The sequence below is a fragment of the Quercus robur genome, chromosome 7 (assembly GCF_932294415.1).
Source record: "Quercus robur chromosome 7, dhQueRobu3.1, whole genome shotgun sequence".
NCBI lineage: Eukaryota > Viridiplantae > Streptophyta > Magnoliopsida > Fagales > Fagaceae > Quercus > Quercus robur.
Genome location: NC_065540.1, coordinates 37,167,725 through 37,239,813, shown reverse-complemented (window position 1 = coordinate 37,239,813; position 72,089 = coordinate 37,167,725). Strand labels below are relative to the sequence as shown.

Here is a 72,089-nt window from a genome sequence, read left to right as displayed (position 1 = left end):
GTTCAGCTGATACTCTGAAGGACAATTTGAAGTCGACTCAAGCTGATGGTAAGCTGCAACAGTGGTTCCGTGAAGGTCTTGCAGGTAATAATTTTTCTGCTCTCACTTTGCCAATAATTCTTGTTTGCGTATATATTAGGGTGCTTTCTGATATGTTCTATGCTTTGAATAGTTTCTATGTCATAATTTAATGGCAAGCTACCGATTCTCCACTGGCTGAAATAGACCACATTGTGTTTAGTCTTGGTTTTGATGACAGGCCTCTAAGTTAGACCTTGTTGGCAGTGTATGAATTAAGACTTTTGGAATTGTGGAAATTACCCCTAAAGTGTATTGGAGTGGAACATTTGATTTCTTATTTTTGACAATGCACAAATATTATGCCTCCCCACTCCTCCTCGAATTGTGTTTATACTCTTTTTTATCTAGTTTTGTGGTGGCACTCCTTGTTGCTTGCGGAGGATATATCAAATCTTATTTCTCAAGTTAAGTGAATAGCATTCACTGACTGACCCACTGGAAATAGTTCAACTCAATTCTTCCACTTTTGCAAAATACTAATAAAGCATATTTTATTTATATATTTATTTGCGAAAGTCCAACAAAACATATTTTGTGTCTTGACATGAAGTGCTTATCTTGTCATCTTTATTTTTGAGAAGTAACATTAGGCCCATACCTCACATGCTTTCTAATTTTAGGAATTCATAGAATATGGTGTCTTGCTATTCCTCCATATCACCAACCTTTTTTGGCCTACTTTATTGATGTTTGTTTGTCTGACCTTATGATTAAGAGTGAAGAACATTAATCTCAACCATTGATTGAGATTAACGTACCCGTATATATATATATATATATATAGTGTTTGGCTATATACCCATTTAGTTGGAATTATTAGGGAATATGTAAATGCAGATCCAGAGCCTAAAATAGGGCAACGTTTCATTTAGTGAGTGCACCAATACTAGCCTCTGATGCACCTAAACTTCGTGCTCCTGACATTCTGACTTTCAAATCATATATTTCATATACTGTCTTACCAGTAGGTCTGTTCTGTTGCAAGAGAATGATTAACTGTTGTCACCTTCTCATTCAAGAGAGCATTTTCCTGTACATTTTGGCTGTCATTTCTGGGGGTTCTGTGCTGGGCTGCAAGTTGGGTTGATGGTGACAGTTTATCTCATGTTTTCAGTGTCCATGCGTGTTCTCCTCACTAAAACTGGATTTGAAATTTGGCGATCTGTTATGCTTAGAACTCATCAAAAATACTTTGTTAAATACTTATGGTTCTTTTCCTTTTACAGGTCCAATGTTGAGTTCTGGCATGTGCACTGAGGTGTTCCAGTTTGATGCCTCTCCAGCTTCTGCTCCAGGAGCTATAATTCCGGCATCCTCAGTTTCCAGTGTTCCTGCAAAACACCTTAAGAATGCTACTCGCCTTAGCAAGGGGAGGAATAGAAGGATCCTCAATCGTCTTCCGATTCCTGTGGCTGGATCCAATTATAACATTACTGAAGAGCACGTGAGAAATAGTTCTCAGAAGGAAAGCTTTCAAGGCAATAAATCTTCTTCTATGATTGTTTCTGTGCTTATTGATCCCAGAGAAGCTGGAGATAGTGAGGTTGATGGCATGATCGCACCAAAGTCGCTTTCGCGGATTTTTGTAGTCGTGCTTATGGACAGTGTGAAGTATGTCACTTACTCTTGTGTGCTTCCACGGTCTGGTCTCATCTAGTGACAACTTGAAAGAGGAGAGTAGATTTTGGTGATATGGAATAATAGCAGCATCCAACTCTAGCTCCCAGTTTTGTATATAACAGATAATAAGCAGCTTTAATAGCTTTCTTAGCCTTTAGATGTACTCTAAATTACCTAAACTTCCTTTAACTTCGGCTTGTTAGGATATACTATAATGTTCTTTGGTTGAGAAGTAGAACATTAGCCCTGAGGTTTCTTCAAATGGATGTGCGGCTGTTGTTCTCTCTCTAGTGTCTAGTGGTCTACTCTGTAGCATGTCATAATGTTTTACTGATTGCAGACATTTGACTAAATATATGGAATTGGAATAACTTATTTGGTGTATTCTTATATTAAAAGTTCAATCTAGATGAATGGTGTTTATCACTGTCGATCAAATTTGACAATATGCTTTCTGTGTTGGTAAGAATAGGGTCATGATTCTAAAGCTGGATGGTTTCTTGAGAGGAAATTAAATGTGTGTTTGGGTTGGCGTTGCGTTGCGTTTTCACACTTTTTTTTTTTTTTTTTTTTTTTTTTTTTTTTTACATTTCACGCGTTTTGTAGAAAAGGGAGACAAACGGTACTGTAGCAGTACTGTAGCGGTACTGTTTATGAGATCCACAGCTACTTTATTTATTAAAAAATATTAAAAATGGGTCCCACGGTACTATTTACACATTTAAAAATTATTTTGTTACAGTGTTTTCAGTTTTCAGTTTCAGCAAAATAAGTTCTATCCAAACAGACCCTAAGTGTCCATTTGGTGCATTTTGGGATGATGGGTCATGTGCATTATTCATGGGACTCGCAAGTACTTTTTTTAGCAAAATTTTCATTAAAACTGAGTCTCACAATACTATTCATACATTTAAAAATTATTTTGTTATAATATTTTCAGTTTTTAACAATAAGTAGTATCTAAACAGACCCTAAAGCTGTTCTTATGGTAAAATGGTCTTAAAAAAGGGTCAAAATTGGATTTGAAATAGGTTTCAAAAATGTTTTTGAATGGTTTTTAAATGTGAAAAGAGAAGCTAAGAGCCTTATAACTTATTTGGGAGGAGGGAGGGAAATGAATGAAATGGAAAATAATAGAAAAAATAATTTTAGAATATTCATTTTCTTTTCTTGTTTGGGAGATTTTAATAGAGGGGATGAAAAATTCATTTTCTTATTTGAGAGTTTAAAATGGGAGGGAATGGAAATATGGAACGAATGTTTCCTCTCACTTATTTCATTCCCTTTCATCCATTCCTTTCTATTCCCTCAAAATCTTAAATTTTCATTATTTCCAAAATTGAGAGGAAATAAAGAGAAATAAAATTAGATTTAATACTATTTTTTTTTTTTTTTTTACAAAAACTCTTAAAATGCCTTTATATATTTAGCCATTTGTTTTAAAATATGGGTCTAATAGTAATATTATCATAAAATGATTTTATTCATTTCTTTCTATGTTATTCCCAAACAAAACTTACCATCTATTTTTGTCTATTTCTTTATTTTAAAACAATAAAAAAAGGTTACTTAATTTACTCATTTCTATTCTCTTATTTTAAAATAATCAAACAAGGTTATTTATTTCATTACATTCAATTCATTTCCATTACTTAATTTCATCAATTCCTTTATAAAATGAAGATGTCCATATTTAAATATTCCCTCTTCCAACTATTGAATTACTTAAAAAAAAAAAGGGTTAAAAGAGAAAATATTTATTTATGTGGCAAATGTATCTTTGCTTCAAGCATTAATTAAAAATACAAAACCTGATCTTGAAAACACAAACAATTTTTGATTTTTGCATAATAAATTCAAGTAACCATTTTTAAGTTTGGTTTTTGGAAAATAAAAAAAAACCGTTTTTAAAATTTCAAACCAAATAATCATTTAAGTTGTCTGGGGCCAGAGAATTCGTGGCCCAGGCCCACTCTAAATTAGAGCCCAAGGCCTAAGTCGAGGAGAGCTATTGCCGAGGACGCATTACAAGGGCCCAAAAAAGACACAAGGATATGGCCAATGACGATCTTATGCTCAGCACCTCACAAAATGCCCGAAGAAAAGGACAAACTCAGTACAGGGGCAGGACAAAGGAGAAAGCTGCCAACATCGTAATACAGAACCCTGCATCTGACAGGCCCATACTCTAGACCATGCTGTTTAACTTTTCCAACCGCCCCCAACCACTCTAGGTATGGATTGACAGGACAGGTCTGCACCCTAAAAAGTAAAACTTACACGTGGACACTAAAAGGGGAAATGAAAACTAGTATAAAAGGGAAAGAAAGCTAATGAGAAGGGGGCCAGACCCCCCTAGGCTGGAAGGAGAAGAAAAAACCCTAAATAAAAGGGAGAAGGGGAAGGATACTAGGCTCCTCGGATTAAATCCGAGGACCTAAGTCCTACAACCCATACCAATGGAACGCTTAGCCAGTCAAGCCAAATCTAACCACGTAAAAGCTCCCATAAAAATCATGACTAAATCGCTGACCGGTGACTAAGGCCCTGCCTTTTAAGCCCACTTCTCTACAAATCATATTGTTAGGGCCCTTTACATACGAACCCAACGTCATTCTTGGGTCGTTAAATAATCGTGTCCCTATAATTGGCGCCGTCTGTGGGAAGGCTCGCGCGTTGGCATAGGTGGCGGTGGAGTTAAGCCTCCGTCAAGCAAAGGTCTGCGAAGGTTCCTCCATTTCCAGCGACACACTGTTGTTACCCTAACATAAATTTCCGCTAGGGGCTACGCCTCGCAGTGCCAATGGCACGGACAGCTCTAGAGGTTTCCAACATCAAGCTAACTCTCCCTACCTTGGTCGAGGGGCTAATCTTCGAAAAATAAATGAATAAGCAAATAAATAAATATACCAATACAAGTTTTGGATAGAACCAAGGCCTCGTATGGTCTTCGGACTCAAGCCTCTGGGGAAACCAACTACTTAGAAGAACCAATACAAGTTTTGGACAGAACCAAGGCCTTGTATGGTCCTCGGACTCAAGCCTCTAGGGAAACCAACTACTCAGAAGAACCAATACAAGTTTTGGACAGAACCAAGGCCTTGTATGGTCCTCGGACTCAAGCCTCTGGGGAAACCAACTACTTAGAAGAACCAATACAAGTTTTGGACAGAACCAAGGCCTTGTATGGTCTTCGGACTCAAACCTCTGGGGAAACCAACTACTTAGAAGAACCAATACAAGTTTTGGACAGAACCAAGGCCTTGTATGGTCCTCGGACTCAAGCCTCTGGGGAAACCAACTACTTAGAGGAACCAATACAAGTGGGAAACCAACTACTTAGAGGAACCAATACAAGTTTTAGACAGAACCAAGGCCTTGTATGGTCTTCGGACTCAAGCCTTTGGGGAAACTAACTACTTAGAAGAACCAATACAAGTTTTGGACAGAACCAAGGCCTTGTATGGTCCTCGAACTTAAGTCTCTGGGGAAACCAACTACTTAGAGGAACCAATACAAGTTTTGGACAGAACCAAGGCCTTGTATGGTCTTCGGACTCAAGCCTCTGGGGAAACCAACTACTTAGAAGAACCAATACAAGTTTTGGACAGAACCAAGGCCTTGTATGGTCCTCAGACTCAAGCCTCTGGGGAAACCAACTACTCAGAAGAACCAATACAAGTTTTGGACAAAACCAAGGCCTTGTATGGTCTTCGGACTCAAGCCTCTGGGGAAACCAACTACTTAGAAGAACCAATACAAGTTTTGGATAGAACCAAGACCTTGTATGGTCCTCGGACTCAAGCCTCTGGGGAAACCAACTACTCAGAAGAACCAACACAAGTTTTGGACAGAACCAAGGGCTTGTATGGTCTTCGGACTCAAGCCTTTGGGGAAACCAACTACTTAGAAGAACCAATACAAGTTTTGGACATAACCAAGGCCTTGTATGGTCCTCGGACTCAAGCCTCTAGGGAAACCAACTACTTAGAAGAACCAATACAAGTTTTGGACAGAACCAAGGCCTTGTATGGTCCTCGGACTCAAGCCTCTAGGGAAACCAACTACCTAGAAGAACCAATACAAGTTTTGGACAGAATCAAGGCCTTGTATGGTCCTTGGACTCAAGCCTCTGGGGAAACCAACTACTTAGAAGAACCAATACAAGTTTTGGACAGAACCAAGACCTTGTATGGTCCTCGGACTCAAGCCTTTGGGGAAACCAACTACTTAGAAGAACCAATACAAGTTTTGGACAGAACCAAGGCCTTGTATGGTCCTCGGACTCAAGCCTCTGGGAAAACCAACTACTTAGAAGAGACAATACAAGTTTTGGACACAACCTGGACGTTATGTGGCCCTTGGACTCTACCCCGGAGAGGAATTACCCATTAATAGTTGGGTCAATCCCTAGACTGAATGGAATTCCCAGTCTACCCTTGGATCCTCAATACTAGGGGAACTGATGCGATTGTGATAAGGCCAGGTGTTATCAAGACACGGCCAAAGTCCCTCACTGCTCGGCAACCCTCTCGGATGGTTTATTTTGAGTTTATCGTTCTCAGACGGTACTCAGCTGTTATCTCGGTTAGTCTCATAAGTTTAATCTACTGTGAGTTAGCATTATTGTACTTGATAATGTCAATAAGTTCAAATTAGTAGGTTTCTGTTTCAAGGTTTCCTACTCTAAGTATCATTGAAGAAAAATACACATGTAGTACCCCATTCACAAAGTAATTGATGCAGAAAAGAAAAGTATTTAGAAGGAAACAGATCCATCTCTTATTAAGACAAAGAAATAGTACAACGTACAATGAAAGAGCTTGAATAAGCTCATACTGAAAACTAACTACAGAAGCAACTACATAAGCAAAAGAAAAAATACAAGGAAATGAGGAAAAACAGAGGAAGAGGCGTAGAGAAGAGAGATGTAGCAGTTCCAGCACGTTGTCTACGGAAACCATTCCTCAATACTTTTACATGCCCATAACTTGGCAACATTGGGCTAGCACATTTGAAGAAAAGGTGCAGGGAGTCGGAAGTTGATGAGCCTCCATGTTAGCCACGCCTGCGATAGAGCAGACGACGCTGATGGCGGAAAACCTTACTTCTGACGCACCAAGAATCTGATGCGACCAGTACCTGCTTCGGATTTTGACTGAAAGAGGCAGAGATACCATTCCCCCCCTTGTCAAAACGGAAGATTATCTTGAATCTGTGCCTCCCCTGTCCAGCCCGCACCACCTTGAGTCTCAGAAGGACCCGGTGCCTCTGTGGCGGGTGTAGTTCCTTCACCCCTGTCCGTGCCTCAAACATATTGCACTAAGGGTGGATAGCACTGGATATGGGGACTGTGATTATAACTGAAGGATTATGATTTTGAAGGGAGCCGAAGGATTATGATTTTTTAAAGATGAATTACTGGCATAAAAAGTTTTGGTCACATGGATATTCTTTCTTTTTTTTTTTCCTGAAAAATAGTGTCTCAATTATCGTGCAGGAAAAAAATAGTTCTCTTTCTCTCTAGCAATCGTCTCTTGCTCAACTGCTCAAGCGACCCACTGCAACACCTGCAACCCATCTTTCTCTGGTTGCCTTTTTTCAATTTTCATATATATATATATATATATATATTCTTTTTTCAGTGGATTTTGATTAGTAGCGGATTTTGGTATTCTAGATTTGGTTGTATTGTGAATTTTGTGGGATTATAGTGTTGGTTGGTGAATTTTGTGTTAATAAAATTTGTGATTTCAAAGCATTTTCATCACCCATTAAACACATGAAAATATTTTCCAAATGTGTTACCAAACACCGTAAGAAAATTTTGTTTTCCAGAAAATAATTTCAGTTAAATATTTTACACAATATTTTACATATATACATCTCCCTTTCTCTCAGAGAAATTTGAGAACTAATCCAAGGGAAATTGCAGAGTTGTGGGGAGCCGCATATAGAATTGGGGTAGGGTAAGTGAATATGTGGTTCCACCTTGGCCTTCATCATGGCCATTTGACCCTACAGATTTTTGTAGGGTTAAATGGCCTTATGGTCTCATTTATGTAGCGATTAATAAAACTATCCACATGTATTATTTAAATAATTCACATGACTTAATGAAAAAGTCGTGTGGATTGTTTATCAATCACCGTGTAGTAGATTAGAGAAATTTTCCTCCAAAGTTTGGAGGTGAGCTTTTTCCTTAGATGTTTGTTTCATAGTCCTTTTTCTTGTGTATTAAAGAGTTCACCAATAATTCTCCGAATTATCCATTTCCCACATATCTTGCTTGGGTGTGCACTCTGCAGAATCTTGCTGACAAAGCAATGCACAGAGTCCGCATAGAATTGGTTGACCCTAGTTGGGGAATAAAATTGATACAATGGATGCCAATAAAAAGTGGTAGAAGTTTGACATCACGTTGTAACAAGCCCAGTCACTCGGGGTTCTTGGTTCCTAGATTTCTTCAGTAGTACACACCATGTTGTAGTTTGATTGAAGTATTCAAATTAGCAACTACAATAAGATACTTTCAATCATCTGAAAAATGGTTTCTATGTAAACTCAATCATCCATAGCAACACTAATTCAAATGTTTGCTAAAATTTGATCTCTGGTATCAACCTTCCAACCTCAAAGAACCGCAAAAATTCAACAATTGACAACATGCTTTCGGCTCTAGTTATTTGTAGTTTTGTACATTTGAAAGTCAAAAAGTAACAAATTGAAGAGAGAGCTACACCTGAAAGGAATCAAGCATGGCTTTTAGAGTTTTCTCAGATGCTTTCCACTGTTTATCGTTTGCGCTTGCTACAAATAAGACGACGGTGTTCCCCTTTGCTGTTGCCTTCGCAAGATTATGTGAACCCGTCAAAGCAAAAGGAGTCTCAAGCACATATTTGTAATACTGGACATCAAAATATGGAAAGTTGTTAAAAGAATTATTTTAATAGAAATTTAAGTGATGTAACATTAACAAAAGTTACACAGAGTGCGTATTGAACAATAGCCACCACACACACATATTGCTTTTTTCTAATTCACAATTAATTTTCACAAGTAACATCAAACAAACATGTAGATTAAAGAAATGAAATATACTTATATCCAAGTGTTTGCGGGATAAATCACTCTTGATTTAAGAAGCAATAAGTGTTAGCAGCCATTGTTTTTTTGATAAGTAATAAGAATATATTAAAAAGAAGAGGGGTGTCACCTGAGTATACAGGAAGTATACATCAAGGACAAATACAAATCAAGTGCATAAACTACAAAAGTCCATGAAACCATGGACTGAAGAAAAAGAACGAAAGCCAAACAATGAAACCCAATCCAGAAGAGTCTTAAGGAATAAGAGTTTAAGATCTGCAATTGATCTCTCTAAATCCTCAAAATGCCGGTTATTCCTCTCCCTCCAAATGCATCACATCAAACAAACAATATGTTAGCAGCCATTTTAACATATGAAAATGAGACAAACACCTTCAAATTTCTTTAAAAATTTTCAAGTGGCTCAATATTCTCAATCATTAACCTCTCGACATATCATTTTCCACAAATTTCACAAAATAATCTCTAGTTTTTTTTTCTTCTCTCATTGTCAACATGTGTTGGAAACTACATGTCTAACTTCCTTGCCCAAATATATGTTATGACAAAGTAAAGCAAGTTTCATGCATAAGCAAACCTCACAGCAATATGAATCTGTAGTAATACTGGCAGTGTTACTATATTCATCTGATAAAATATTTGCACATGCTCCAGTGTCCCTTTAAACTGGAACAAATCCTGATTCAATTCCTCTGCTTTTTCTACCGTTTGGAACATACACAACCAAATAGTGCTTATTAGTGTCCTATTTCTAGTTTCTTTTCCTACTTGCAAGCAAAAAGAAGAGAATGAGGACTGACCATAAATGACAACAGAAGAATTATGATAGCAAACCATATGGTAAGTAATCTAGTAAAAAGAGTTGTACCGTTTGATCACCAAGCTTTTCAACTGATGTCTCAAGGAGTTCATCTGGATCATATGTATTTCCAGTAACAAAAGGGCCAAGAGAAGCAATGAGCTTCTCAGGGCTCCCAATTTCTTCAATCGATGAATTTGGTTTATTGGTCAGGCGTATCAAAGGTGAAGCCACTACCTGGACTTTTCCTTGTTTCTCATCTTCGAATTTCACCTCCACCCAAGGCTCTGCACATTTTGGCTGGCAGTAATTACCAGATAATATATTTGCTATTCGCAATTGCTTCCAAGTTGGTGGGAGGATGAACTGGTAGGGTTGCACATTTCCTGCAAAGAACTAAATCACAATTATCATTAGCACATACAAAAAAAGAAAAAAAAGAAAAAAAACAGAATAATTATAAAACAATGCTAGAGAAATAGTGGATTATTAATTTATTTAGAGGGTATATTTATTGTTGGTAATAGAGAATATTAGAATCTAGATTCTAAAATCTATTTCATTCTGTAACTCTGAATTGTCTAGTTAAAAATGAATTGCAGCAACAGCATTTGATATGCACATTATGGTGTACGTTGTTCATTACATAATTGATTATGTATTTGGTCAAATTATTTTTAGTTTTCAAGTAATACTTATCAACAAAGTGATGTTTCAGTCAGTTGATGGTGATGACAACAATGGAAACAAGCAAAGCCTCAACTATGGTTGCAGGATTTGAGGCCTTAAGAAGGTGGAATATAGCAGTGGTAAAGGCATTGTAGTTGTGAACAGCCTAATAGCAGTGGCAAAGGCAGCAAAGATGATCAGAATGCTGTTGGTATTTGGAACTATAGCAGTATGGTTTTGGCAATCGTTATTGTAGATGGACGGTGGTGGTAATAATTACATGGCTGTGTCAGAATTGTCATTGCTCTATTGGTCATAACAAGAGTCGGGGTGTGCAGGAAAAGCTGATGTTGTTGGCCATGGTGAAGAAATTCAACACTGGTAGTTGCAAATGAAGAGCAAAAATGTCCTATAATTAACCAAATTGGGGGTAAGACTGCCTACCAATTACCTCTCCCAAACCCTGCAAAAGTGGGAGTCTAGTGCTCTGGGTATGATCTTTTTATTAGTATTAACCAAAAGCCAAAAAAGAGAGGTCTATCATTCCTCTCATTTAGTGGTAGCGGTAATAATTACATGGCTGTGTCAGAATTGTCATTGCTCTATTGGTCATAACAAGAGTCGGGGTGTGCAGGAAAAGCTGATGTTATTGGCCGTGGTGCAGAAATTCAACACTGGTAGTTGCAAATGAAGCACAAAAATGTCCTATAATTAACCAAATTGGGGGAAAGACTGCCTACCAATTACCTCTCCCAAACCCCGCAAAAGTGGGAGTCTAGTGCTCTGGTTATGATCTTTTTATTAGTATTAACCAAAAGCCAAAAAAGAGAGGTTTATCATTCCTCTCATTTAGTGGTAGCATGTTTGGCAAATATTAAAGGTTAACATGTATGCCAGTGGGACAACAATTATCATGTTCCCTTAATCCTCAATACTTTATTCTGATGTTATTGTGATGCACGGTGAAGGGACAATACTACTTATAGTTCAATTATTTAGCAACTTCTCTAATGATAGACACTGGCTGTTGTGAAAGAAACTAAATAAGAGTCTCAGTGCTAATAGCAAAACTGTGATGTTTGGGAGTCTTTAGATGCTTATAGAAAATTCCAGGGCAAAAATGTTGCATTTTCATTGATTATAGGGACAACTTCTTTATGCAGAATGCTTCAATCGATTTCCTGATCTCAGGCTTCGTCTGACTTGTTAGTAAACAATTTCAGGAATCAAAGGTAGTAATGGACTCCCAACACATAATTATGTCAAAAGCTCAAATCCACTTCATTCATTCTGTGATCAAGAATTCCAGATCAGTTGATACGTTGAGGAAATGCAATGAGTTGCCCTTTTCAGTCCACATTCACTATGTCAGTTCTCCCTAAGTTTCATGGATTTGCTTGACTTCCTATTCCTATCACTGTATAATCTTTCTAAACCTAAACATCCCTAACTCAAATTCCATTTTGATTAAGTCCATTGACATCCAAGATATGAATGCTAAGTCGATTTCTTTTTCCTGGGTATAAAACATGGAACACCCATTTACAATTTGAATACAAACACAACATGATCCATTAAGAATCCATGTGTGTGCCTCTATAAGCTGAATCAATAAAATTCTAAACCCTTTTGATTCTTCCTTCTTCATGTTTCAAACCCAATTGAAATTTCAAAAAACAAATCGCAAAAACTACAAAGGTATCAAAACCTTGACCAATCACCATACTACTCGTAACGCAAGCAGTTAGTAGATACCAGAAAATCAACGTAATTGCCATAGGTATTGATGAATTACCATTTGTCCTGAAAACTGAAATTGATAAGAAAATGGTTAACTTCTATAATTTAACCAATTTAAACCTTCCTTTATAGGATAGAATGAATCCACAGACACTAATCGAAACCTTCAAACCCAATTTTTTTGCAAATAAGCAAATTAAGATCAATGCTAAAGCATACATGAAGCCAAAAAAATTCAAAACATATTGATGGAATATTAGTTATTGTAGCTCTAGGTGGATGATGTAATGGTGAGGGGAGGTGGGGTTTGAACCAATATTAAAGATGTCATTACTACTGATGAGCCATCACAATATAAATGAATACAAATCCTCTGTTGTATCTCAATGATATACACAGCATTATTCTCAGTTTTCTAGAACACATATATAGTCAAAAAAGGAAAAAAGAAAAGAAGGAAAGGGTGTAGGTACCTGCGCGAAGAGCTGGGGTGTCTTTGGGAGAGGCTTTGAAGAGAACAAAGGAAGGGTCAGAAGGCAAAGTGGGGAGGTAAGAACCCACCTCCACTTCTTTAGCTGCAAAAGAAGGAGGTGCTTTAAGAAGAGGGAGCACTGCACCAGCCGCTGCTGCTAGGCCTTTAAGCAGTACTTCTCTTCTGAGACTGAGAGTGAGAGAGCTCTGACTTATCTGCTGAGAAAATCTGGCTGCATTATGGGCTTTGAAGTGAAGCTGTGGAGGTTTTGGATTACTGGTTGAGGTTGAGGTTGAAGTTGAGGATATGAGACTGGGAAAGCGTGGAACTGTAGAAGTAGTTGCCATTATTTGTTGTGTTGTTTTTGAAGGGTGGGATGAGATAAAGAGATGGATTTGGCATTGGTTCCCTCCCGCTCTCTTGATATAGTCTTATCCATGTTGGATGATGGTAACTAGAGAGAGAGAGAGAGAGAGAAAGAGAGAGCTGATGATGACTTTGTGATTTTGTACGGTATTGTATAGCCCAAAGCCCAAGGGATATTTCATTTGTTAATGGGGGTTGGGCCTAAAGCTAGCAGTGTAGTAGATTTTTACATGGGGTCTAGCCTGAAGGCCCTAAAAATATAAAATAGTGGTTTAGAGTGATGAGTGTAGTAATTTATACATGGGGCTTAGCTTGAGGGTCTAAGAATTTTTCCATATTTTCTGTTTTGATAATTCAATATTTACAAGAAGGGAGATTTTAAATTTTGAATGTCATGGATATTCCAAAAGGTGTCAACTAGTTTAATTACAAGGTTCTTGGCTAAATTTTCTATCTTTTAAAAAAAAAAAAATAAAATAAAATATGCCCAAGAAATATTTAGTAGCAATTTTAGACACTAAAAAAAAAACCAAACTACCAAGCCCATTGTTTTGGGCTAAAATGGGCAAACAAAAATTGTTGATTTCTTTTGTAATTAAAATTGTATAGAGTATAGACTATAGAGCACAACCTACCCTTTCGAAGCATCGACAAATCCAATTTCAACCAACTATTCGGTAGATAGTGGGTCATAGACCCATTCATTCAATTTGAGCATGTTGTTTGTGTTTCTAAAAACTAGAAAACTGTTTTTAAATTAGGAATTGAATGCAAATTGGATTTTATTCCTTGCCTTCCTATTGACCCTCAAAAAAGGTAATTGAAAGAATTTTTTTTTAAAATTATTTCATTTCATTTCCATTTCATTCCATCACCTCTCATTTCTCTCTCCCAAACAAAATGTTACTTTTTAGCTTTAGAAATTAGCAAAAAACTAAACAAGTTGATGCCAATGTACAAAACATTTTTTAAGAGAATAAAAAAAAATTGTTTTAAAATAATATTGTGATTTAAAAATGAAACATAATTCTTTCATTTTTTTTTTCAAAAAATAAAAATTTAATAAAACTTGTGTTGAAAGAAGAAAAAACTCAAAGCCTACTTAATAGAATTTCAATGACAACCACCAAAATCTCACCACATCCATGTGAATCTAAACACCCAAAAAAGCACTAAGTGCATTCACATTTAGATTTGAAAAAAAAAAAAAAAATCTCTATTTTATTTTACACTACCAAGTGGTCACTTTTTTATTTTACAAAACCCTACATCACATTCTCTATTTTGTAATATATTCCATTAAAATAATATGTTTTCTACACATACCAACAACAACAACAACAACTAGATTGAAGAAAAAAAAAAGGCCGAGACATTGCAACTCCATCACCTCAACCTACCCCCCATTCACTACTACCATTGCCACCAAAACCAAACCCAACCTTGACCCAACAACACCCACACCCACACTAACAACCAAAGACCACAAAACCTCAGCAACCCCAACCCTAAGTGGTTGTGGTCCATCGGATAAAAAAAACCATCGGAACAACTCGCATCAGCAACCCACTATAACCAAGTCCATAACAATGACCCACCATAACAAACTGAAGCTGACAATCACAAATAACACACAACAACATTGGATAGAAAAAATCCAAATTTGATAAACCCACACACAATAACACCGCAACTAAGTTGTGATTAGGGGGCCATACCTATTGGGGTAATGGATACCTGGACCGACCTGACCCGATAATTGCGGGTATTACCCTACTCGATTAGCGTCTGGGTATCAAGTATGGGTTTTTATGCATATCCAAATTTAGCGGATCAAGTATGGGTATTACCTGACCTACCTTTAATATATATATATATATATGTGTGTGTGTGTGTGTGTGTAATTTTTATTTTATTTTTTTAAAAAAGGTTGTATTATTGAGTGGATAAAAAAAACTTTGATACAAATAAATAAATAAATTAATTAACCTCTTTTTAAATAGAGAAAATAATAAATACAACAACCAATCTGCCTGTATTAGTTTCTTCACACAAAAAAACTAGTACATTCTATCAAGAAATAAAAAATGAAAATTTATCTCTCAAAAAAAAAAAAAAAAGAAAATTTCTAATTTCCTTTGCAATTTCCACGAAATAATATTAATATAGTACTATTATTATACATTGTAGTAGTAAACAATTTTTCTCTATATATAGGCTAAAAATTAATGATTTTTTTTTTTTTTTTTTGCCTCTTCTTCTAATGATAGATAGGATATAGCTATTCAAATGACATTCCAATATTATAAATGAAAACGTATATTTGATAAGGAAAAGTATGTGATTCTCAAAAAAAGAAGACAAGGAAAGGTATGTTGTTGACATTTGTTTGATAGTTGTCACTAAGGCTCCGCTTGGGAGTTCATAAGGGAATGGAATAGAATGGAATGAGATGGTCATAAGGGAATGGAAAGGAATGGAATGAAATAGAATGGAATATATTTAAGTAAGGGAAAGGAATGGAAAAGAATGGAATGGAATGGAATTAAGTAACCTTGATTGGATCTTTTAAAATAAAGGAATGGAAAGGAATGGAATGTAAGTAATCCTGTTTGGGAGCAACATGGAGAGAATGGAATGAAATCATTTTATAACAATATTACTATTAGACCTCTATTTTAAAATAAAAGGTTGAATATATAGGGGTATTTTGGGAGTTCTAGTAAAAAAAATCATTAAATCTAATTTCATTCCCTCCCATTCCTCCCAATTTCGAGGGGAATGAAAATTTGAGGTTTTAAGGGAATAGAGAGGAATGAATGTTCCCTCCTACCCATTCCATTCTCTCTCACTTAAACTCCCAAACAAGGGAATGGACTTTCCATTCCCTCCATTAAACTCCCAAACAAGAGAAGGGAAGAATATTCTAAAATTATTCTTTTTATTCCTTTCCATTCCATTCCATTCCCTCCTCCCAAACGGAGCCTAAACATTTAAATTTTGCATTAACTAACTTTAATTTTGGTAAAAGGAAATTTTAACTAAATTTTGATTTCAATTTAAGAATAAGAAAGAGGACAGTGAACCATAGGGACAAAATGGGCTTCTACCCTTTTCAGGAAAATTAATTAGCTTTTTGTCTTGCTTTTCAAATTAAATGGGGAAATGCCCCTCTTTTAAAACTCGACTTTTTCAAAATCAAGTTAACCCCTATAGTGACGTTTTCAAGGACCTATAGTGACGTTTTTAAGGACCTATAGTGGCGTTTTGTAACTTGATATCCATGAAATCGAGTTATAGGCAATTTTCTTAAAACGTCACTATAGGTCCTTAAAAACGTCACTATAGGGCTCCCAAATTTTTTTGTTTTTTGTTTTTTTAACTCGATTTTGAGAAAGTCGAGTTTCAAAAGAGGGGCATTTCCCTATTTAGTTTAGGAAGAAGGGTAAAAAGCTAATTAATTTGGCTGAAAAGGGCAGAAGCCCATTTTGTCCTAAACCATAGTGTGCCACGACTATTTTAACAAAAATTACGAAATACAAGGAAAATAAGAAAAACAAAAGGAAAAACTTTTAAATGTATCTCTAAAGTCTCTAACCAATCAATACATAGAAGTTGTAGAACCATTGACAATTATAATTCCATATAGGAAGCAAAAGTTAAACAGTGTCAACAATAAGATTTATTCATACCCCTAAATTTTTATTGTGTATTTTTTTTTTTTTAAAGTAAAGTTTTTATTGTGTCTTTGATAATGAAGAGTAATTCTTAGGTACTCCTGGAATACAGTGAATGGTGCTCAATCCTTTAAAATTTATAGTGGAGTCTACTCATTAAATCATATCCTTTTATTTCTAAATTAATGATAAGAATATTCTATGATTTATTTCTCTTATGTATCAAAATCATATCCTTTTATATAATATTTCTAAATTAATTCAAAACAATATATGTGAAGCCATTTTCATAATACTATACTTTCTCAAAATAAAAATAAAAATTCATAATACTATAAAAGGAATGAGATCAAATTAATTACTCTCCTAGTTGCTCCATCCTTAATCCATATTGTTTGAAAACATATTCATATCTATTGATTCTAAATGTCACATCTATTGCGATTGGGTTGCAATGCTCTTTGAATCTACTAGGAGATTAAGACTCTTCACTAGGTACTGATGTAGAAGAGGTCGTGATTGCTAAAAACAATTTTAAAATGTGAAACCTTATTTTTTAGTGCACAAGCTAAAATAATTTTCCCTAAATTTGAAAACATGAATTTGACTTTTACTTGTATGGAAAGTATTGATGTCATTAGTATAATTACTTTCCATTAAATACTAGATTAAAGTAATTGTCTCACAAATTTTTCTTGAGAATTTATAAGGAAATATATTAAATAAGAACGTATTGCATCAATCTTCCAATAGTAATTGCTTTTGTTTGTCTGTGCATGTCAACTTTCCTATAAGATGCATATTGAAGAAATTTGCAAGAGTGCGCTAATCATGTCTATTTTATTCTTAACTTATTTGATCATTTGTACATATTTAGAAGGTTTAAATTAGTTTGTTTGACACTTTAATTAAAATTAGCCGCAGACTCATGCGATGTGTGAGAATATATAAATATTATTAAATGGGATGTAATGTATAAAAAGTAACAACTACTTCAAGTATTATTTATTTTGTAAAAAAGAGTTCCACAAGTAATTTTTATCTTTTTATCTGTACAAAGTACAAATATATCATGCTATTTTATTTTGTATGTTTGATTAATATTTTTTTTTTAAGGTGAACTATATTTTTTTAACTTCTATTGTAGTGTGTTATATTTGATATACAACTAAACTTTATAAGTTTCAAATTTATTATTCAAATTTCTCATCTCTTAAGTGTCACTACAAGGAAAAAAAAAGTTTATTGCAATGAAAAAAATCGTTGCTTTTTCGTTGCAATAACATTAGAGTCATTGCAATAGTTGATACGGGGTGTTGCAATAAAATTTGAGGTAATAAGTTTGTGCAACAAAAGCTTTTGTTGCAATAAATTCCAAATATTTTAATGACAACTTTGATGCAATGATATATATATATATATATATATATATACATTGTTGCAATAAGTAATTTATTGTTTCGAATATCTTGTAGGTATAGACTATTACTTCACGAATTTATTGCAATAGATTGTAGATAATTGACTAAAATAAGTTGGATTAAATTATTGCAATAATATCTTCATTGTAATAAATAATTATTTCATTTTGTCATTGCTATAGATTATGAAATAATTGATATCAGGTTATTGCAATGATGGATTGAGATCTCGTGCAATACCTAGGGTATTGCACGATGTGCACTGGCACAAATCCCAGCCATCCATTTAATCCAATGACTCATTATTTTAACACCTCATCAGGACACGCTGGCAATTCGTGTGCTCACTCAAGATTTCATTTCAGCTTCCCATTTTTGAATTTCACTAAAACTCTCTCTCCTTTCTCTCACTTCAACTGAGCTTTCTTCGTCACTCTCCCTAAAGCTCCACTCTCTCAACCACGACTGCGCCTCCACCACTCTCTCAACCACGACTGCGCCTCCACCACTCTCTCAACATCCACGCTTGCTCTTTGCCTCTCCCTCAACCCCGTCGTCACCGCTTCCTACATAGCCAACTCAGACCCATAAGCAAAAACAAAGAAAAAATGACGGCTCACCATCTGAAATCCCGACCGCCAAACACTCACACCCTTTTTAGACCCAGATCAGAGAGAGAGTAAGGGTTGGGGTTGGAGAGAATCAGGTGTTTAAGTGAGAATTTGATGCTTTTCAGACCAAAATTAGAGAAAGTAAGGGTTAGGGTTTGGAGAGAATCGGGCAAGAGAGAAGTTGATGCTTTTTCAGGTTTGATCTATAGAGGGATATGAGATTGAGAGAAAAAGAAAGAGAGTTTGGTTGAAGGAAAGATGAAGCCACCATCGGAGGTGGTGGTTGTGATGAAAATTATCCTTGCCGATTTGGGCTTGTTTCAAAGAGAGACCACCACTTGGTAGGGTTTTCTTTTATCTCTATTTTTTTTAATAAACTCTGTTTGGTTGCTAGGAAAGGAAGGAAAGTAAATAATGGTGTCACAATTTTGTTGATTGATTTATTGGGCCTGAATTTAATTCTGTTTTTTCTTTTTTTGGTTTTTAGCTTAGGAATTGAAATCAAGTCTTATATTGCTTGCATTTTTTTCAATTGTTTAAAAATGCTTGATACAAAAATAGTGATTGTGGAATTAAAAATGCTTTCTCTGGCATTAAAAATCTACCAACGTGATACAAAAACAGTATATTAGAACTGTACATCTTCCAAAAATAGTGATTGTGGATTAAATCAAATATGTTTACAACAATAATCTAAACTTGCTTAGTAGTACTTTAATGCCAGAGAAAGCATTCTTGCTTAAAAAAAATTATATATATATATATATATATATATCATATATGGCTATAGATAATAAAAATTGAAAATAATAATATAATATTGTTTTGGTCATCTATTATCTATGTCCTTGCATTTCTTTTCTATGCTAAATTGATGTACATTCAAAGAGTAGTGTATAGATTCTCTACCATATTCAGAGTTAGGAACTATCAAGTCCTAGATCAAACTTCTCCTATTATAGTTCTAGAGCTATGTTAGTTTATTTAACTAGCTTTGCCCTCAATAGCACCAAATCTAATATGAAATTGAAAATCTCTCATTCATTCTACCATGTACTAACAAATTTAGGGAACAAAAGTTAGGATATGAAGAGATGCTGCATTCCACTGAGTAAGAGCATGTAAAAGAAATTGGTTATCCGTCTCCTAAACTAGTTCTCTTCAAGGAGCTTCTAGAATCAAGCACGTATATGTGATGAAGCATAAAAATATTAATTACTTGCATTTAAAAAATGAACAAGATTTGGTACATAACATTGCATTTAAAAATATTAATCACTTGCATATATAATTAATGTTTAACTAGAAGTTACTCAAACATGCACTTGTACAATCTAACATATTTAACATGTTTGACTAACTTCTTTAGTTACAAAAAATTATCCAAAAAATTTACTACATGTGCAATCAGTTGTCTAAATAGTCAGATTTGCTGTCCAAGAAACTGTCCAAGGCAAAGTTGTCCAAAAATGCTGTCCACTATGCAATATGCTACCATGTCCATTGTGCAATATACTATCAAACAAACTGTCCATAAAATGTTATCCATCAAAATGCAAAATCAATTTTAGCCTGAAAATATGTCAAAAAAATCAAGTTACATTTTAAACACAAACAAACATGAGAAAATTTCACTATAATTGAACTTACCATTTATTAGTTTTTTACATACCAAAAAAGTGCTGTGTTTGCAGGCAAGCACTTGTATTTTCAACATATGGAGTTAGTTCATAATTGAACCTAATTTCATTTCCTTGTGTATATATATAAACAAATAAGTTTATTCATTTGTTGAGTAGAGAGGATATAAACACATGTATTTATTTTTACTTGACCAATATTCATTTGGTGAGTAAGAATTAAAACTAAATATTTTAAATTTGAAGGACCAAAACCAAACTTGCCTCAACCAAAAATATAAGTCACTCATCAAATTGTTATAGGTGGAACTCACACAAAAGGCCAGTCAAGAATGACCTTTTAATAAAGTCACTCACCACAGGCCAAGCCAAAACTCAAAATCACCCATTGCTAGGTATGCATAGCCAAGAGACGATCAATAGCTAGCCACACCCAAATCATCCATCACTATCAACCATCAAAGAGCCAACCCAAATCACTAGTCAACAAGACAACACACAGCCAAGCCATAACAATATCCCAACCCATCAACTACCTGATTGGTAGCCAAGACCTACTTAAATCTTACGCATAAAGCCACTTCAACAGAAACTTCATAATACAAATCAATCAGAAAAACAAACTTCAAATCCACCAATTCAAAAGTTTCTAGATAGTCACTTAAAACATGAATATACATCACACAAAACTAACAAGTTCATGAAAAAAAAAAGTAGGGAAGATTGGCAGAGCTCAACTGAGGGAAGATAGTCACTTAAAGCAACATTTACATTTTACCTAACAAACAGTTGCATCATTTGATACTTGAGACAATGATGGAGTTAGTGGTGCCTATGTAATCACAATGATTATAAGAGAAATAATTTATGAAATCATCTAATTACTTATAATTGCAAAACAAGTAAACATGTAAGTTTTTTCAAAATTTTATGTATGAAAACATTTACATTTTACCTGACTAACATCTACAGGATTTGATACTTGAGACAATAATAGAGTTAATGGTGCCTATGTAATCACAATGATTATAAGAGAGATTTCAAGAAATCATCTAATTACTTATAAGTGCAAAACATGTAAACAAGTATGTTTACCCTAAAGAATGACGTGAAACTAGTTTGGTAACTATGGTTTGGTCCCAATTCAGATGTCATCATTGGCGTGGAAAAAGTGATAGGATAAATCCGCTATATCACAAAATAGAAAACCTTATTAATAAATTCACAAATGAAAAGGCAAGTGTAGTACAACCTCCAACTTCACAAATTATTAAGTTATTCCACTATGAATAAAAAAAAATCTCTTACTTGATGTGTATAATGTTCTCCATGTGAGCCATAATTATTGTATTGCATGTTAGGAGCAAAACCAGGTTCCTATATGAGAAAATATATATATATATATATTATTATTATTAGCCATAACAATATAAAAGTTTACAAACAATGGAAACTTAGTAAGGGATAAAAATAAATAAATAAAATTTACTTTGGAAAACTATTGGCTAACCTCATCATTTAATTCAACTCTACCCGTTTTTTTTTTGTTGGCTTCTCAACCCAACTTTTCTTTTGTTTTCCACCCTTGCGACCTTCTTTTTTCTTAAGATTTTTTGCTCTCTCAACCAAATCTTCCAAATGTTGGTTAGGATCAAGATTTTCTGCACCACTACATAATGGCATTTGATGGGGCAATTGATGACCAACCACATTTTTTGCTGCAATGTCTTCAACTTTTTTTTTTCATATTCCTCTATTATCTTCTCTATTAAAGCAAATGCCTCTTCATTGTTTGCCGCTCGAGAAGCTAATCGTACCAACTTGGGACATAATCTTCTATATCGCTGTGTAACACTCAAGTTGACATCCTTTTCCACATTTGTTCTCCTATTGTCCAAGATACATCCACTTTTTGCCTCTCTTGTCCATCTTTTCAAAATGTACATATCAGGAATTGTCTTTATATCAAGGAAGTCAAAGACTTTCAGAACATGGCAACATAAAATCCCAACAATTTCAAACTTTCTACAACTACATGAAAATGTCTTATCTGCAGTGTCATAAGAGGTTATGAACTCATTAGGCTTATGCATAAACTCAATAGTGTATGTATGCACTAACAAGTCCTCTTGGCGATTTTTTATCCTTACTGCTAATGCAAGGTCATATTGATCATGAAGCATTTGAAATATTACAGGTGTGTACACTTGTACTACTTGCTTCAACAATGGAGAACTTTTCAAGCCCAGCTGGGGAAATTTTTGCCTAGCATTAAATTCAGCTTGTAACTTTCTTTCTCGTTTTTGCTCAATCACCCAATCAAAATGTTCAAAAAATTCTGCCACATCCAAATCAGATTTTAAGTAATCTTTTAAATCTCCATTCAAACTTTCACTGAGTTGGGTACTTTGTATTCCTAATGTATATTCATTCTTCACGTAACACTTTGCCCATTTTCCTTTCAATTTGTAGATAGTATCCAACCAACTACGATCATGTATAGCATATGTGTCAATCATGTCCCCCCAAGTTTTTTCAAATTCAGTTTCATCATTAAACTCAAACATACAAGTTTTAAGAACTTGAAGAAAAGAAGAACCATCCTTCATCAAATTCCCTAAATGTTTTATCCCATTTTGTATTATGTGCCAAGTACATAATCCATGGTAAGTGTTAGGCATTATCTCGCTCAATGCCTTTGCCATTGTTGGATCTTGATCCATAAAAATTGTTTTAGGTCTTTTACCTGCATGTGCAACTAAGAAGATTTCAAACAACCACTTAAATGATTCTGCCGTTTCATTATATAAAAGAGCAGCACCAAAAACCATTAACCCTTTATGGTGATTGAAACCATTAAACACCCCAAATGGTCTTAGCTCTTTATTAGTACCATTTGTAGTGTCAAATGTCACCACATCACCAAAATTAGCATAATCAATAACCATTCTAGCATCAGCCCAAAAAATGTCAGTTATCTGCTCAATATTATCTAATTGTACTCCATATTGAAAGGATGGATTTTTAGTCAATTGTTCTTGAAAGTACCCTAATAAACATGCAGCTTGACCATATATCAAGTTTTTTTGCCGTCTTGTTCTAAGGTAGTTTTTCTGATCAAGCTCAGTGAATCCAAGATTAGCTCTCCCACTTGCCTCTCTACTCATCAACTCATGTGCTGCTTTTGGCTTGATTCTAGAAAAGGATGCTAACTCAATCAATCCCGCATGAACTTTTGAAATTTTTCGTTGAGATCTCATCATATAAATTGTTTCTGATAGATGAAGAGTGTGATTATGTTCTCCAACAAAATCAGACACTTAAAACTTTCCACTTTCTTGCACTAATGAAACATATAACCTTATAGGACAATTAGTCCTTGTATCATCGCAGTTACGAGTGCGAATCATATCTTCTTTTTCTTTACCTCGAATGCCCTGCTTTACACATACAAATCCCCTTGATGTTACCTTACCATCATTCTTACTTATGTAATGTTTTCTAACATCAAAGCCCACTTGTCTTCCATATTTTACCCAAAATTCCCATGCATCTTCTAATGTATCAAATTCCATACCAACTCTAGGATTCAAATCTACATTGGCATCCATGTTTTGAGAGAATTCTCTCACCACATTATGCAATGAAAGAATACTCCTGTAATTAACAAATGTACAAAATTATCTACTATTATAAATATAGAAGAATGAATGTTTTTTATTGAAAATAAAAGCTAGAATTTTTTGTACCAACATTGTGCTTATCATATATAAGAATTACAACAGATCAATATATGATCATGAGAGATGATGACCCAATTGATAAAAGAGAGTTTCAAGCTAAAATCTCATAAGAAACTGTTTAAGTGTATCATACCTAAAACACTACATTTTAAACATATCCAGGACCTAAAAGCATAGAATTCAACCAATGTAACATCTAACTAAGTAAAATAGGGATTTTAGCTATATCCCTTGTACCACTAACCATCCATTTCTATAATTTTGCTAGACCATATTTCACATATCCATTTGAAAATGTACAATATTCAAGTTGCAGCAAAAAAAACTACCCAAAAATATTCCTCAAAACATAAACTAAATAATGATTCCATAGTGAAATATATCACTAGTAGAATTAAAATCAAACCCCAACTATCCTGACCCTGGACCCAACTCTCCACTTACCCAAAAAATAATTTTTATTTCGACTCAATGTATACAAAAGAGAGAACTCACCTCCTTGAGTCGTTTAATGTTGGAAGCAACCTAGGAATCAAAGATGGACCCGCGGTGACTTGGGGGATTTTGGGGATTTTCCAATGATACAATGGCCAAGAACTGTTGGAACCACCAATATGGCCATTGGTTGTGTCGCTTCAGAGAGAGCTTTAGTCCTTGAGAGTTGAGACACTTGGAGACAGAGAAAGAGGGAGAGTGTGAGTGTGAGTGTGAGTGTTTGGGGGTTAAGAAATTTTAGATGGTAAGATGCAATATTTTCTTTGTTTTGGTTGATGGGTCTAAGTTGGGTGATGCTGGCAGCGGTGACGGCGGGTTGAGGGAGAGGAAGAAGAAATGGCAGGTTGAGGGAGAGGTAGAGGAGCTTAGATGCAGGAGAGAGAGAAATTTGATTTTATCAAATATGAACACAACTCACATGCATTAGCAATGGCGGACTCCAAAAATTTTAAGGGTAAAAGCGTTTTTTTAATTTTGGTGAGGTGTCAAAATAATGAGTCATTGGATTAAATGGATGGCTAGGATTTGTGCTATTGCACACCATGCAATACCCTAGGTATTGCACGGGATCTCAATCCTTGCAATGATGTATTCATTGATTTTTCGTATTTGCCATTACAATAGATTGTAAAAGAATTAATATCAAATTATTGCAATGATACATTCTCAAAAAAAAAAAAAAAAAAAAAAAAATTATTGCAATGATAAATAGATTGCAAAAATAATTGGTATTAATTTATTGCAACGATTTCTTCATTTTAAATTATTGTAACAATTTATTGTTGATGCAATAATCTAACACTTTTAAGTTACTATTGCAATAGTTTTAAAAAGTGAGTGTGTAAAATAAAAAAAAGTAGGTTTTTATGCTAAAATAAACAAAATTTTTTACAAAAGTGATACAAATACTCTAAAATACAATTTCTTGAATGCTTTTACATGTATCAATATACTGAGAATTCCTTCTCAATTCTAACAAAAGCAATGTTGATGTTCACTATTAAATGTATAAATATCAGGAAAAATCCATTCATGTGTCTTGGCATCATGATTACATAAAACTTTTTTGTGTAAGCAGATGAAAAATAGTGGTTTGATAACGGACCTTTCAAGTTGCAACAATATTGGTTCCGTTCCTCTAGCATGCGATAATGAGGATGAGATACTATCATTAGAGAGCAGCAGGGTTGAGGCATTTTTTGAATACTTGTTATTACAACTAAAGGGAACCGTGAAGTTGAGTCTCATCATGTACCAGAAATTAGGATGAAATTTTCAAGTGAGGAAGAGGCTCTCAAGTTTTACAAAAAATATGCCATGGAAATAGGTTTTAAGGTAAGAAAAGGCAAGGTATAACGGTTGGCAGATAAATCCCTTGCAATAAGGTACTTTTACTGTTCAAAGGAAGGGTTTCGATCAAAGAAGAAACCAACCAATACGAAAAAGTTTACGAGAAAAGAAACTAGAACAGGTTGCAAGGCCATGATCCAAATCAAAATATATATATATATATATATATATATATATATATATATATATATAAAAGCAAAGACATCATACGGGAAAGCATGGGGTTTTACCATGTGGCGCATTCCTTGGAGTTTTTCTTTATTTAGGCTTCTAAATCAACAAAGTTTGCATTTATATCAAAGTATTAGTTCATTGAATTAATCATTAGAGTAAATGCATATATAAGTTATCTATAGTTGTGCATTAATTATTTATATTAAATGAATTTATATGATTATTTTTATAAACTCTATATAAGAGATAATTTTTAATTGGAATAATAATAATAAATTTAGAATATGACATTCTTACTTATGTTTAGTTGCTTTGACAACAATTAACACAAAAGCCATAAAAAATTAAATATTTGTGAATTCACTAAAATTAATCTTAATCCTTTAAATTTCCTAACTCTTTTCAGTTACATGTGATATATGTGTGTGTGTGTGTGTGTGTGTGTGTGTGTGTGTTAGAATAAATATATTTATTTTGCTATAGCATAATGAAATTTTAATATCATTTTTCTAAGATTTATACCAGAAACAATATTTTTTTTTTTAATGTGAGAAACAATTGTAACACTACATCATGCAACAATTGAAGCTCCAACAAAAATGGGGAAAAATTAGTAACACATAATAAAGAATGTAAAAAAAAAAAAAAAAATTGAATGATATATACATTTTTTTAGTAGGCATGAAACATGCTTATCAATATTAACCACTATATCATGCAATCTTAGTGTCTTTCTATTTTGTCTATAAAATAACTAAATATTACAATTTTTACAAGGAAATTTATTGAAATTTTTTTATATATCGATAGTTGGGGGATTTAAATCAAGAATGTCTCTATTGGAAACTACAAGATTCTTGGTAAAACTTATTGAAATATTGGAGAAAACTAATAATAAGTTGCACTGCACATCGTGCGGGAATTCAACTAGTTACATTAAAAAATGAGGAGTGTTCGATCTCCCACTTTATATCTGAGCATAATCATGACCTACAAGGTTCAAATCAATGGTATTACGTAGATTCGTGCTCTAAAATCCTAGAAGCTGATTCACTTATTCAACGCATACCTAAAATTGAGACGGCAAAAGAGGTTGAAGTTAGAGCACGTGCAAGATTTTGTGATATGAGTTATGGTAAACACTTGCGTGCTTAGAAAATCAATATTATACAATTCGAAGATGCTTAGGGGTTGATAGATTACCTCAAAAATTGCAAATGGAGGATCCATCATTATTCTACACATTTCAAGTTGATGCTGAAAGCCATATAAAAAATTTCTTTTGGAGGGACAGTAGGTCGAAGATTGACTACGACTATTTTGGTGATGTTCTCATTTTGGACACAACATTTAAGACGGACAGGTATAACATGATTTATGCACCATTTTTGGGGCTTAATCATCATCAACAAGTAGTCTTATTTGGTTGTGCTTTCTTGCTTGATGTATCTGTGGAGTCATATACTTGGTTGCTTGGGACTTTTATAGAAGCTATGGGCAGACATCAACCAAAAACAATTTTTACTATCAAGTGTTTAGCAATATTTTACTACCAAGTGTTTAGCAATATTAGAGGCCGTAGAGGCGACATTGCCAAAATCACAACATTGCCTTTGTGTGCAATTTATCAGCCAAAATGCAAAACAATATCTTTCGATGTATTATGGGCACCTTGGATTTGAAAGCAACTTCTACTATTGCCTATTCTATTATCAATCAGAAGGAGAATTTCAGTCATCGTGGAGTTCTCTATTGGAGTAATAAAGTCTTCATGAAAACCCATGGCTTCAAAATATATACACTTTACTCTCAAAATGGTCTTATTTATTCTGTAAGATGACCTTTTGTGCTGGCATTAACTCAAACCAAGGCCCTGAATATTTCAGTTATGCTAATGTTTTCCAGAATGCAAAAAGTGAGGCAATGATGTTATGGTAGTATGTTCTAAAATATGAAAAAGAAGCAGAGCATCAGGGTAGAGAAGAAATACATGAAGATTTTTGCTGCAATGCCAGTGACGATTGATCCAAAAAATAAGTGAAGAAAAACTGTTTTACTGAAACTCGACAGATAGTTCGACAGATTGCTTCTATCGAGAGTTAATGGGCAACTCGACACAAGCTCGATACATCAAGCTTTACGGATTCAGAATTTCGACCCATGTTGAAGCATTTGTTTAGTGTTTCTTTTCTCACAACCCTAGACATATATAAGACTTATTTTAAGAGCCATCACACATGGATATAGAGACCAAATGCTTATTTTTCTTTGTGAGAAGCTACTGCGTTTATACATCATAGGTTTTTGTAACCAAGTACTTCTTGATTTTCATTGTTGATGAAGTGAAGAACTTTGCAGCCAACAATAACCATTCAAGTTGCTGGACGTATTGGGATTCGTACAAAGGAGTTAGTCATAGATTGAAGATTTGTGCAACAAAGAAAAGAAGGCTACTACAAGATCAAGTGCAATTGGGTATTGGAGCAAAGGTTCAACTGTAGGTTGGTATTTCAAGATAGGCCAGAGTAGTGGTAAGATTCCTTATACTTGTAACTGCTTGATTATTGATTAGTGGATTCTTGGGAGTGGTGACCTTAAAATCACCCGGTGGGGTTTTTGTCTTGCGAGGGGTTTTCCCCATTTGTCAACAAATCACCGTGTCAAATTTATTTTTTGCTGCATTTAGTATTTTTCGTGATTTGTCGGTGCCTCCACGATTTGCTTGCAATTTAACCTAATTAATCAACTTGGGTAATTGAATTAATTAACCGGAGTCAAGCTATCTTAACCCAATAGTTTTTAAGCAGTCTGATGGAGAAGCAGTCAGCGAGTGTATATACTCCCCCAATGTTCAAAATATTTAGGTTGGAGTTAATTAAAACTATGTCAGTCCCATTTAAACGTATGGCAAAAATAGGTTCAATTGTTACATACAAGACAAAAGGCGAAAATACAAAGAGCTCTATAGAATTTAATTCCCAAGATTCCACAATTACATGCAGTTGCAAAATGTTTGTTACAACGAACTCCAAATATTTTAATGAAAATTTTGATGCAATGATATATATATATATATATATACATTGTTGCAATAAATAATTTATTGTTTCAAATATCTTATAGGTATAGGCTATTACTTCACGAATCTTACTGCAATAGATTGCAAATGATTGATCAAAATAAGTTGGATTAAATTATTGCAATAATATCTTCATTGTAATAGATAATTAATTCATTTTATCATTGCTATAGATTATGAAATAACTAATATCAGGTTATTGCAATGATATATTCATTGATTTTTTGTATCTGCCATTGCAATAGATTATAAAAGAATTAATATCAAATTATTGCAATGATATATAGATTGAAAAAATAATTGGTATCAATTTATTGCAACGATTTCTTCATTTTAAGTTATTGTAACAATTTTATAATATATTAAAACTTCTATTGCAACTGAGAGAGAGAGAGAGAGAGAGAGAGAGAGAGAGAGAGAGAGTACTCACATAAAACTATTAAGAGAACTTTCTATACAAAAACTACAATTTTGCCTACCCAAAAGGATAAAAAAAATAAACGAAACTTAATAAAGTCTCATAGTTTAACATCTAAACGGATCACTAAAAAAAAAAAAAAAATCAAATTTTAAGTTGCAAAACAACTAATTATTAACTTAAATCAATTCAAACCAATAGGACAAAGAAAAAATGTGATCGGATAAATATGCATAAAGGTCGATACAAATTTGCCAAAAAGAGAAACAAATGTGATGTGACAATTAAATCAACAATAACAAAAATAACCATGAACGGAAAAAAAAGTAGTTGAAACAATAAAAAAAATTCACCAAAAAAGAAACAAAATTGGAGAGAGAGAGAGAGAGAGTATTGACATTTTTGCTGTGAACAACTTGGAAGGAATACAGGAGAGATGTGGAAAAGAAGTAAAAAGAAATTTATAAGAAAATTAAGATGGAAGAGTTAGGATAAAAGTATATGAAAGGTTGAAAAAAGTGGAATGGTAGAAGTTAAAAAGTTATAAAGGAGAAATTTAAAAATATATAAAGGAAATCAAATAAAAAATTTAAGAAGATAGTGATTGGAGGAGATGAAAAATTGAACTAAAAAGACAATATATGGTTGAAGAAGATGAAAGGTTGAAAAAGTAAAAATTACAAAATAAAAATAAGAAAGGATGCTAATGACGTGGCACAAAAAGAGCTTTGTGTGTGTGTATATATTTGAGAATCAACATTGTAAAAGTTTTTCTTTTTTTTTTTTTTTTTTTTTTTTTTTTTTGGGTGAGAAGAAGCTTTGTAAAAGTTATTGCAAAGCTTCCATTATCATATAATAGCCTAGATATATATGTATAGATATTGTTTGTGGTTTTAGATTATTCATTTATTTCATTGTTTAGGTATACATATCTAAATTAATGTAGGTGAATATGTAAATGCAAAGTTGTACATAAAGTTAAAACTGTCAAAGTATTGTCAACAAAATTTAGGAATAAAATTAAATAAGAAAAATAATGATTATGTAGCCAATGACATAGCGGATAAGGTGGCGCAATATGAGTGTAGCAGTAATAAATACTACTCTTTAGCTTTTAGATATATATATATATATATATATATATATATAGATATAGATATAGATATAGATGGTTGTTTATAGCTTTTTCTCAAAAAAAGAAAAAAGAAAAAAAAAAGATTGTTGTTTATAGCTTAGAGATTAAAAAAAAAAAAAAAACATGTATTTGACACTTTAAGTAATTGACTAATAGCAATTGGATATCAAGTAATAAATAAGATTTGACTTTATATTTAAAAAATATAAAACTAATGACTAATGTCAACGTAAAATAAATGGTTAATAAATATTTTAAGAAAAGAGTTAAAATTAATATATAAAAAAAAAAATGTAAGTTTAAAATTCCATCACTAAAAATTAAAAAAAAAAAAAAAAACCAAAACAACGAGTTTGGGTAGGTTATGGGTATCCATTATCCATGGATAAAAATCCATGTAGCATTGGGTATGGGTGCTAATTGAGTATTGAAATTGAATATCTATAAATAAAATATTCCGGTTGGGTTTGGGTATACCCAACCTAAACCCGATCCATGGCCAACCCTGCCTGTGACCCCTGCAACAACCCATATTTGAAGAAAAAAAAAAAAACCACCATTGACCAAAGTCATGATGTTCTTAGCAACATTTACCCACCATTGCCGAGAGAGAGATGAATAAAAAAATGGTGGTGCGTGGACAGTGAGAATTTTTTTAAGGATTATAATTTTATTTTTTGAATTTAACTGTGTACAATAAATATAATTTTAGATTTGCGGTATTTAATCTAAATCAAATTGTTAATAGAACTTGCACACATGACACAACCACGGTAAATTCCACGAGTTGTAAGCAAAAAATATCGTTTTCATTATTATTGAGTGAAAAGAGGAAATCTAACGAGTCCATGGACCACATATTGCGAGACACATATCCCTTTTCTCTTAATAACTTATAGCTCGAATTCGATCTCCCAAATTTCTATGATTAGTGTTTACGTGTTCTACATGTGGAGTACCGAAGATAGGTGATCTCATGATCACCAGCATTTTCACTATTGATGGACCTACTCTCACATCTAGTAAGTTGTAGATGAGATTCTACCATAGAGATTAGAGAATCTAAAGGAAAATGGAGAGAGAGAGAGAGAGAGAGAGAGAGAGAGAGAGAGAGAGAGAGAATTGTAGGACAAATATGAAAGGGGAAAAAAAAGTGGATCAAAGAAGAAAAGAGAGCATGTAAATGAATGAGTCTATAGACTACATGTTGCGAGACATTTGTCTTTTCTCTTAAATCCATTTCGTTAGTTTAAGCAGAATTCAATTTCTTAAATTTCTATGATTGGTGTTTACGTGTTCAACATTTGGAGTACAGAAGATAGGTGGTCAAAATCAAACTTATTAAACCAAAACATGCTGCTATTGCTATTATATTTTTATTTTTTTGGTTGAGGGTTTGAGCAGATTAGCCGACTGGGGTTCATTTAATTTGTTAGGACTTAGGAGTAGGACTAATAAAATCTAATACTAAATAAGGCCTGCAGATAACGATGTGTAGGACCACTGAAACTTTTGTGACCACCATCTTTGATGGTCTGGTCTCATAGTCATAGACCACCCAAATTTTACTTCGTTTCTATAATGTAGTATGCTTAAATATTAAAAAGACCATTACAAAAATAATTAACAACCTTATTGAAAAACATAAAATTCACTTGAGATATTATTCACATTGTAAAATTGCTTAAAAAGGTTTGGGGTGTTACACGTGGTTTCCAGTGCCATTGTTGCCAAAGAAATCTTCAAGTCCCAAGAGCTCAATTTCATTTCTACTCCTAAATTTGTCTCCCCCGATTACTCCATCTATAAGGGGTGACATTTTGTCACGGCTCATTATGGTGACTACTGGTGTTTCATGAAAAAGCTATGCTTGACTAGGCTTTTTGGAGTCGCACAGCTCAACCACACCATCGATATACGCGAAGAAGAGGTTGAGAAGCTCATGGAAAAGATAATAAAGATTTCAAGAGAAGGAAAAGCGTGTGATTTGAGTAGCGAGCTAACCACGTTAACAAACAACATAATATGTAGAATGGCAATTGCTAGTGTATAGCTTAGACTAGATTAGCCCATTGGGCTTAGCCTAGTATACTGTACTTGTAGTTTACTCATATTACTTGTACTGTACGCATACCTTGCTTATATAAGGCTCTCTATTATACATTATGATTTACACATCAATATACAGACTATTCAATCTTTTTCTCTTACTTTATATTCTTAACATGGTATCAGAGTCTTTTCTCTGACTTTCTGGTTCATATGGACATCTTTGGCGAGTCACCGCCGTCACGCCCACAGCCCCTAGAACACTCGGATTTCGTCAGTTTTGTTGATCAAACCACCAAAATCAAGGCACAGATTGACAGATTTGACAATCTCAAGCAAAACCCAACCAAGAATGGCCAGAAACCACCTCACATGTGCCGGCTGAAGTTTCTGCCTCACGAGCATGTGTCGTTAGTCTTTCACACGCGCCACACGCGTTGGGAACATCGCTGTCATGCGCTTCCACGTGCCTACCCCATATCGTGTACTGCCACGTCAGCCTTAGAGTGACGTCACACTGCCACGTTAGTATCCCAAGCCGTTGATTGTGACCGAGCCGTTGACCGTTGACTTTGACCAAAGTCAAAAATTTTCAACAGGGCCTGTCTTGCTCAATTTTTCACGTAGATTCCGATTTTGGGCCCTGTTTCTTCATTTGAGGTTTCTAAATCTCACTTTTTGGTCATTTTCTTCATTATGGCTCAACAAAACGAACGAGATATCATTCGTCCTAGCATCATTATGTTGGATGGTCCTACTAGCTATCATGCATGGTCTCAGAATATGACCGTCTTTCTTAAGAGTCGTAAACTATGAAGATATGCAACTGGTTCAATTCTTAAGCCGGTACCAAACCTAAGTCTAAAGCCACAGCTACTGAAGATGCCTCCAAGATTGCTGTTATAGCGGATGATTATGAAGAACGCCTAGAGGAATGGGAGAGTGATTGTTAAAATAGTGTGTAAAACACCTATGAACATTTAGATCCCCAAATTACAAATTACCAATTCAAGCTTATTATCAAACAATGTATGTGCGAAATATGAACATAAGCTAAAACAGAATTAATAAAACAATCTAAACCAAATAAAATCACAACCACAGCAGAAATTAAATGGCAAAGATTAAGGGAAGAGAGATGCAAACATAAAGACAACACAATGATGTGTTATCAAAGAGGAAACCCGAAGTCCTTAGCGTAAAACCTCTCTGCCGCCCTCCAAGCGGTTAATAATCCACTAGAGAATCAAGTTGGGATACATGAACAATAGAAGACCCTCCAAGCCTAATCTACCCAGTGTACCTTAGCCCTCCAAGCTTCTTACTCTAACGAGACTGTGCCGAACCTTTGTCTTTTCTAGCTTACTGGATTTCGCTATAGCCCATAGCATCAACCAATATCAATTGGTCCCTTCCTAACTGCTTTCCAAGCACCAAATAGCCTCCTCATAGATATGGGTATGGTGAGAAAAGGTTTTGGCTAATGTACCTCTCAATGATGTATCAATGGAGAGGGTGAGAGTAAAGGAATTTGGAGAATCAAAGGATGAAGATTATGGATGAGCCAATCTTGTTTTTCTCTAGGGTTTATCTCTCAAAATTCTCTCTGGAAGCTCTCTACAATACATGGGTATAAGGGGTATTTATACTGGTGTGTGTTTGGAATGCAAAAGGTCAATTTTTCCCAAATAGAGTGGACTGGTGACTTGGCCTCATGACTTGACTGAGTTGTGAGTTTAAGTCGCAAGCTAATTGCCTAGCCAGCCTGGGACTTTTGTCCTGTAGTGCAACAACTGGCATGACTCTTCAGCTCTTCTGCATGCTTCACACGTGTGCCTGTCTTTGGTGACTTGCCAGCCACGAGATCCAATTGCAAGGCCCTGTTTGATTGCACACTCTTGAGCATTTCTTCACACTCTCTCACACACTACCCTTACATAATTCCCACCTAAATACAGGTTTTCTAAATGCTAAATTACAAGCAAATTTGGCACAAAATAAAGCCAACAAGATAGTTGATTAAATTCAACCTTACAGAGAGTATTTAGAGTAAGATCTTGTCTTGGTTTATCAATACATCTATTCCCTCCATTCATAATCTTCTTCCTCGTCTTGAGACTGTTGAGGTTGCTTGGAAATTTTTGGCCGATCCCTATAATTGTACTAATGATTCAAGCCTGGAGTTCCACATTGAATCAAAACTTTATCAAATGCGCCAAGAGATAGGTCAATCTATTTCTGATTTTTATTCTCAGACTTCTACTATGTGGGAACAACTCTCCGCTGTAGATCCTCCACTAGTGTGTTCTAAGGACATTGAGCTCTTTGTCAAATATCAGGATCGCCGTAAATTTATGCACTTCATGATAGGTTTACATGAGGATTTTGAGCCTACTAGGGCTTCTTTGCTTAACTGGTCTCCTACTCCTTCTCTTGATGCTATTGTTAAGGAGCTCATTTTTGAAGAGAACCATCAGCTTACTCATCACATGTCATCATCTGATCATGTATTGGCTACACCATCTCCACAACCTCCCATTATTGCATTCACTGCTCCTCCAGGAATAAACTCTGGGCATCCCACCTCTCAGTCTTCCAAAGGTACTCGCTGTGAGTTTTGCCGTGCCAAAGGCCATGACATCTCAGTTTGTCGCAAACTGCAAAAATTTATGCAAGAGTAGAATAAAGCTTCTCTTTCTCGGGCAGCTGTTGTATATCCTTCTGATCCATCGGTTCCTACAGGTCCATCTTTGGCTTCCTCACTTACTACGATTAATATTGAGGTAGTAGTTCAACATGTTTTATCCCGCGCTTCCACTACCGTTTCTGTCACTTCAGGTAAATAACCTTGGTTTTTTGATACTGCATGTTGTAGCCATATGACTCCTGATGAATCCCAATTTTTTGATAAGGCAACCTTAGAACATCCAATCACCATTTACACTGCTAATGGAACTCCTATGCCTGTTAGTCATAAAGGAACAATCTCTTCTCCTTATTTATCCCTTAGTGACACTTTTCATATCCCAAAGTTATCCTTTAATTTGCTTTCTGTTGGTCAACTTTGTGAATTAGGTATAGATCTTCTATTTACTAATCATGGTGTGGATGTGTAGGATCCCTGGACGGGTCAAGTGCTTGGGACAGGCCGTAAGGTCAGTCGCATGTTTGAGGCTCATGACTTGAAGATTCCTTCACAAGTTGTTTCTGCAGCTGCTACCACTGCCACCCCCTCACTTGATCTATGGCATGCTCGTCTTGGTCATCCATCCTTATCTCGTCTTGGTCATCCATCCTTATCTCGTCTTCAGTTGTTAGCTTCTCAAGGTCATTTAGGTTCAGTTTAGTTTCAAAAATTTGATTGTACTTCCTGTCATTTTGGCAAACAAACAAAATTGCCCTTTAATAATAGTGACTCCTTTTCTTCTGCACATTTTGATCTTATACATTCTGATATTTGGGGTCCTGCACCTGTTCCCACTAAAGGGGGATCTAGATATTTTGTCATATTTGTGGATAATTTTTCTTGATATACTTGGATTTATCTGCTTCACCATAGGTCTGAACTTGTGTCTATTTACCAAACATTTCATAAAATGATTGAAACATAGTTCAATTGCATCGTCAAAGTCTTTCGATCAGATAATGCTCAAGAATATAATGATGAATCTTTCCTATCCTTTTTAGACAATCATGGTACCCTTCCTCAGCGGTCTTGTCCTTACACCTCTCAACAAAATGGTCATGTAGAACGAAAACATCATCACATTCTTGATGTTTTTTGCACTCTTCTCATTTCTGCCTCTCTTCCTGAGTGCTTTTGGGGTGAGGCCGCACTCACTGCTGTATACACCATTAATTGTATTCCTTCACCAACTACACACAACAAATCACCATTCGAGCTTCTCTATTCAAACTCCTGACTACTCTTCTCTTCGGGTTTTTGGCTGTGCTTGCTTTGTCTCTCTTCCTTCTCATGAACGAACAAAGCTCCAGCCTCGTGCTTGTCTCTGTTGTTTCCTTGGTTATGGTGTATCTCAAAAGAGGTTTCGCTACTATGATCCCATTTCTCATCTCCTTCATGTCTCTCGTCATGTTGAGTTTTGGGAACATCGTCCTTTCACGTGTCTTCAGCAGTTTCTTGCGTCCTCTTCCTTAGAGTCTCCCATTTTTACTGATCTTTTCCTCCCTCTCTATCCTAAGCTTGTGGAAGATTCTTCGACATCAGCTGCCTCTCTAAACGACTCATTGCCAGTTCTGTCCCCAGCATATGACCTGCCTGTCTTGGATCTTGTGGCACCACCCTCTCCTGAGTTTCCTGTTGGTCCTGAACTTCGTCGTTCCACTCGGGTAAGCATTCCTCCCCCTTATCTTACTAATTATCACTGCTCTTTTACTCTTGCCACCCTTTATGAACCTCACACTTATTGTGAGGCTCATATTTACCCTTTTTGGCAGCAAGCTATGAACGAAGAACTAGATACCCTTCATAAGAATCACACTTGGGATATGATTGATTTGCCTCCTGGTTAGTCTGTAGTAGGTTGTAGGTGGGTTTACAAGATCAAGACCAAGGCTGATGGATCTGTTGAATGGTACAAGGCTCGCCTAGTTGCCAAGGGCTTTACTCAGGAGTATGGCATTGACTATGAGGAAACATTTGCTCCTGTTGCTCGCCTTACATCTGTCAGATGTCTCATTGTTGTGGCTGCTGTTCGTCGTTGGCCTCTTTATCAAATGGATGTAAAGAATGCTTTCCTCAATGGAGACCTCCAAGAAGAAGTGTACATGCGACCACCCCTTGGCTATCCACACTCAGGTAGTAAAGTTTGTTGTTTTCGCCGTGCTCTTTATGGCCTCAAGCAGGCTCCTCGAGATTGGTTTGAAAAGTTTAGCTCAGTTGTTGCTTAGCAAAGTTTCACTTCGAGTCCTTATGACATTGCTCTCTTTGTCTGAAGATCCTCTGCTGGTATCACTCTTATTCTTCTTTATGTTGATTACATGATTATTACTGGAGATGATTTTGCAGGTATCTGCTCTTTTCAGCACTTCCTTAGTCAGCATTTTGAGATGAAAGATCTAAGCACTTTTAGCTATTTTCTTGGGCTTAAGGTTATCTCATCCTCTGATGGATACTATCTTTCCCATGCTAAATATGCTTCTGATCTTCTCTCTAAAGCCGGTATCACGGACAACAAGACTGTTTCCACTCCCTTGGAATACAATGCAAAGCTCACACCCTTGGATGGTGAACCTATATCCGATGCTACTCGCTATCGTTTGTTGGTTGGTAGTCTAATCTATTTCACTGTTACTCGTCTGGATATTTCACATGTCGTGGGTATGGTTAGTAAGTTTATGGATGCCCCTAATTCTTTCCACTATGCTGCCGTTCTTCGAATTCTCCAATATGTCAAGGGCACACTTTATCATGGTCTCCACTACTCCCCTCGGTCTTCTCTCGAGCTTTATGCTTATTTAGATGCAGACTGGGCAGGTGATTCGACTGATCGATGCTTCATCATAAGTTTTTGTTTCCTATTAGGTACTTCTCTTGTCTCGTGGCGTAGCAAGAAGTAGGATGTGGTTTCCCTTTCCAGTATTGAGGTTGAGTATTGTGTCCTTGCCGACATCACCTGTGAGCTTGTCTGGCTTCTCTAGCTCTTGGCTGACATGGATGTTCCACCACCCACTGCCACTCCTCTTTATTGTGACAATCGTAATGCTATCTATATTGCTTATAATGATGTCTTCCATGAACACACCAAGCACATTGAGATCGACTGCCACATCACACGCCAGTATCTCAAGAAAGGCAATCTCAAGTTGTTCTCCATCTCTTCTGCTGACCAGCTTGCTGATATCTTCACCAAGACTCACCTGCTTGGTCGTCTTCAAGATCTTATATCCAAACTCCAATTGGCTTCCTCCTTGCCACCTCGAGTTTGAGGGGAGATGTTAGTGTATAGCTTAGACTAGATTAGCCCATTGGGCTTAGCCCAATATATTGTACTTATAGTTTACTCATATTACTTGTACTACACGCATACCTTGCCTATATAAGGCTCTCTATTGTACATTATGATTTACACATCAATATACAACTATTCAGTCTTTTTCTCTCACTTTATATTCTTAACAGCGATGAGCACAAGGTGCTCAGGGAGTGAGAATGATGCCGAGGAGATAGATGCGCTGGTTATATAATGTTTGAAGTTGGCAGGGAAGCTAAGTATAGCAGATGTGTTGGGTCCTCTCAAGATTTTGGATTTCTTTGGAAATATGAAAAAGATTGTGTGGAGAGGATCATGAAGGAACATGAAGCGAAGGTGGTGAATAGTGGAGCAGGATATCAAAAGAAAGATCTGATGGATATATTGTTAGAGACACAAAGAGACCTAAGTGCTGAAGTGAAGATCTCTAGAAAAGATATCAAGTCTTTCTTGTTTGTGAGTTCGTTCATTACTTATGCAATGCTTTCCTTGATTCATGGCTTTGTTCTATAAATTAATAGTAAAAGTATATTATATTTTTATTCCACTAGCTCCTACGTACCTAGCAATATACTAAAACAAATTTTCTCCAATCATAGATAGCAAGTCTGAAATGATTAAAAATTCATAAGTAATGAGTTTGGCACACATTATGATTGATGTATAATAAAAATAAATTAATTGTAATTCTATGCGAAAGGTTACATTAATCATAGTTTCACATTTCAACAAAATTTTTGGTTGATTCTTAACTGATAATATTGTTGTGTCTATAATATTATATATTAATTCATAACTGATAATAGGAAAACTTAAGGTTTTATCTTCTTTTTTTTATTTTTTATTTTTTGTGTGTGTGTCCAATGTTACAGTTAACTAAAATTTAAAAAGAACGTTTTGAAACTCAGAATAAATTAACAATAAATAGCTTCATTATTTAAATTATGAGCTAGCTAGCTGTTTTGCTTCCATGTCAACTTGGAATTTTGATTGTGAAATCGACTAGATTCCTGTGTTATGTAGTTATTTACTAATTATCTAGTAATTAATTTTCAATGTGATTAGGACATTTTCGTGGCTGGAATCAATACATCATCCTCAGCCATGCAGTGGGCCATGGGAGAGCTTATCAACAAACCACGTCACTAAAAAAAAAAAAAAAAAAGAAAGTGTATTTGCAACATTTTGTTTGCAGCTTTTGTAGAAAACGTTTCAATATATAGCAATATTGTAACGTTTTTAAAGAATATTACTAAAATAGATTTTTTTTTGATACAAGATAGAATACTAAAATAGATTTATTGAAGTAGTTATTATAGTGAACATTACTAATTTATTTAAATTTTGAAACAGTTCTATAAACGCTACTTAAAAAACGTAACTAGAAGGCTATCTAATTATTAAATTAAAAAAAATAAAATAGAGTTTTACTTTTGGAGAACTCCTGCCACTATCCCAAATTCTGCCTCCAAAACAAATCTTCCTCCTGAACATGCTCGCACGATCCTTATCCCCAAAACCAAAAACACTCAGCACGAAAGCTCCTATTCCTATTTTTGTCTTCCCCAATTTTCAACCCCAATCCCATCTCCTGCCACCCACACCCACCTCCGACAACCACCACCATCACCCCGCCTATGCTGGTTAATCACCGTACATTAGCTTCTCACCCATAGGTATGTTACCTTTTCTCTCTGATTTTGTTTCTTTTACCTTTTTGTCTCTTTCTTACTCTATGGCTCTTGTTGCTGAATTTTTGCTTTAAGTTTATTCCCCTTGCTTGCTCAACAGTGGATTTCTAAATGTGTTATGGATGTTCTCATGTGTGTGTTGTTTCTGATTTCAACACATAAACGTTTTGGTTTAAGTACCAAGCCACCATTAACTCTGTTAATTTCCTGAGCAATTACACTAAAGGGAGGTTTAAGTTGAAAGACTCCTTCCATTATGCATGATAGAATATCAATCAAGTGAGACATATATTATTACAACCTAGTGGAGGATTGTTGTATATATATATAGGTATATACATAGATATGTTGTAATAATGATATATATATATATATATAAGAAAAGGTGTCTACTGAAAGAACATAACCTTTCATATTGGATATATATTAAAAGTACCTTTTGATGAAAATGTGTCTATTGAAAGGACATAACCTTTCATATTGGATATATATGAAAAGTGCCTTATGATGAAAATGTACCTATTAAATGAAAAATGTGCATATTGAAGGGTTATAATTATTTGGGTTTAAATAGTGGTTTATATTCACTTGATAACCACTTTTCTTTTCTCTCCCAAAAGTTAGTTTCTAAGAAACACAAGAAATCTTGTGGTTATTCTCTAGAAGTTTTATCTGTAGAACCCAACAACTTGGTTGTATCCTGGGGACAAGTTTGCGATAACCCTTTAGCAACAAGAGTGTGGGGGCAAATATTGTCTAAGGATGACAATTTTGTACTTCCAAGTTATCTATTTTTCTGTTATTCTTTTTGTGTTAAACTTGTTCTTCTATCATTACTTTGTGTAATATTCCCAACACCTACCCCACATGAAGAGTGGAGTACCTTTTGTTTTTTCCTATGAATAGATGTGTGTAGGCCTTGTAGGCTGACAATTGGTTGAAAAGCATGGATAATGTATATATATATTTATATATTTATCTTGTTCAATAAGAACTGTGGTTATATTCAAGTTTCAAGTTCTATGTTAGTAATGTGCTTATCTCAAAAAAGGAATTGGGATGGTGTGTTACGGACTGCAATATCTGGTATTAAGGTAAACCATATTGAAATTAAATTCTACTAAAAGCTCCAAAACATATAAGGGTCCAATTAATGTATGCTCTAACGGCATATATTAATTATCAATTTAAAAAAAAAATTATTATAAGAATTTGAAAAAGCTGTCAATCTCAATCTCAATCTTCCTAATGTAATTTTACAAGTCTATTGCTTAATGCTTTTTGCATGTGGTGTAATTGTAATGCTTGGTTGTACCAAAATATTAGTTTTTGTGCTCTAGTGTGATTAGGCATTGTATTATTATAGTTATAGACTGGTCAGACCTGTGTGGTCTGCGTGGTTAGGCTTAGGCAATAAGGGTATGTGGTAGGTCAAGGATTGTTTGTCCTTGTTCCACCAACCAATTGAAGAAAGAATCAAATCTCATGTTTTATAACTTATAAGTGATAGCAACTAGATCAGGTATTGAAATTTTAAACACTTATTTCATTGCTTTTAAACTAATTTAAGTTCTGAGTGTTCAACTAGGTAGTCCAGCCAAAGAAAATAACCAACTATATGTTATATATATTTAATCGTTTTTTGCAAGAAGTTTTTAGAGTTCTAAACCAAAGACTGGCTCTGCCAATTTTAAATGTTATTGAGAGGAGTAGGTGGAGTGTCAACTTACAACTCATTATTATTTGTTACAAGGTATTCTTAAATAGGAAACCATAAGAGGATACGTATGTAATTGACCAATTATATATATAATTAATCCTAAATACATGAATCTTTGTAGCCTAATATTTGAATACCTATCTTTTGCGTCTTTTACAGCTTGTCAATTTGGAAGTTTGGTTTCAATGGCAAAAAGAAATTGTTTGAAAGTTGTTATTTGAAGATCTAGAGCTTGGTATTGTGGGTTTTGATGTAGTTAGTGAATGTGGCCAGGTAAGCAATAAGTTATAAATTGCTACTAGCTACATCATTATTTGTGTAATTGGGTTAGTGGAAGTTATTTTATTCTTTTTTCTTCTTTCATTATTGGCAGACCATTGATTTTTGGAATAGAGAGGTTGGTGATATGTATATCCAAGGTTGTCAAAATCAAGATCCTACTTAGTATCGTGGGATGTAGGTGGGATCATGGATCGTAGGATCATAAGATCCTACATTATTTGAAAAAAAAAAAAAACACATTGGTATGTTAAATAATAACATAAATTATACATTCATTCATAAAAAACCAAAAATTTGCATCCATTTGATGTAATTACCATATATCACTACATTCATTTGTAAGCATCATTTAAAGAGGCAAAATCTTAAAACGTGATACTTTATTGGGATGTTATTTTTTTATTTGGGTCCAACTGACACTCTATCTCTCTACATTAGAATAGCAAAACTTGGTCTATTGGGATGTTATTTTTAATTTGGGTCCAACTAAACCTTTTGTCATGTTAAGGAAGATTACAAGAAACCAAAATCGTTTAGGATCGTTAGAATCATACGATCCTCCTGGTCCTAAATGATCGCAAAGAGCCTTAAAAGATCCGAATCGTTTTGGGCAAGTGAGATCGTAAACTCGTAGGATCTAGATCGGGATTTTGACAACCATGGGTACATCGATTTTGGGTTTAGAGAAGGTAATAATAAAGTCTTTCTCTTTTGGTTATTTTTTTTATTCTTTATATATATATATATATATATATATATATATATATATATATATTTGAAGTGCATGAAGCTAATTAGGATACTTAGAATGATTCCTTATTCTTGTGTTCTAATCTTGGATCTTGTTTAGGCAATGATTTTTTTTTTTTTTTTTTAGTTTGTAGTTTGACTTTGACATTCCACTTGTACATAAAGATTGATTATTGTGTTCTAAATTGGCATTGCAGGTGAAAACTAATTGGCAGACTTAAATATTACTTTTTTCAGTATATAAAGTGTTGTGCTTTACTAAGGTTTGTCAACTAGTTCACCATTTTTATTTATTTTTTGGTCTTAAGCATATTAATATGATTATAGTTACTTTGTGATATATGGTATGATGAACATGTATATGCTATTGAGAGGAGTAAGTGGAGTGTCAACTTATAACTCATTATTGTTTGTTACATGGTATCCTTAAAAATTAGGAACCATAAGAGGATACGTATGTAATTGACCAATTATATTTATAATTAATCCTAAATACATGAATCTTTGTAGCCTAATATTTGAATACCTATCTTTTACGTCTTTTGCAACTTGTCAATTTAGAAGTTTTGGTTTCAGTGGCCAAAAGAAATTGTTTGAAAGTTGTTATTTGAAGATCTAGAGCTTGGTATTGTGGGTTTTAATGTAGTCAGTGAATGTGGCTAGGTAAGCAATAAGTGAAAGTTCAATTAGTGTATAAAACACCTTGAACGTTTAGACCTCCAATTTACAAATTACCAATTCAAGCTTAATATCCAACAATTAATGTGCAGAATATGAACATAAGCTTAATACAGAATTGATAAATAATCTAAACCAAATAAAATCACATTCACAGCAGAAATTAAATTGCAAAGATTAAGGGAAGAGAGATGCAAACACAAGGACAACATATGATGTGTTATCGAAGAGGAAACGGAAGCCCTCGGCGTAAAACCTCTCTGCCCCCCTCCAAGAGGTAAATAATCCACTAAAGAATGTAGTTGGGATACATGAACAACAGAAGACCCTCCAAGCCTAATCTACCCAGTGTACCTAAGCCCTCCAAGCTCCTACTCCAACGAGGTTACGCTAAACCTATTTCTTCTTTAGCTTATCAGATTCCGCTACTGACCATAGCATCAACCAATATAAAATTGGTCCTTTCTTAACTGCTTCCCAAAGCACCAAATAGCCTTCTCACAGATATGGGTATAGTGAGAAAATGTTTGGTAATATACCTCTCAAAGATGTAACAATGGAGAGGAAGAGAGTAGAGAAATTTGAAGAGTCTCTATGTGAAGATTGGGGATGAGTCAATCTTGTTTTTTTCTAGGGTTTCTCTCTCAAAATTATCTTTGAAAGCTCTCTACATTCCGTGGGTATAAGGGGTATATATACTAGGGTGAGAAAGGAATGCAAAGAGTCAGGTTTTTTTTCAAAACAGAACTGGCTGGTGGCTTGGACTCACAACTTGACTGAGCTGCGAGTTCCAACCGCGAGGTAATTGAATGGCCAATCTGTACTTTTTGTCCTGTAGTGCTCCAGCTGGCATGACGCTTCAACTTCTGGCATGCTTGGCACGTGTGCAACTTTTGGCGGCTTGCAAGCCGCGAGCCACCCGTGAGATCTAGTCGCGAGTCCCTTTTTTTTGCACAATCTTGAGCATTTCTTCACACTCTCTCACACACTACCCTTACATGATTCCCACCTAAATACAGGGTTACTAATTGTTAAAATACAAGCAAATTTGGCACGGAATAAAGCCAACAAGATGGTTGATAAAATTTCAACCTTACAATAAGTTATAAATTGCTACTAGCTACATCATTATTTGTGCAATTGGGTCAATGGGAGTTATTTTATTCTTTTTTCTTCTTTCATTATTGGCAGAACATTGATTTTCGGATTAGAGAGGTTGGTGATATGGTACATCCAAGGTTATCAAAATCGGGATCCTACGTAGGATCGTGGAAGGTAGGTGGGATCGTGGATTGTTGGATCTTACATTATTTGAAAACAAAAATACACATTGGTATTTTAAATAATAACATAAATTATACATTCATTCATATAAAACCAAAAATTTGCATCCATTTGATGTAATCACCATATATCACTACATCAATTTGTAAGCATCATTTAAAGAGGCCAAAAACCTCAAAACGTGATACTCTATTGGGATGTTATGTTTTTTATTTGGGTCCAATTGACACTCTATCTCTCCACTTTAGAATTGCAAAACATGGTCTATTGGGATGTTATTTTTAATTTGGGTCCAACTAAACCTTTGTCAAGTTAAAGAAGATTACAAGAAACCAAAATCATTTGGAATCGTCAGAATCATACGATCCTACCGATCCTGAATGATCACAAAGATCCTTGAAAGATCTGGATCGTTTTGGGTTGGTGAGATCATAAAATTGTAGGATCCACATCGGGATTTTGACAACCATGGGTACATCGATTTTGGAATTAGAGAAGGTAATAATAAAGGCTTTCTCTTTTGGTTATTTTTTTATTCTTTATATATATATATATATATATATATATTTGAAGTACTTGAAGCTAATTAGGATACTTAGAATGATTCCTTATTCTTATATTCTAATCTTGGATCTTGTTTAGGCAATGGTTTTTTTTTTTTTTAGTTTGTAGTTTGAATTTGACATTCCACTTGTACCCAAAGATTGATTATTGTGTTCTAAATTGGCATAGTAGGTGAAAACTAATTGGCAGGCTTAAATATTACATTTTTCAGTTTATTAAGTGTTGTGCTTTACTAAGGTTTGTCAACTAGTTCACCATTTTTATTTATTTTTCATTCTTAAGTATATTAATATGATTATGGTTACTTTGTGATATATGGTATGATGAACATGTATATGCTATTGAGAGGAGTAAGTGGAGTGTCAACTTATAACTCATTATTGTTTGTTCCATGGTATCCTTAAAAATTAGGAACCATAAGAGGATACGTATGTAATTGACCAATTATATTCATAATTAATCCTAAATACATGAATCTTTGTAGCTTAATATTTGAATACCTATGTCTTTTGCAGCTTGTCAATTTGGAAGTTTGGTTTCAGTGGCCAAAAGAAATTGTTTGAAAGTTGTTATTTGAAGATCTAGTGCTTGGTATTGTGGATTTTGATGTAGTCAGTGAATGTGGCCAGGTAAGCAATAGATTATAAATTGCTACTACATCATTATTTGTGTAATTGGGTCAGTGGGAGTTATTTTATTCTTTTTTTTTTTCTTTCATTATTGCCAGACCATTGATTTTCAGATTAGAGAGTTTGGTGATATGGTACATTGCTTTTGGGATTAGAGAAGGTAATAATAAAGTCTTTCCATTTTGGTTAAGTTTTTTATTCTTTTATATATATATATATATATATATATATATATATATTTGAAGTACTTGAAGCTAATTAGGATACTTAGAATGATTCCTTATTTCTTTAATTCTAATCTTGGATCTTGTTTTGGCAATGATTTTTTATATATTTAGTTTGTAGTTTGAATTTGACATTCCACTTGTACCCAAAGATTGATTCTTGTGTACTAAATTGGCATTGCAGGTGAAAACTAATTGGTAGACTTAAATATTATCTTCTTCAATCTATTAAGTGTTGTGCTTTACTAAAGTTTGCCAACTAGTTCACCATTTTTATTTATTTTTTGGTCTTAAGCATATTAATATGATTATAGTTACTTTGTGATATATGGTTGATGAACTTGTGTTGAGAATTGCTTGTGGTGGTTTTTTGAATTGAAGCAAGCAGGTGGATTGCATGGGGGTATAAGGGTGTTAATTTTAACATTGGGAGTATGTTTATTTTTGGTTCATATATGCATGTGAAGAAAAGAAAGTGATAATGAAAATTGCAATGTTAGTTTTAACTATATTTTATTTTTACAATGACATGATGTACATATAATTTAACTTTGTAGTTTCTCAAAAAATAGGAATAAAAATTAACTTATTGTACATTTAGATGAACAAGAGTTGGATGGATAAAAAAAGGTTCTCAGGAGAGTACTTGCAAGGGGTTAAGGATTTTATCCAGTTTGCTATAGAAAATGGAATTAGGGTGGATGGGAAAATTTCATGTCCATGTAAAAAATGTTCAAATGTGTATTATTTTGAACCACCAGTTGTGAAAGATCACTTAGTGAGAAATGGAATTTGTATCGGTTATGATCCTTGGTTTTGTCATGGGGAGTCTGCATCTGTTGCTATATCTAGTAGAGCTAGGAATAGTGAAGAAGAAGAAGATTTGAATGGTGAATGTGATAACATACGTGGGATGTTGCATGAAATGTTCCTTGGGCATAGTCAATTAATGGATGAATATGGTGGTTCAAATGCTCTAGAAGAACCATTTGGGGAAGGTTCAAATGGTCAACAATGTGAAGAAGAACCTAATGAAGATGCTAAAATTTTTTATGACTTACTCAAAGATGCTAAGAAACCTTTGTATGAAGGTTGCACAAAATTCAGCAAGTTGTTGGCAATTATTGGCTTATACCACTTGAAATGTCTTGGTGGTTGGAGTAATAATTCATTTTCATTGTTGCTCCAAATGCTAATAGAAATGCTTCCATCAAGTGCTGAGTTGCCTAATGATGCATACAGTGCAAAGAAACTTGTAAAAGATTTGGGTTTGGGATATGAGAAGATTGCAGCTTGTCCTCAAGGTTGTATGCTATTTTGGAAGGATAATGCAAATGATGAAGTTTGTAAAATTTGTGGTAAATCACAATGGAAAGATGTTGAGCAAAGTAATAGCGATCTATCTGAAAAATGCAAGAAAAAAGCAGCGAAAATTCTACAATGGTTTCCCTTGAAGCCAAGATTGCAAAGGCTTTATATGTCATCCAAAACCGCATCTTCTATGAGATGGCATGCTGAGAGCCGTACAAATGATGGGATTATGAGACATCTGGCAGATTCTCAATTGTGGAAATCTTTTGATGCTCAATATGTCGAGTTCTTAACTGATCCTCGTAATGCAAGGCTAGGTTTAGCATATGATGGTTTTAATCCATTTGGTAATATGAATACCAATTATAGTACATGGCCTGTAGTTGATACCATACAATTTGCCCCCATGGATGTGTATGAAAAGATCATCTTTTATTTTGTGATTGATTATTCCTGGTCTGAAGTCACTTTCAAAAAAGATAGATGTTTGTTTTGCAACCATTAATAGATGAATTGAATGAGTTGTGTACTGTTGGGATAGAAACTTATGATATCTCTCGTAAAGAGAATTTTCAAATGCATGCTTCCTTGTTATGGACTATAAATGATTTCCCTGGCTATAGTGATTTATCTGGTTGGAAAGTAAAGGGCCCTCTAGCTTGCCCTCATTGCAATTATGATACTCATTCTATATGGTTGAAGCATGGGTATAAGTTTTGTTATATGGGTCATAGACAGTTTTTGGACATGAACCATAAATTTCGTAAAGATAGAATAAATTTGGCGTAAATGCTCTTTTCGTCCCTACATTTTGGGGTCATTTCTATTTTGGTCATTACATTTCTATTTTACCACTTTTAGTCCCTAATCCAATTAACGCTTGCTATTTTAGTCTTTTCCGTCATTCAACTAACAGAAAAAGCTGATGTGGCAAACGGCACATTAAAATAATAATTAAAAAATCTATTTTGACATTAAAAAATGCCACATCAGCATCTAAATTAATTTTAATTAAATAAAAAAATTAAAAACAAAAAATTATAGATCTAAGAACACAAGAACTTGTTCTTCAATGTTCTTCTTAAATCAAGAAATAAACCCAACAACGACATCAAACCCAGAATTAAAGAGCAAATCCAGAGTCAAAGAGCATGAACATCAAAGAACATGAACATCAAACCAACAAGAAAAAAAAAAAAAAACATGAACATCACCAAATCAAAGAGCATCAACAAGAGCAAACACAGGAAAACCCACACGAAACAACACCCAAACCAAACCATCCAAAGAATAGAAACCCAACAAAGCATCCAACTCATCCACTCCAAAACCAAACCATAATCAAAGAAATTTCAAATACCACAACAAGTTAATAACTTAAAAAACAAAAAGAAATTTCAAAATGCGAAATCCCAACCAACGAACCCAGTTGAACCCAGCACCCACCAACAAGCTCTGAGATTCCTATCGAAAAAGCTACGTCGCTCTGGCCAGATTTCGGTATCAAGAAGACCGATAATGAAATCAGAGCTGTAATCGGAATCGGACCAGAGACCGCGCTGGTTCCTGAGGTCGAGAAACTGAGGAGACTGAGTGGTGTGAAGCTCGCGACGGCGGGCCTTGAACACGGCGAGGACTGAGGGGTTTTCGCCGACCGTATCGGCTTCGCTTTGCGTGAGAGAGGCGGAGAAGCCATCTCTTTCTCTAAACCTAGATCTGATCAAACCCAGTCAAACCCACCAACGATCACCGATCAAAACCGAAGAGAAAGGCCAGATCCTAGCAAACCCAGTTGAACCCAGCACCCACCATCGCGATCCCGATAAGATGGCTTCTAATCCCAATGAGATGGCTTTCGATCCCGATGAGATGGCTGCGGTGTATAGCACGCTCACGACGGTGGAGAATTTGGTGGAGGTGAAGCCTGCGGTTGAAGTGATTTTCTGGTTTTGAACTTTCTGGGCTTATGGCTTAGGGATTTGATGATTTTGCTGGGATTGAAAATGAGGACTGAATTTCTTTTTTGAGCTTATGATTTCTTTTTTGAGCTGAATTTTTTGGGTTTCTTTGTGTGTTTGTTTCTCAAGAAAATTTCTGGGGATGAACCAAGGAACATGAACATGTTCTTCAGAAAAAAATAATGAAAGAAATAAATTTTTTTTAATTTAATTATCTTATTTTATTTTAAAAGAATTTAGAAAAAAAATGAAAAAATATTTTTTTATTATTATTTTATGCTGACTTGGCATTTATTAAATAATAAATAATTTTTTTATTATTATTTTATTCGCCACATCAGCATTTACTGTGTCAATAGTGCACTCCGTTTGCCACATCAGCTTTTTCTGTTAGTTGAGTGACGGAAAGGACTAAAATAACAAGCGTTAATTGGATTAGGGACTAAAAGTGGTAAAATAGAAATGTAGGGACCAAAATAGAAATGACCTCCAAAATATAGGGACAAAAAGAGCATTTACGCCAATAAATTTTGATGGTGAGGAGGAAATGGAGTTTGCTCCTAGAATGTGCATAGGCTAGGAACTCTTGATGCAAATAAATGGTTTAGAATATGGTTTTGGAAATCTTAATGACTTGAGAAAAAAGAAGAAGAAATAGTTGGAAGATGAAGCAAGGCCTCAACCATGGAAGAAGAAAAGTATATTCTTCACATTGCCTTATTGGGAGGATCTTTTATTGCATCACAACATTGATCTTATACATGTAGAGAAAAATGTATGTGACAATGTGATTGTCACGGTATTGAACGTAAAAGTAGGTCTAAGGATAACCCACAGGCACAAAAAGATCTTGAAGAAATGGGTATAAGACATGAACTTCACTTAAAAAACATTGATTCTGACAAGCCAACTATGCCATTAGCTTGCTTCACAATGAAACGTAAAGAGAAGGATGATTTCCTAAGAGTTTTGAAGAGTATTCAAGTACCGAATGGTTATGCCTCAAACATCTCACAATGTATCCAACTTCAAGAGCGTAAGATTACTGATTTGAAGAGTCATGATAGCCATGTACTAATGCAACAATTTCTTCCAATAACGATACGAGGATCTTTGCCAAAGAAGGTTACATCTACTTTGATTGATTTATCTTGCATATTTAGGGAACTATGTTCCAAAACTTTGCAAGTAAAAGAGCTTAAGCAACTTGAGTCTAGAATTGCAGTGACATTGTGCAATCTAGAAAGTATCTTCCCTCCCTCATTCTTTACAAATATGGTCCATTTGGTGACTTATATGGCCATGGAAGCAAAGATAGCTGGACCAATTCATTATTGTTGGATGTACCTCGTTGAAAGGTATGGAAATAATGGTTTAAGTATCAATTTTTATCAACCATTGATTTATTCTTTGTTGATAAATCCCACTATTGGTTTGGAAATAGGTACCTGCTAAGGCTAAATTCATACAATCACAATAAAGCTCATCGAGAAGGCTCCATTGCAGAAGGATACATGGCGGAGGAGTGCTTAACGTTTTGTTCATGGTACTTAGAATCAATTGAAACATTATTTAATCGACCCTTAAGAAATGTTGAAAATGCTAGGGGTGAAACACAAATATCAAGCTTGATAATACATCCTGGATGCAACCTCATCGCTATGTGCTATTTCAATATGATGAAATAACACCATTTCGTATGTAAGTATGATTATGTATATTATGTAAATTACTCAAATTATGAACATTATGTATATCCATGAAATTATTAAACAATTTTTTTGTCTACATATACAAATAACATAGAAAATCAATAAGAGAAAAACATATGAAACAACTATGGAGAAGATTCATTTGGAAAAGTTCATTGATTGACTATGTAAGTGCTCAATTAATTATTGTATTAGTAGAAAGAAAAATTGGAGTATTGAGGTCAAACACTAACATTGTTTCACTCTATTGAAAAACATAGTTTGTGAAAATGGATCATGACACTAAGGAGTGACTTCCTGAAAATGTTCACTGGCTTGCACAAGGTCCAAACCCCGTTGCTAAAAGGTTCAAACTTCATATTGTTAATGGCTATAGATTTTGCACAAAAAAGAATGAAGAGTACAAGAAAAGCCACAATAATGGAGTTCGTGTGATTGTTGAAGGGGGAACTAACTATTATGGGGTTTCGACTGATATTATTGAAATTAACTATTTGATCATATGAAATATGTATTGTTCAAATGTGATTGGGTTAACATTAGACCAAGCAAGGGTTATAAGATTCATGAATTTGGGTTTGTCCTTTTGAATTTCAAACATTTGAGTTGTACTAGTGATCGATCAACTGATGAACCATTCATACTAGCATCCCAAGCTTCACAAGTGTACTATGTGGTTTATAAAAGGCATCTTGATTGTGTGGTTGCTGTTAAAACAAAACCAAGAGACATGTTTGATGACGGTAATGGTGAAGCCAGTGAGGATGATGTTGACACATATTGTGAAAATGAGCCATTTAATGTTCCAATTGAGGACACATTTCAAGAAGCAGCTGAAAATCTCTCTTGGGTTAGACATGATGGGGACGATATATGCGATTTTGAGTCTGATGAGGATGTTTAGTTGTTGAACTAATGTGTAATTTTATAATTTTATAAAGTAATGGGCTCCCATAAATTTTCAACTTAGCTTGTAAACTCTAATTTTTGTTATTACTACTATCTTTGTACTACATTAATTTCTTTTTTAGTGATGCTACTATTTTACTGACATTGGTACTGCTTTTGCATTGTTAATATCTTACTTGAAAATGGAGCAGATATGACTAAGAGGAAAAGATACAATATTGAAGTTGTTGGGGCTAGATCTGGCCATGGTACACCTTGTCAAGTTACATCTAGCTAGGGTACATTTGATCAACGTACAATGCCCCCACAAGAAGGCTTGCAGCAGCTTAATGCTATCATAGGTAATGATGAACTGGATGAAGAAGAATTTGCAGAGGTTCAAGTAGTGAATGTTGAAGGTATTATGACATATAACCGTTAATATAATTGTTTTGATATTTTAGGCATTAAACTTTAAACATTTAATAATTCTTGTTTTTTATATTCTTTACGTAAAAGTTTTTTTTTTTTTTTTTCATTTATTGGTCATAGATGCTTCTAGAATGCGAAGTACATGAGTTATTACTAGTATGGCTAAAGTATTTAATTTGCCTAGCAATTCTAGATTTGTTGTTTGATATACTAATTACCTTCAGCTAGTAGGAAAAGAGGCAAGTTTACTTGCACGGGCTCTAGGTGTAATTGCTAAAATGCCAAATATATGTCCATTGAATTATCTTGATTGGTGTGAGATGCCAAACTATTACAAACAAGAAAGCTGGAATGTCATTCAGGTAATAATATTTTTTTTCCTTACATTTAAACTTTTGTTTGACAATTTTTAATTTTCACTTTGCTTATAAAATACATATTTGAATGAAGTCTAAATTTAAATTTCCAGAAGCTAATAAGGAAGAAATCAAGAAGAAAACTATTAGCTCATTGTCTGTGTGTTCGAGGGGTTTTAAAAATCGCTTGAAACAAAAATGCTACAAGGACAACATGACACCAGCACAAGTAATGGCTAAAGAGTGCATCCTTTGGTCAATCTTGATCAACTTGCAGTTCTTGCGAAATATTGGTGTCCAGATGAAGGAAAGGTATAATAAATTAATTTGTATCATTATTGCAGGGACGGACCTAGTAGGGGGCCCAAAATTTTTTTTTATTAGGTTTATTTTGGCTTTTTAATAGTTGACCCCTCTTTCAAAGCCTTAACCCCATTAGCCCCTCCCCCCCCCCCCCCCCCCCCAGCCAGCCCAGAGCCCAGTTCAACTAAAAACCCATTAAAACCCTTTATAGCCTACGGTTACGTACAAACCAAATTCAAGAAAATAAAAAAGCGAGAGAGACCGAAAGATAGAGGCTGGTGAGAGTAGAGACTAGAGAGTGAGACCAAGGATGTGAAAATAAAAATAATGAAGAAAATGAAGCTAGACAGAGGCACATTGAAAACAAACATATAGAAAGAAAGAAGAAAATGACCAGAGATTCAAAGGTGGGTTTGAAATGGTGAAATAGTAGTGTTTAGCTGAGATAAGAAATGGATATAAAAGAAAAGAGTAGCAAAGTCACGTGGGTAGGAGTGAAAAGGTGAGTTTGGAAAGTTCTAGGAAAGTATGTACTTTACAAATACCCTAAAGATGTTTGCTTATTTATAAAAATACCAAAATTTATGTGTATAATATTTTATAAGAAATCTATTTCTTTTTATCAAGATCTAAAAAATAAATAAAAAAAACTATATATATATATATATATATCTCTTGTGCGTTATTTCAGAACAATGCACCAATATACTCCAAATACTGAAAAATTCAATGGAATGATCTCCGAAACAGAATTCAAAACTTTAGAATATAGTTATAATATATAGAGAGAGAAGGGTCTATAGAGAATATATAATATTGTTTGGTGTTTGTCACTTTGATTGTTTGTTTGTAGTGGGGCAATAGTAGGGAATAGGCGAGAGATAGAGATGCAAAAAAAAAAAAAAAAGTCTATTATTTTTGTTGGTAGATAATTGCATCTTAATATATTAAGAAACAATAATTTTGTATATTTATTTTGGTTGATAGTTTGTTAATACTATATGAATGCTTATTTGAATTTTTTTTTCACTTATAGTTTGGCCCCCCCTAACTTAAAATCCTGGGTCTGTCCTTGCATTATTGTATGCACGAATTTAATACTATTTTTTGATTTTGTGAACATAGAATTTTAGTGATAAAAACAATGACTTTGAAAAAAATTTGGACATGCACATATTGGAGGATCAAAAAGTATTGCTCAATATGTAGATGAATTGGTAGTAACTTGTACATTTATCTAATATGTTCAATTTTTTTATTTTATTTGTTTATTTATTTATTTTTAATAAAGATGTGCTTAGAATGGAAAATTACTACCTTATGTAGGAAATGGAAGAGGGGAATTCACCTACTCGAGAAAAAATGTGTAGAGTTCTTCATTCTAAGAAAGATGGGACACTAGTGAATGTTACAGCTAAGGAGAATATGGTATGTAATATATTTTACATAATATAGTTGAAATTCTCTTTATTACAACTCCATTTTGTGACTTCTAATCCTATATTCTTTTTTTAATAATTCATTTGTTAGGAAAAAATGGATGAATTGATAAGCCAACAACAAACTCCATTGACTTTCACTTCAAGTGTGAGTATTGCTTCGTCTGGGAATGATGTTTTTTCTCAAGTATTAGGCAAGGAGCGAAATGGCCAAATTCATGGTTTAGGATTCGGGCTAACTCCTTCTAAATTTGGTTTGAGTTCTATAACCATTGGTTCAAGTTTTAAGGTGGAATTAGAAGAAGAGAGCTTAAGAGATAAAGAAACAATTTGCAAACTCAAAGAGGAATTAGTGTTTCAAGAGCAAAAATAGTGAGTCAAGAGGAAAAGCTTGCAAGTCAAGAGGAAAAGCTTGTATAGTTTATTGTTGAATTTTACAATGTTATTTGCGCTTTGGATAGATGAAACTTGGTTTATTAAGTTATTTGAACAAATGTGAACACTTATTTCAATTTAATATTTGGAGTATTGTGCTTGAAATTTAATTATTTGATCATGGATGAATATTGGTTTATACAAGAGTATTGTTTTTATAATTACAATTTGAAATTTTTTTGTGTACAACAGCATTTAACAAAATGCTACAATATATGTCTATTGTAGCAGTTTTAAAAATGCTGCAACACACACACACACACACACATATATATATATATATATATATATATATATGTGTGTGTGTGTAATAGTGTTTTTTAAAAACGTTGCAATAGATTATTTATTGCAGCGTTTTTTAGAACCGTTACATTGGATTTTGAATAAATGAATTTAGGATTTATTGAAGCATTTTTTTGACTATTGCAAAGAAGACGCTGCAAAAGTAAAAATGTATTGTGGCATTTCTATTAAACGTTGCAATATGGATATTGCTGCGATTCTGTTGCAGCGGCCAAAAAAGCGTCGCAAGAAAACGTTGCAAAACATTTTGCAGCATTTTTTTGGGAGATCATTTGGCCCAACGGGCTAGTGAAAGAATTAGACATGCCAGACCTCCCTTATTTATGCCTAGTCATTAATTAGGGAAACCTTAATGCTTCACCCTTCAGGACCTTTTATCATCAGGAAATGTGCTGAAGGTTGCAAGGTGAATGGTTCACTTGTTAAGGCCAAATCTAGTGTGCTAATTAACGTCTATGCCATCACGCGAGACCCAAAACTTTGGACTAACCTAGATGAGTTCATACCAAAGAGGTTCTTGGAAAGCTCAAATGAGAAAATTAGTGAGCATCAAATCAGTGCATTCCATTTGGTAGTAGAAGGAGAGGATTCCCTGGGGCATCACTTGCTATGTTGATGATGCACCCAACAGTTGCAGGCTTCGTCCAACGATTAGATTGGAAAGTGAAGGACAGGGAGAATGTTGATTTAAGCCAAGGGTCTTGGTTTGCTACTGAAATGGAAAAACCACTTGTTTGTTACCCCATTACACGCCTTAATTAATCCTATCTAATGGTTATTGGTGTTGGATTAATGGGACTCATGTGTTTAAGGATAATAATGTACATAATGTAAGAGTAGCAATAATGTACATAATGTCCTCAGTGATGCGTGGATACTTTGCAATTTCATTTAAAATAATCGTTATGTTTTGTAATGCCTATATATAATGCTCATTTTGTTTGTATAATATTTATGTTTTTCAACAACATTTTTGAATGCTTTGAAGCTCCGTCTTTGTAATTTATATTTTATATAATTTTTTTTGTCCAAAAATTGGTTTTCTAATATTTAGTGGAATTGCTTTGTTGATCTAGATTCTTTTATACTTGAACTGCCTAGTTTTTTCTTCATTTCCAGGAGACTATAACATATTATAATATTTACTATGAAAAAGCAGACTTATTTTTTAAACTGATTAAATTATTTTGAAATTTATAAATAATAATTTAAAGCATAATATATTTCCATATCCTCAACCTCTTCATTCTCACAACCAAATACCACAACTCTAATCTCAAACATCAATTTCATTTTCTCAACAAAAGGTAATCATTTGTTAATATTATCATAAAAAAAGAACATGAAGTAACAAAGAAAAATTCCCTTAAAAAACTTCCATTTATCAAGATTTAGTTACCTCTAGTTGGACTTCCATATCCTAAACAAAATGAACATGGGTAAAATATTCACCCACACACACTCAACTCTAGCATTGTACAAATGTCACACACTTGTTTATTTATATAAACAACATCCTTGTCGCCAAGGCCAAAAAAGACCGAAAAATCCAATGGAATGCCGTTGTTTAATGCGGTGAGAATCCGGGTACGACAATTGGTATCGTCATATGTGGTGTTGGTGCTACTCAATATGATGTTGGTACCATCCAATGTAATGTAAGCATTGTCACATGTGAGCTGGGTACCATCTATTGTGATACTCATTAACTGAATCCTATATTTATAGACTTATAAACAAGTTCAGCTCACAGGCCTAATTTAAAAGAGAGGATTATTAAAAGAAAAGTAATCCTCTGATTGACTTAGAGCACAAAACCATGATCACTAGTTCTAGTGGCATGTTGTAGTAATTCCTATTTTTCATATGGTTCATCCTTGCTCTCTTTGTACATTCCTTCAAATCACTGCTTTCGTATGTTAGGTCACGTAAGTTACAAGTGACATGCTCCATACAAGTTTATAACCCAATTGATAGTAAGGCACAAAATGAAACATGAGTTACAATTTAGAGTGGTAATCATGCATTTTGAAAGTTCTAGGTGGTAAGTGTAAATGGGGATATAATTTAGGTAGCAAGGTATAATTTCCTCAACAAAGTATTTACAAATAGTAAAAGGAAACTGCATGAAATTTATTTGTGTAGACCTTCTTCCTCAACTGCATAAATTGTTCTTCATTATATTGTCTAGACCATCTTCTTATTTTCCAAATAAACTAAAACCCAACTATAACACAAAATAAAAACAAATTAAAATATGTTTTCCCCCAAGTCAAGTCAATAATAAACACCATTCATTAAGAGCATTCAACATTGTAAATAAAATGATAAAACAAATACATGCATCAAGGAACATAGACGAATTAATTAAGGATAAGATAGTGGGGGTACAAACCTCTAGTAGGAGACCTTTAATGCACTTGATTTAGCACTCTTCTTATGGTCAATTGTCAAGTTGTATTTTTTTCACCATTGAAGACATGTGAATGCCTTTTTTATAGACAATATATTTTGTTTTTGATTCTTCATTGATTTCAAAAGGTTTAATCATAAATACTTAAAATTAAAGTAGATGAATATGTAAAGATAGATTTATATGTAAAGTTAAAACCATCTAAGATGAATATATATAAATATATATATTTATATATTTATTTATATTTGTAATTCATTGGTTTTATTGTTTAGTTATAAACATTTCCATTCATGAATATGTAAAGAAAATATTATATATAATGTTAAAACCGCCCAAGATGACTATGTTTAGACAATATTTTTGTTTTTTTTTTATTATTCATTGAATTTATTGTTTAGTTATAAACATTTCAGCTGAAGTAAATGAATATGTAAATGCAAAGTTATATGTAAAGTAAAAAATGCCCACAATGTATATAAAAAATCAATCTATTTATATATTTAATATTGTCAAAAAATTTAGGTAAAAATTAAATAATAAAAAAAGAATGATAATGTGACTAATGACATGACCGATTAGGTGGCACAATAGGAGCATAGTAATATTAAATATTACAACCATTTTAATATATTATATATAGATGAAATTTTGTCTTCTACCTCTAATACACACCAAACGAATGAGATTTTTATTAAACCCCTTCCAGGGACCAAATCATAAAACTCATGTGATGTTTATCAAATCTCTCCTAGGGATTTCTCACTCCAAAATCAAGGGATTTTCACAAAAATCCTTCTAAGATGAAAATCACAAAAATCCTTCTAAGAGAATTTTCATCAAAAACTCATGAGATTTTTACAAAAACCCTTATGGGAACTCTTTCATCAAAATCATGGGATTTCCATAAAAACCCTTCTAGGAATATTTCATTAAAAACCCATGACAAAATCATGGAATTTTTTCACTAAAAACTCATGAGATTTTTATTAAAACCCTTCTAGAGACTTTTTCATTAAAAACCCATGACATGTTTATCATTAAATAACCCTTTTCAAAAATGTTTTCAAATGATGGTTGGCCCATGGCATACATCCATTAGGCCCTTGTGGGCCATGGTTTTCAGATAATGGTTGGAAACACAAGAACTGAAGTGACAAAAAAATTTTCAAAAAGGAAATTAAAATTGTGTGAATTTTTTAGGAACAATATTTTAGCAAAAGATAAGAGGATAATTGGACTGTCCTTCCATGAAATTATGAAACTTACATTGTTCATCATAAGATTTGGAAATTCAAAATGCAGAACAAATCCATTTTGAATGGTACCATTACTAGGTAGATTATTCTCTCTAACTAGCATTACACACACACACACAAAACTATGCTTTATTGTTATGTGCAGGCCTCGAATCTGGCTTGCTATAACTGAAATACTGATGGCACATTGGAGTATTTGACAGTCAACGACATAACATTTTACTCTCACACGAAGAAACGATTAAAAATCATTATTAAGTGCAGCCTAGGCCTTGCAAACTTGAACCAAATTATTATTAGAAGCTGCATCCACAATTATAAATCAAATTGGTGGAAATTGTTTGAGCCTAGCCACAGGGACACAAACTAGAGGATGAGCCCGAGGAAGGGTTATCCCAGGTCCCTCTTCCATGTCCACAGTACCATCTCCTCCATCCCCAACTTTCCATTCAAAGCACTGAATCATTGCAGCCAGTGTGGTATGAACAACCTTCAATGCTAGCGTTGCACCAGGACAACTTCTTCTTCCACTCCCAAATGGTATAAAATGGAAGTGTTGCCCCCTCACATCCAATTGGCTATTCCCACTACCCTCTTCAATAAGAAACCTCTCCGGTGAGAACTCAAGTGGATTCTCCCAGTGGTTTGAGTCCCTTCCAATAGCCCACACATTTACATAAACCCGGGTTTTTGCTGGAATATCATAGCCAGCAATGTTACAATCTTCAGTACACTCCCTCGCAATTAAGGGGCCAGTTGGGTGAAGCCTCAGTATTTCTTTCACTATAGCCTGCATGTAGGGAAGTTTAACTATATCCGACTCCTCTATAATTTTGTTTTTCCCAATAACCATATCAATCTCCTGCCTTGCTTTAGCCATCACTTTTGGGTGATTAATTAGCTCTGATAGTCCCCATTCTGTTGTCACAGCTGATGTGTCTGTCCCAGCTCCAAACATATTCTGCATCATAGGTGTGTATAAGTGTGCATATTAAATGTTTTTAAATGATGTATTTTTTTTAGAGATAGTTTTAACTTATGAGGAGAAGAGATTTTACTAGTTAAACTAACTCGAACTCATGATTTAACAATTTGTATAAAGGTGAAATAAATTCTTTCAATTTTTAGTGAAATGGAGAAGATAAAGCAAAGAAAATTTTACGATAATGAAAGCAAAGAAAATTTTACCATAATGAAGGCCTTGATGTTTTCTCTGGTCATTCTGATCTCTGAGTTTTCATCTTCGTATATATCAAGTAAAATATCAAGTACATCTTTTATTCCATCACCCATCTCCTTCTTCCTTGCCTCTTCGTGTTCCTTCATTATCTTCTCCATCATAGTGTCATATCTATCGCGAACATCCTTAAGCCTTTTCCCAAATCCTTGCAAATCCAAATTCTTGCAAAACCATATCATTTCCGACACATTACCCTTACCAGCAAGCTCACACATTTCTTTCACTATCTTCCTCACTTTGTCAGCATCGTCTTCATTTTCCGAAAACCTTTTTCTTAGTGCCATCCTTGATATCATGTTATTCGTTAATGTTATAAGCTCTGCTCCTACTTCAACTGCCTCATTGGCCTTCGCTTTTTTATATAATAGATGCAGAAACCGCTTTAGTTCGTCACACCTGACCGGTAAGTGATGCTCAAGTGTTTGACCGCCTAGAAGTTCGGTCATGCAAAGCTTTTTCATGAACTTCCAGTGGGGTCCATAGGGTGCCAAAGCGAAATCCGCTGTGCCATATGAAAGGTAGTCTGCGTTAGACATTTTGGGGCGGTCCAAGAAACTAGTTTCATAGGTTTTTAGGAATTCTCTTGCTATTTCCGGCGAGGAAACAATCACACAACGTTTGGAGCCAAAGAGTAGGTATATTAAAGGTCCATATTGGTTCGAAAGCTTGTGAAAAGCTTGGTGAGGGATTCGGTTAAGGAGGTGGAGGTGTCCAATGATCGGTAGCGCTCGTGGGCTCGGTGGAAGGCGAACTTTGGTCTTAGTTTTGGTAAGGAAGGTTCCGACCAAAATGATAGAGGCTAGCCAGATAAGGAGAAGTATAAGATTTTCTTGCAAATCAGCCATGGTTTGAAAATTTGCTTGTGTTAAATCTGGCTTAAAGGTTCTTATTTATAATAGAAAAGATAGAAGGTTTCTTTTTTCTACTTAATTTTTAAGTTAATTTTTGTTGCACACACTAAATCATACATCATTATACACATAATAACTAAAGTTGTATTTTCAAAACACGAATTCAGTTATAATTATAAAATTGTGAAATTGTGTTTTTAAAACACATTTTTATAAATTTAACTAAGTTTTGTGTTTCGTACACATATTATGTAACTATCACAACTTTAATTATTAATTAATACTATGGGGTTGAAGGGCTCTTCAAATTCTTAGCACGTCGGGTCATGCATCATTCTAACGATCATGTAGCAATTGTTCTTGGCTAAGAAGTATTGGTTGTATAGAAATAGGTATGGTATGATACAAGATATGACAATTCTTAAAATCTAGGATAAGATATAATGGTGATACATATATTAATTAATTATTAAAAATATTTTTATTTATATCCTCAAGCATTTATTTTTCATATATTGTTAAGGATATATCAATTTAAGGGCAATAATAGATAATAAAGTGAATTCATAATAACCTTAAAATGATGTTTAGAAAGATTCTAAAAAAAAAAAAAAGTTTAGAATATAAATCAAGATCCGAAAGAGTAAATAAAAGATAACTAAATAAGTGTTTAACATTGAAATAAATATATGAAAAATATAAATAAAAATCTTCACAAGTTTGGGATATTTGTCAATATTGTGGGGTTAGGTTTCAACCATATTAGAGCCGCATCACAATTGTGTCCCGGACATATCGGTCTTTTTTTTTTTTTTTCAAAAAAAAGAAAGAAAAAAGGAGAGGATAAAACACGCATGCATTAGTATGTTAGAGGTACCTAGTGTGGATATGTATCAAACATGAGTATTTTAGCAAAATTGGAGTATCTGTGCTTCCTAGGTGCTTGGTGCAATAAAAATGGGCTTCAATTGACTATGGGAATGAACTTCCATTGACAAATGCACAAAACACATTTAATTAAATATATCTTACATATTTATGTGTTAATTTTCTATTACAAAAATAACAAATATTATTTTATGGTTAAGATGAAATTACACATATTATCATGCTAGTGTTTTTTTTTTTTTTTTTTTTTTTTGAGAAGAAATTATCATGCTAGTTTATAAATAGTTTGTAGCAACATTAAAATATTTTAAATATTTTTTGATTTATTTATTTATTTATTATATGATTGATAGGACATTAATAACATATTTTGTCACGTGAGTTTGTAAATATTTGGTATAAATTTTAACATTTTCTACGATTCTATATCATGTAACACATGTACAACATCTAGGATACATCTTAATATGAAATAATAAGTGACAAGAAGTCAAGTGATATGTCCCATGCATGTAAAATATGTATAATTCATGACATCATGTCTTAAAACGATGTTAATCTGACTCATTCATGGAAGTCATGTTCTCACGATGAGAAGTGTTTTAAAGTTAAAGTCATCACATCTTATGTACCAAACAATCCTACTACTCTTTAATATTATTTATTTGCCTACTATAGAAATCTTTCCAGTTCGTTTAACCATTATAGTTTTGAGTAGTTTCTCTGATACACATTATATTGCTCACTATTGGGAGTGTGGGACGTTAATTACATGATGCACAGGATAAATATATGTAAATATATATATATATATATATATTTATATATATATAATTGAACGCTAATCAAATACTCGTATTATTTTTTTATTACCATAAAAAAAAAATACTCGTATGATTAGTACAATGTAGATTAGTTTACGCAACTTTTTAAAGGCCTCTATTTCATTTATCTCTTGTACACTTTGTCTTTCTTAAATTATCAAATACTCGTAAGAACCTACTCGCTTTGACTAAACCTATGAAAGGCAGGTATGTAGCTCACAGCTTTACTAAGGGATTTGTAAATATTTGGTGAATTGTTTCAGTTGTGATACATATATAGCTTTCCATTTGTTTTCTTGAGTTGTTGTCTTGTATAGATTTTTGGGCAGAAGTGTACAAGAATATTATTTTATGTTAGAAATACTAAATGAGTGTATTTTTTTGTATTTCTCAATTAATAAAATATAAAGAAGTGTCTTTATATAGGAGGTAGAAGTGTACAAATACAACCATACAAGAATGTGTGCTAAGTAAGACAAGTAAAGTATGCATAAACCCTAAAAGCCTATTGACCGTCAACAACTCCTCTCAAACTCAAGGTGGGTAGGAGAACTTCTAACTTCAGTGATTCAACTTGAAGGAACTCTGACGGCGGTAGAGCAGTTGGGAGAGGACCCTCAAAGGGCTTACTAATCGGAGAAAATGGAGGCAGCGAAGTATACCGAAAAAAATAAGACACCAAAAGGTTAGAGCAATGATTCTGTTATTATGTTAGAATACTAAATGAGTGTATTATATTTCTCAAGTAATAAAATATACAAGAGTGGGCATGTACGGTATAAGTATGTGTGTTGTACAAGATGTGTAATAAGCAAGACAATTAAAGTAAACCTAAAACCCACAAGCGTATTAGAAGTCAGCATTTTCCATTTAGTTTTTATAATGAAATAGTAGTGCATATCTGGTAACTTTTCCTACAATTTTTCCGGTTAAACCCTATCTGATCTCTCCATTGTGTTAACATATTGATGCGACTTACGCATAAGAAAATTTGATATATGTCACCGTTTCTCCATTTCGAAGGGAAGGGACAAATAGTATGATAACATTTAAGACAATTTTCGATTTGGACTTCTTATAATTATTAGAACTTTATTATCACTAAATATATTTTTAGAAAAAAAAAAATCAATTCATAAACTAATGGACGTATCAGAAACACCCCCTCAAAAAAAAGGGTGAAAGTAATGGATACCTAACCTATCTGTTGAGTGTTGAAAATCCTATACATAAAATATTTTCTATAGCTTCATAGTTTGATGATGAAATCATTGATGATGATTATTGCTATTGTTTTTGTCCTCGCAAATGAATGAGATGATTGCGATACGTATAACGTAGAGCATGCATGCCAGTAGCCACTTGCAGTGGTCCTTAGGAAATAACCTAATCAAAAAAATATTATAGGAAATAACTAATCTATAACCCCTGTTGTCATGTAGCTCTTGTTACAATAAAAGAAACTAAAATAAAGAAGAAGATTGAGATAAGATGCAATTTTTGTGTTATATATACTACGTGTAATCTCATTTATATGCATCAATACACTTTAAAATATACAATCAAATACATTTTATAATTCCTACACAAGTTAAATATGTTCATTATAATATTTTTTTTAACTGTTAAAAAGCCCAGTAAGAATATTCATTAGTAGAAAATGCAAATTGTTTATGCTTGTATATTTTATTCTAGGAAAAGAAATATTATTTTACTTCTTAACTTAAATTTTTTTTTATTATGATACAATAATTACAATTTAATTTTTTTTAGAAAGATTTTATTCTTGAATTATAATTAATACTCACCCTTTCAATTGATAATTACAATTTTTTTTTTTTAAAGTAGTCGTCTAGATGTCTTAAAATAAATAAAAATTTTAAAACTAAAAATTCAATATGCTATAGAATTCCTATATTTAAAAAAGTAATAATTCTTATATTAATTGGTATCACGTTTAATATAAAACTGATAAAATTCTCGATTATTGCAGTGAGTGATAAATAATTGCACCAAAAATTAAGAAATTGATTTGACACATGGCACAAAATTAAACTTCAATTTTGGAATCTAATTAGATTTTTTGTTTCTCTCTCTCTCTCTCTCTCTCTCTCTCTCTCTCTCTCTCTCTCTCTATATATATATATATATATATATATATATATATATTTATATATGGATGATGCTAGCAATGGTGACATCGAATGACGTTAGCAGGGAGTAGTGTGGTACGTGTACACAGAAGGGCCAAAACTTTTGACAATGCTTTGATACTATGTTAGAAATACTGAATGATTGTATTGTATTACTTAATTAATAACATATATGATAGTGCATTTATATAGGAAGCAAGTGTATGTGCTGTACAAGTATGTGTATTAAGCAAGACAAATAGAGTGAGCCTAAATCCCACAAGCCTATTACATGTTAACTGCCTCCCTTAACAGCGATTGACCATGATCCATGACAACATGAGTCAATGGATCACAAAGCAAAGATTAAAACCTAATTAGAGTATGCCTGCTCTGATACCACTTGTTGGGTTATAGATTGATCACAATTAATTAATTCAATTATCCAAATTGAATACTTAGGTCAAATTACATGCAATATCATGGAGGTACGAAAAAATCACCAAATAATCTAGCGTGCAACAAAAAGTAAATTGATACGGTGATTTATTTATTAATGGGGAAAACCTCTCACAAGACAAAAACCCCACTGGGTGATTTTTAGGTTACCACTTCCAAGAATTACTAATCAAAATCAAAAGATTACAAGTACAAGGAATTTTACATCCCAAACCTGGTCTATCCCAAAGTACCTACCTACAGTAGAATCTTTAAGCTAATCCTCAATTAGTCTTAATTTTGTAGAAATTTCTTTCCTTTGAACAAATCTTAGTACGTGACTAACTCCCAACAACTTGAAACTTGTTATTGGATGCAAAGTTCTTTAATACAATTGAAGAGAAGGAAGCACTTGGTCACTAAACTCTAAGACGCATAAGAATGCAGTAGCTTCACACAAGTGTATAGATTCTCTATTTGAGTCTCTTTGTATGATGACAGCTATAAAATAATCATTTTATATCATCTAGAGTTTAGTGGATGAAACCCTAGAAGTCCAAGTCATCATGGGTCGAAAATCTAATCTAGAATTTTTGACTCTGCAAAGCTCGATAAATCGAGTAGTATCAAGCTTGTACTGAGGTTCATTAAATCTCAATAGCAGCTTGTATCGAGCTTGTGTCGAGTTTGTGTCGAGGTTCACTTTTTCTGCTTTTCACACTTGTTTCTTTGTGCAATCTTTATATCTTCAATAATACCACTTGTTTTGTTTGTAAGACATACTTTATGATATTCTAGAATCCACATAAAACTATCCAAATACAAGTAAAATATATTTTGTCAAAAGAAATGCCAACTAATGAAAAATATGACCCTACTGTTTGGCTTAAACAATATTACTCTTTTGTCTTTCCCAAAGTAAACTCTTACATTGAATAAATAAAGTTCTCTCTATCGTTTTCACTTAATAAAAACTTGCCCTTTTCTTCTTCTTTTTTGCTTGGTAAGTGCGGGGGATAGAACCCCCAAGCTAAAGGTTACAACGGAATCGGGTGCCACTAGGCTACAAGGCCATTGGCAAACATTTGTCCTTTTAATTGAATTTGCTTTAACTAAATTATATTTCTAATCATGTCTTCATAAAGAAAGAATGCTTAAATTATTTTTAAAAAATACTCCCTGTATACATTATTTTTCATAAATAGGTAAACATGGTTGGATATTACTTTCAGGTAGTTTAGGCTCTCACTCTTACATTGACCGCCAAATGAAAACTACCCTTCTATATCACGATGGTGACCTGAGCTTCAATAATTCATAAGGACCACTCCATTTCTTTATAGCTAAAAAATTTACTACTAAATAATGCGTAAGGACCACCACATATAAGAATAGGAATAAATCTATCTATACTATATACTGTTTTTTAATTAGAGAAATCTGTACGGTTGAGGACCACACCATGTTGGTCCAAGGTTTTATGGATAAATTATCCACGCGGACCATGCCATAGACAAAGATGCAACATATTTCAATCTATAAATAATCTTGTTTCTGCTTTCAAAAAAAAAAAATTCTTGTTTCTGTTTTCCGTGACAAACTTAGGGTTTAGTTGTATTAGCGAATCCACTTTAAAGAATATACAAGGAGCCTCCTTGTTTGTCATTAATTATATGGTGCAAATACGGAAACAAGATTTCAGTTTCCAGTTAATTTGATGAGTGATGATCCATACAAGTCTCTTTGTGGCTTACCGAGCTAGATCGACACGTCTCCAGTAAATACGACAATTTTGAACGTTGAAAATCGAAATACGAATGATGTAGCTTCGAAACATATTATAACATAAGTGACACTGATAAATCATATATCTTTTACCTAACCGTACCATGATTGACATTTAAATATGTCATAAGGAGAAAGAAAGGAAGAAAAGTTCAAAACAGGTTTCTTACTTTTTTTTTTTTTAGTACAAAATCAAATCAACTGATGTGTATCTTAAATTTAGAAATCTCATCTGTACGATTGATTTTGAATTGAAATTATAAACAAGATCTGTATATATTTATATTTTACCTTACAATGTAAAAGAAAGAATTCCGTTATAAATAAGAACACAGACTCAGGATTTGAAGTTACAAGGCTGGAGTATAAACAACAACAACATCGAAAAAACTTATAACATAAGTGACACTGATAAATCATATATATCCTTTCCCTAACTGTACCATAATTGACATTTAAAAATGTCATAAGGAGAAAGAAAGGAAGAAAAGTTCAAACAGGTTTCTTACTTTTTTTTTTTTAAGTACAAAATCAAATCAACTGACGTATATCTTAAATTTAGAAATCTCATCTGTACGATTGATTTTGAATTGAAATTATAAACAAGATCTTTATATATTTATATTTTACCGTACAATGTAAAAGAAAGAATTTCGTTATAAACAAGAACATAGACTCAGGATTTGAAGTTACAAGGGTTGGAGTATAAACAACAACAACAACGACGACGAAAAAACTTATAACATAAGTGACACTGATAAATCATATATCCTTTCCCTAACCGTACCATGATTGACATTTAAAAATGTCATAAGGAGAAAGAAAGGAAAAAAAGTTCAAACAGGTTTCTTACTTTTTTTTTTAAGTACAAAATCAAATCAACTGACGTATATCTTAAATTTAGAAATCTGATCTGTACGATTGATTTTGAATTGAAATTATAAACAAGATCTTTATATATTTATATTTTACCATACAATGTAAAAGAAAGAATTCCGTTATAAACAAGAACATAGAACTCAGGATTTGAAGTTACGTACAAGGCTGGAGTATAAACAACAACAACAACAACAAGAAGGAGAAAAAAAAAAAAAAAAAACTCTAAATAGATATAGTGGCAATTTCAGAAATTTTTTTTAGAGTGTTCATTAAGAAACTTAAAAAAAAAAAGAAAAAAAGAAAAGGAGATTGGTCATTAAGAAACTTAAATTATATAAAATCTAATAAAAAGAAATTTCATATATTGGAAACCAACACAAAAACACGCAATACATAAATCTTACAATTTTTATCTACAAATTTTCTTATTTTGAAATCGTTGTACAATACTCTGATTAACAATGCCATAAGCTACTTCTCTTTCAAAATTTTAGTTTAATAAAATTTTTCTTAAGCCTTTTCTTTTCGTTTGTAAGAGCCTAATATATTATTAAGTATATCAGCGTTTAAAGATAAAGTTTAATTACAAACTTAGTTGTAGCCTCTTTCACTAAACAAATTAACATAACTACATATTTTCAAATTTTAATTATTGAATTGCATATTTTTAAATTCTAAAAATACATATAAAATTTTATGCCAATCGGATGTTATGTACTTTTTGATCCATAAACTTCTTTTTTATAATACAAAAATTCGAAATTTAAACATTTGATTGATGACATAACTATTGATTTTTGTTTTTTTTTGAAAGTTTGCAAGTATGAAAAATATAAAAAGAAAATGTAATTCAATGGTGGATTTATTAACATTCTATATAAATAAAAAAAAAAAGAAAAAATTGAGTGGAGTTGTAGCTTTAGTTTACAATCAAATTTGTTGTCAAACTTTGTTCAAAGTTTAATTATGTTGGTTCTAGAAAAGGATAGGTTAGTCACAAATCTTTTTAAAGGATAAAAAAATATTAAAAAATAAAAATTTATATATAATAATTATTTTTTCCCAGGTCAGGGTAGTTTTGTGACCAACATGCTTTCAATATGGAGCCGCATCTAAATAGACATTCATATAGTATTAACAAACTATAAACCAAGACGATTATATAAAATCCTTGTTTCTTAATACATTAATATACAATCATCTACAAACTAAGATTAAAAAAAAAAAAACACAAAAAAACACAAAATAATATTGTTTCGTAATACTGGACTAGCTAGGATTTTTTTAATTTTTTAAGTTATATTTTTCTTAAGTTTTTTTATTGAGTAGTTTCTAAGTGGGCTGAGCTAGCTAGGTTGATTGGATGAGAGAGGAGCCTATGGTTTTGGAAGAGGGGAGCCCAATTGCAAAAATGAAAAATATAACTAACAAAAAAAAAAAAAAAAATCTTAGGACCAGTCCGTCAGTCCGTCTTATGCAGCTAAACGTATTCACAAAGCGGTATGCATGCAAGGAAGAGTTTCCAATAATTGTCCACAAGCATATTTTGTGTTTTCCTTGCAAACACTATATATAGCCTTGTAAACGAGTTCAACTCTGAGAGACCTAATATATATGAAAAATTATCCTCGAGCCTATTGACACATACCACAAACCATGATCACTAGTCCTAGTGAAATGATGTACTGCTACCTATTTCTCATTTGGTTAGTCACTGCGATCTTTGCACACTCCTTCATTAAATCATGCTTAAAATCTCTGCCAACAATCCAAAACCCTCCGAGCCCACCAGCCCTATACTTCAAAACCCAAGACATTAGTTTCTCTTACAGGCCTGAATTTGGCTCCTCAGAATACTTCATCTATAGGGAGTCACGTTTTGTCATGACTCAATACGGTGGCTATGGGCGGTTCATGAAGAGGCCATGCATGACTAGGCTTCTTGCAGTCCCACAGCTCAACCACACTGTTGATATATGCGAAGAAGAGGTTGAGAAGCTTGTGGAAACGATAACAAAGAGTTCAAGCGAAGGAAAAGCATGTGATTTGACTCACGAGCCAACCACCTTAACAAACAACACGATATGTAGAATGGCAATGAGTATGCGGTGCTCAGGGACTGAGAATGAGGCTGAGGAGATACATGTGTTGGTTAAGCAGTGTTTGGAGTTGGCAGGGAAACTAAGTAACTGTAGGCGATGCTTTGGGTCCTCTGAAGATGTTTGATTTCTCTGGAGATGGGAAAAGGCTTATATATATGGGCGTTGGGACTGTTTGATAGGCTGGTGGAGAGGATCATGATGGAACATTAAGCTAAGGTGATGAATGGTGGAGCAGGAGATCGAAAGTGAGATCTGATGGATGTATTATTGGAGACACAAACTCACAAAGAGACCCAAGTGCTTCTTTCTTGCTTGTGATTTTGTTCATAACTTATGCTATGCTTTCTTTTGATTTTTGGCTTTGTTTAACAAATTATTAGTATATATTTTAATACCACTAGCTCCTACATAGCAATATGCTAAAACAGACTTCCCTTTATTCATTATCTGCAAGTGTAATGCCATTACAAATTTTATAAGTACTCCCTCCCGAAGAAAAAAAAAAAAAAAAAAAAAAAACCATTTACAAGTATTGAATTGCTTGCAAGTTGTGATTAGCGTACAATGAAAGTGATCGAAATTAATAGTAATAGTTAGGCATAATACATAAAGTAATAAAGGAAGAATAAGGATAACACATAAAACTTATTCATGTGAAAAGTGATTGTAACCTATTCATGTGAAAATGATGATGTTATACTAACTGTCATATATATTGCTAGACTCTAGATTACAACCTATTCATGTATATATAGGTTAGACTCCATAATCTATCTTGAATAGGTTGTAACCTATTCATGTTGTGATTGACCGAATACCTATACATACAATAGTAATCTCATGTGAAAATGATGTTATACTAACTGTCATAATCCAAACTGTTGCTCACTAATCCAAACGGTTGCTCATTCATATCTAATTTTAACTCATATGTGTTTTCTTTTTTCTTTTTATAAGACTCGTGTGTTCTTAATTCCTGAATTTGTTATCAGTTGTGTATAAATGATCACACAATACTAGTTGAACAACCACAATGATAAAGCATCACAGATACATTCCCACATTCAAAAACAAGAATAATAAAGCAACGCAAGGATTTTAGTGACAACTTAAGTGAAAATATTTTTGAAGAATATTTTCCAAAAAAAAAAAAAAAAAAGGCACTCAAGGGGAATCCACCCCAAGAAAATCCACTATAGAGAAGTTTGTTATAAAATCGTTCATACAAAACCTTTGTAGACAAACCTATATATGTGTGTAACCAAGCAATTACATCATGTTTTCTCCTACCATATCCATAAGGACTCCAAAATCTAGACTTCTACATAATCTCTTCTACCACGAATGAACTCATATGCACCAATCCAGAATTCCAATAAGTCAGTGAACTCATGGGCAGAGGGTGATAATTTATGTGATTGCAAAGGAAAACTAGGCTCATAATATAGGATCTCAAGGTGAACAAAAAAGGGAGAATTTTCTATTTTGGCTGAAGAATAAAAGCACAAGTAGATCTCTTTTGCGTAGTAGCTTTCTTATCTTCAAAGTCGGGCTTCAAAGGGTATTTAAAGGTAGGGTAAGATTAGCTCTTATCATTCTTCGAGTAGAACTAGAACTTTTGGTATTGTAATCTCACTCAAGCAAGGATCGAGTGAGAGTCCCACAAATTTTTAACTG

At 33.7% G+C, this 72,089-nt stretch overlaps 5 protein-coding genes and 1 pseudogene across 7 annotated transcripts in view; 3 read left to right on the top strand and 3 right to left on the bottom strand.

Moving 5' to 3' along the window:
- LOC126693285 (bZIP transcription factor 17) overlaps positions 1-2,085 on the top strand; it is a 3,969-nt gene extending 1,884 nt beyond the window's left edge. Inside the window, 3 exon segments of the mRNA XM_050389202.1 lie at positions 1-84; positions 1,308-1,727; positions 1,730-2,085. The exon segment at positions 1-84 is cut by the window's left edge and continues 1,884 nt beyond it. Coding sequence (XP_050245159.1) covers positions 1-84; positions 1,308-1,727; positions 1,730-1,749 — 524 coding nt within the window. The 3' untranslated portion in view covers positions 1,750-2,085.
- Positions 2,086-8,228: 6,143 nt separating this feature from the next.
- LOC126693286 (psbP domain-containing protein 6, chloroplastic) lies at positions 8,229-12,932 on the bottom strand. Its single transcript, XM_050389203.1, has 3 exons — positions 12,493-12,932; positions 9,680-9,996; positions 8,229-8,608 (listed from the first exon to the last, which is right to left on the bottom strand). Exons 1-3 carry the CDS (start codon positions 12,836-12,838, stop codon positions 8,438-8,440), a joined length of 834 nt encoding a protein of 277 aa, XP_050245160.1. The 5' UTR covers positions 12,839-12,932; the 3' UTR covers positions 8,229-8,437.
- Positions 12,933-20,984: 8,052 nt separating this feature from the next.
- Positions 20,985-23,817, bottom strand: LOC126691338 (protein FAR1-RELATED SEQUENCE 7-like). The gene is made up of 4 exons (XM_050386390.1): positions 23,634-23,817; positions 22,024-23,480; positions 21,162-21,215; positions 20,985-21,038 (listed from the first exon to the last, which is right to left on the bottom strand). Exons 1-4 carry the CDS (start codon positions 23,815-23,817, stop codon positions 20,985-20,987), a joined length of 1,749 nt encoding a protein of 582 aa, XP_050242347.1.
- Positions 23,818-27,185: 3,368 nt separating this feature from the next.
- Positions 27,186-56,363, top strand: LOC126691337 (cytochrome P450 93A3-like; annotated as a pseudogene).
- On the top strand, positions 50,144-55,408 carry LOC126693284 (uncharacterized). 3 transcript variants are annotated; one of them, XR_007645269.1, is made up of 7 exons: positions 50,144-51,091; positions 51,178-51,434; positions 52,546-52,752; positions 52,990-53,127; positions 53,235-53,433; positions 54,751-54,852; positions 54,955-55,408. XR_007645269.1 is itself a non-coding variant. In XM_050389200.1 (6 exons), the coding sequence occupies exons 3-6, from the start codon at positions 52,744-52,746 to the stop codon at positions 55,234-55,236; spliced, it is 531 nt and encodes a 176-aa protein (XP_050245157.1). In that variant the 5' UTR covers positions 50,148-51,091; positions 51,178-51,434; positions 52,546-52,743; the 3' UTR covers positions 55,237-55,408. The 3 variants fall into 3 exon arrangements, 2 of the variants coding, with proteins under 2 accessions (XP_050245157.1, XP_050245158.1); XM_050389200.1 differs by lacking the exon at positions 53,235-53,433 and having other exon boundaries at positions 50,148-51,091; XM_050389201.1 differs by lacking the exons at positions 50,144-51,091; positions 53,235-53,433 and having other exon boundaries at positions 51,110-51,434.
- Positions 56,364-59,238: 2,875 nt separating the features above from the next.
- LOC126693283 (3,9-dihydroxypterocarpan 6A-monooxygenase-like) lies at positions 59,239-61,386 on the bottom strand. The gene is made up of 2 exons (XM_050389199.1): positions 60,462-61,386; positions 59,239-60,234 (listed from the first exon to the last, which is right to left on the bottom strand). Exons 1-2 carry the CDS (start codon positions 61,356-61,358, stop codon positions 59,596-59,598), a joined length of 1,536 nt encoding a protein of 511 aa, XP_050245156.1. The 5' UTR covers positions 61,359-61,386; the 3' UTR covers positions 59,239-59,595.
- Between the last annotated feature and the right edge of the window lie 10,703 nt (positions 61,387-72,089).

Excerpts from the sequence above, each read along its gene's own strand:
- LOC126693286 (XM_050389203.1), bottom strand. The coding sequence starts at position 12,838 with ATGGCAACTACTTCTACAGTTCCACGCTTTCCCAGTCTCATATCCTCA. Across the intron at positions 9,997-12,492 it reads CACCCCAGCTCTTCGCGCAG|GAAATGTGCAACCCTACCAG; the intron begins GTACCTACACCC and ends AGTTCTTTGCAG. Across the intron at positions 8,609-9,679 it reads AAAAGCTTGGTGATCAAACG|TATTACAAATATGTGCTTGA; the intron begins GTACAACTCTTT and ends TTTGATGTCCAG.
- LOC126691338 (XM_050386390.1), bottom strand. The coding sequence starts at position 23,817 with ATGGATGCCAATGTAGATTTGAATCCTAGAGTTGGTATGGAATTTGAT. Across the intron at positions 21,216-22,023 it reads GAAGATTATGTCCCAAGTTG|GCACCATTAACTCTATTATT; the intron begins GTACGATTAGCT and ends GTGATTACATAG. Across the intron at positions 21,039-21,161 it reads ATCCTGTAGATGTTAGTCAG|GCACCACTAACTCCATCATT; the intron begins GTAAAATGTAAA and ends GTGATTACATAG.
- LOC126693284 (XM_050389200.1), top strand. Across the intron at positions 53,128-54,750 it reads AAAGCTGGAATGTCATTCAG|GAAATGGAAGAGGGGAATTC; the intron begins GTAATAATATTT and ends TACCTTATGTAG. Across the intron at positions 54,853-54,954 it reads TTACAGCTAAGGAGAATATG|GAAAAAATGGATGAATTGAT; the intron begins GTATGTAATATA and ends TTCATTTGTTAG.
- LOC126693283 (XM_050389199.1), bottom strand. The coding sequence starts at position 61,358 with ATGGCTGATTTGCAAGAAAATCTTATACTTCTCCTTATCTGGCTAGCC. Across the intron at positions 60,235-60,461 it reads ACATCAAGGCCTTCATTATG|AATATGTTTGGAGCTGGGAC; the intron begins GTAAAATTTTCT and ends CCTATGATGCAG.